The sequence below is a fragment of the Larimichthys crocea genome, chromosome XXII, assembly GCF_000972845.2.
Source record: "Larimichthys crocea isolate SSNF chromosome XXII, L_crocea_2.0, whole genome shotgun sequence".
In the NCBI taxonomy this organism is placed as follows: Eukaryota; Metazoa; Chordata; class Actinopteri; family Sciaenidae; genus Larimichthys; species Larimichthys crocea.
This window is the reverse complement of record NC_040032.1, coordinates 4,240,729-4,301,379: the sequence shown is the minus strand read 5'-3', so window position 1 is coordinate 4,301,379 and position 60,651 is coordinate 4,240,729. Positions and strand designations below refer to the sequence as shown.

At 38.7% G+C, this 60,651-nt stretch overlaps 2 protein-coding genes across 5 annotated transcripts; both read left to right on the top strand.

The window, feature by feature from the left end:
• The first annotated feature begins 10,235 nt into the window (after window positions 1-10,235).
• On the top strand, window positions 10,236-33,364 carry LOC104917796 (prolyl 4-hydroxylase subunit alpha-2). 4 transcript variants are annotated; one of them, XM_010729347.3, is made up of 16 exons: window positions 10,236-10,391; window positions 17,785-17,887; window positions 19,487-19,583; window positions 20,398-20,549; window positions 22,339-22,476; window positions 23,572-23,811; window positions 26,037-26,233; window positions 26,428-26,604; window positions 27,189-27,259; window positions 27,721-27,820; window positions 28,061-28,114; window positions 29,603-29,662; window positions 29,734-29,799; window positions 31,285-31,353; window positions 31,827-31,923; window positions 32,425-33,364. In XM_010729347.3, the coding sequence occupies exons 2-16, from the start codon at window positions 17,803-17,805 to the stop codon at window positions 32,493-32,495; spliced, it is 1,674 nt and encodes a 557-aa protein (XP_010727649.2). In that variant the 5' UTR covers window positions 10,236-10,391; window positions 17,785-17,802; the 3' UTR covers window positions 32,496-33,364. The 4 variants fall into 4 exon arrangements, with proteins under 4 accessions (XP_010727649.2, XP_010727650.1, XP_010727651.2 ...); XM_019264583.2 differs by lacking the exon at window positions 10,236-10,391 and adding an exon at window positions 10,472-10,599; XM_010729348.3 differs by lacking the exon at window positions 29,603-29,662.
• A 6,265-nt stretch (window positions 33,365-39,629) lies between these two features.
• Window positions 39,630-60,427, top strand: jakmip2 (janus kinase and microtubule interacting protein 2). The gene is made up of 24 exons (XM_010729346.3): window positions 39,630-39,827; window positions 48,354-48,602; window positions 48,915-49,169; window positions 49,485-49,727; window positions 50,009-50,218; window positions 51,327-51,425; window positions 51,579-51,725; window positions 51,829-51,969; window positions 52,240-52,296; window positions 52,555-52,677; window positions 52,846-52,974; window positions 54,699-54,782; window positions 54,970-55,032; window positions 55,354-55,452; window positions 56,211-56,312; window positions 56,498-56,551; window positions 56,640-56,705; window positions 56,822-56,890; window positions 57,245-57,322; window positions 57,549-57,599; window positions 58,183-58,335; window positions 58,505-58,570; window positions 58,911-58,987; window positions 60,350-60,427. The coding sequence occupies exons 2-23, from the start codon at window positions 48,474-48,476 to the stop codon at window positions 58,959-58,961; spliced, it is 2,469 nt and encodes an 822-aa protein (XP_010727648.1). The 5' UTR covers window positions 39,630-39,827; window positions 48,354-48,473; the 3' UTR covers window positions 58,962-58,987; window positions 60,350-60,427.
• The last annotated feature ends 224 nt before the right edge of the window (window positions 60,428-60,651 follow it).

The window sequence follows — 60,651 nt, the reverse complement described above, 5'->3', positions numbered from 1 at the left end:
TGCATGTCACATCACTGATGATCACATCACAGAAATTTTAGGCTTTACTTTGTGTGTGTGTGTGTGTGTGTGTGTGTGTGTGTGTGTGTGTTTGCGTGTGTGTGTCTTGTTTGGATGAGGGGAGCAGAACAATTCTGAGACATCCCTGAAGAATGCTCTTAGAATCTGTTTACAGCCTCCTGGGGGATTCTGGGACTTCAGTGGCTTTAGGGGGACTAAAAGAGAGAGTTTTAACCATCTTTGCATGATGACTTCCAGACTATCGTGTGTTGCTCCTCTTTCATGCTGCATGCCCCTGTCAGGGTCCATCATTGAGATTATCCTTCTGTGAAACAAAGTTTTTATGGCATGGATTTAGGGTTTGATTGATTTATACTTTAGGCAAAACTACTGGGCCAAACTGAGACATCCAAACAACTTTCATTGGTGATTTTTGCTTCCAAAAGATGTCAATGAAAAGTTCAGAGTTACTGAAGCAAGAAAAGGACGTAAGGATTTGAATCTTGAATAGGAATTAAGTTGTTCAGATGTTGTCAAATGTTACACAACATCATTACTAAGGCCACTTTCACTTTCCAAAAATCAAGTCTGAACAAATTTGAAGTGACACACAATTTTGTTTGAATGTACAAGTTGCTGATGGGCTGCATATCCAGATATACGTGCAAATAAATATTGCGGTCTATGCTGTGATGGTATTTTTATGAGCTTCTTGGCAAGGGACCTGCTGAAGCTGAGTGTGCCAAATGCAGTCAGGTGAGGTTGTACACTACTAGGGTGCCTCTGCTGCTTCACTTGGGTAGCAAGCATCTCAAGATTTGTTGTCATTGTAGAGTAAGACAACTGCTTTCTACAAAGTCGACAAAGCATTTTCCTTGTTAGTTACTTTCCCATCTACTGTAGAACCCAAAATACTTGACCACCGACTGCAACTTAGAGCTTTGGCGTTGTATTTGTGCACTCACTACTCAAAGCGGTCTGTTGTACTTATAGACTGTAAAATTTGAACAGCTCATTGCAGTTTAAATATTGACCACATTTGGCCGAATGTTTGAATTTCTGATAAAAATATGACAAGACTAATCACTACTGAAAACTACATTTTGAAAAACAATACTTAAAAATATAAAAGGTCCTATTTGGGGCCAGTGTTCAGTTTTTTCCTATTCTGGGTTACTATAGAAACATGGTACTGGACCTTTAAATTTAAAATTCAAATTGTCACGGTCTTTTTTTTTTGCTTCCATAAAGAGTGTGCAGTGTTTGGTTCCTTTCATTTGAATAGGTCAGCGTTTTCTAAGTTGTGGTCAGGAGCTAAAATGGGTCAGCTGAGTTTGGGTTTTGTGGTGGATACCCACCTGCCAAGAGCAACAACATGTTTTCATTACACCAACTCCCAGTAGAGACAAAACTTCTCAAATTTAGGTTAACTCAAGTTAAATCAATTTTGTTTTCCAAAAGACTGTACAAAGTAGGTTCATCTCAACAGTGCGTCAACAAGACAGAAATAGAAGTAAAAAACAAAAGGCCCACACAGACTGAACATATTTAGGAAACCTCTCAGTAGCTGAGCTTCAACAATCGGGCCACTGTGGGCCCATTACAGTCACTAAGCAGGCTTCTGCTGAGATGTAATCATGTAATTGAATCTCTGCTCCATCTACCTTGAAGACCTCATTCGATTACAGGTGCACTAATGTTTGCCATTTCAGGGGTTATTTTTTAAGCTACTTCAGATTTAGTTTCTGTTGATGTCAGTGACATCATGTCTGCTGGTCTGGATGTGTTTTAAAGCTTTGTCTGGAAAAAATAAATACTACCACGACCACATACTATCGACATGATATTATCAGTTTCGCTTTGAAAAGGTCTGCATTGAAAGTACCCAGAATACAACAAACTGAATCTTCCCCATCATATCTGATTGGCACAGTTTCATGCTTTTTCTTCTTCTCTTTCTCTTTTTGTTTCTGTGTCCATGTCGGCCTCACTTCCTTTAACAGACTGTGGTTTTGAGATGCATGCGGTTTTTGGCCTGAAAGTGATCAAGTGTGATTCAGTATGAAATGGGAAGAAGACTTAGGGTCCTGAACTCTCTCTCTCTCTCTCTCTCTCTCTCTCTCTCTCTCTCTCTCTCTCTGCCTAAGCTCCTCTCTGAAAAGTTGCCATTCTTCCTCAGTTCCTTGATTACTTCAGCACATGTCTGAGGGAGTGTATTTTTCTATGCTTCCCCATGCTGTTACCAGTCAACCACCCTTTCCAAATGAGAACAAAGTGCTCTGGATGTCAGTGTAATTTGACAGCCAGCAGCAGTACTACAAACCCAAGGTCACGCAAAAGTATGTTTTTGTGAATTTGGTGGGGTCATGATTTATATAGCGAAGATGATTTGACCTTCCTGATTTGGAACCTTTTGCCTGCCAAGCTGTGACTCCGTTTGTAGCCTGAAATCACAGAGATGTCTCATAGGACTTCAGAATTCTCACATTATGAATGTGAACAGGAATTTGATGTTGAAAATAAAACAAAAAAAGCAAACCAAGTAAACTGAATAAACACTGCAACAATGCATGATTTAAACAACCAACAATGCTGTGGGGACTACTGAAACAGTAGGCAGGAGGGAGGTTTCCAGTCCTTACGCAGAATGAAGTCCCACAGCCAACCATCACGGCCCTCTGTGGACCAAGAGCATCTCTCTCTGGAGATCCAGCCTCCAGGGTCATGTTTGTTCTTGTACAGTATATCTTGCTTGGCCTTCCCCTGAGTGTTGACTGTTTTGTTTGTGTTATAAACCATCTTGGGACCAGTTTTTGGTTGAGTGGCTGTTTTTTATCAGTGTCTTCAGATCATAATAGATGATGTATAGGTGGAGGTGACCTTGTCAGTGATCCTGTAAAGAAAACTCTGACTGGAGAACGTCAGGTGAAAATAAACTCTGAAAGCTGAAGTTGCAGATGTCATTTATTTTACCTACTTCTATTTGATATATTATAACTAGTTGAGACAGCAACAAACACATTTTTCATTATTCATTCATTTAATGTTTAAGTGATTAATTATTATATGTGAGAAAATAGCTGTGTCAGCTAACAGTCCAACAGCAAATCTGGTAATTCATTTATTTTAATTAATCATTAATCATTTCAGCTGCCAGGAATTGTTTAACATCGCTCTAGAAACACTTAGTTCTATTTTTGGGTGTAAGTAAGGTTACAGTATGTGCAAAACCTTTGTACAGAATCACATGCATCTTCAAGACAGGATATGCGCCGAAGTCCTGACTTTTTTTAAGACAAATGACTAACTTATGCCTGGCAGGTCAGGGCTAAGCCTCAACTGCACGTTCTTCCTTCTGTATTTCACAACCATAATAGGCTATGACCTGCTTGTGCATTTGCTCTAGCTGCCTTTTCTTTCACTGGAAAGAGTTGTGTCAATATTGGTGAAGCCATAACTCACTGATAAGGTCAATGGTTAGATAATGCTTCAGCGACAGGAGCCTTTGGTCAAATGAGGTGTGTGCAAACAGATACACTTCCTCACAATCACCCGCAAAAACACACACACAACATGAACTTACATGCTTGTACACAATAGAAGAAGGGGAAAGGCAGGAAAAGAAAGAAAGAAAGAAAGAAAGAAAGAAAGAAAGAAAGAAAGAATATACAGATACAAATTATTATTTGAGTATTAAACTACTGTAGTAACCACAGAATATGTAGATATATAAATGATAATACTAAAAATGTCAGTAACTAAAAGAGGATACAGAATAAGCTGTTTCATGACCGTGTGATCTATGACCTCCATTTATTTCATTTTAATATTTTTTATTTGTTATTTCTGAATTTGCAAGATTATTCTAGAGTTGTACCTGAGCTTTTAGTCCTTGTTGACCTTATCACAGCGGTTCCTTGTACTGCACTTGTACCTGTTCAAAGTTAATTTATGATTATGAGGTTATTCATGATTTATCATTATCTGCCAGTTTTAATTTACTAATTCTGTGATTTTCCATGTTTTATCAAACCTTTAAGTGTTACTCTATATTTTTGATCAAGTGAAAGTCATTAGCAAAGAATTGAAACACGCAAACAATCCATCTGAGCTCCACCTTCCTCTGTGGAGCTTAGACGAATTAGTGACACAATAGCTGTATAGCTTGTGCATGCTAATGGCTGTCTGTCTTTGTGTGTCTGTGATAGACTGTCTAGGGTGCAACTCTCACTCAGATGAGTCTCTTGTGACCCTGAACATGACAAGTGGTTGTTTAGAAAATGAATAGATTCAAAGTTGTCAATAACACACCAATCAAGCTAACTCCACAATGCATTCCTGTGATTTCTAAGAGGTATCCGATGTCGAACACCACCCATTGAGAAGTTCAACCTCCCTGAAACAAATGTGAGGGATTACTTCGAAATTGTATTTGACATCCGTGTGGTGTGAACAACACGGTGTCTCTTCTGTCCCGAGGGAGCTCATTTTGTCTGTGCTGACAAACAGCTCATGTAACCCAATCCTCAGGTACTGCAGCCGGCCCCTTACACACACACCCAGACCACAAGGAAACATGCCATGTGTGGTTCAGAAAAAATGTTAATGCATGATTTGAATCCACTAACGGTTTAAAGACATCTTAGGTTGGAACAAAACGCTTCGTCTTTACCTGATAGAAGAGAAACACACACTGCTGGGAATACTTCCTCTCACACATCAGACTGCATAATCCCTCTTTTGTGCTTTTAAAATCTTTTTTCTGCCTCATTACCTGGCTGGAGACACTGGACTAGACACACACACTGAATTGTTTTCTCTATGTCTTACTGTGTTGTTTAAACTCCCACCAGGGTGGAATAAATGGCACACAGGCTGGAGTCACTGTCGAGCCCTGTGAGCTCGGCTGATGAGGTTTAATTAAAGTGTCGGAAACCCCAAACCTTCTCCCTGTGTGTTCACTTTCAATCACTCGGGCTTGCCCACAAGCAAGAGGTCAAATAGTACACCAGAGGGAAGATACATGTGTACAACATTGTCTCTCATGTGTGTCCTATTTAAATCATCTCCGCAAAACAAGGGAGCATCTTTGACCTTGTGACCTTTCCGATTCCACGACTTACCAGCCTGAGCCAAGCACAGGATGAGGCCTAAACGCAAGGAAGCGCTTGAAACATCTGGAAAAGCTTAACCTCCACTAAATGATTGGGTGGAAGTAGATGCTTGGTTTTCTCTAGTCATTTTGTCATCATGCGACACTCAAAACATGATGCCGCTGATTCCACATTGAGCCAGAAGACATATTTTGTGCACTGATGTCACATTCACTAAACAATGTCTCTGACACTACACATCAAAGATGGATGACACATTCCTCAACCTTGTTTTACTATTTGCTTTCTACTTTCCGATTGGTTTCGTTGCGTCAGCGTGTATGACATGCCTGACATTCAGTTCCCTATATGTAATTACTAAATTACAGTGTTGCAGCATAAACCTTCTACTCAGGTGTGAAAATTACCTGATGGTTGGCATGTTATTGCTTAACCTTGACAGCATGGCAAGCAAAATACCTTTGTGTTTAGCTAAGAACAGAGCCGAACCCTGTTGTGTCAACAAGACCAGATTTATGATATGATTAATTATTTCGCATTATTGTGGCATTTGTGGGAACGGTGGCTTGCTACAACTTGCTACAAACAAACAGATGTTTCATCTGTCTTGTAAGATGGAAATGGAATGGAAAATGTAACAAATATTGTGACACAGTGATGATTAATAATATGTTGCATGTTATTACTGTATGAAATCTGCAAGAGGCAAAGAGTGACACCTGTTGACCAAAGCATAAACAGCATAAAAACTAGTTGTGGGTCATTCTCTTATATCTTGTAACCCAGAGTTTCCCCAAACTTTTTGTTTTTGTTTAATTATTTCTAGATGCCCAAAAAGCAAATGATCCAAAAATTTACAAGAATTTTTTTTTTTTTTCTGCTTGAAAGAAAAAAAAAACAAGAAGTGGTAATTAGTAAGAGCAGAGTAGAGGTAGCTTGTCAGATTCATAAAGAATCCAAGTACAAACTGTGTCAACAATTAATCAAGAAAGGATTCCGTGGGGTCACTGAGCATCCTGGCACAAATGATCTCTATAATTGCAAACAGAATGTCCAGTGAGGGTGCAAGAGAATTTGAAAGTCTTTATCTGTTGAATACTGCTGACACTTAGTGGACATTCGTGAGCAGTGCAGGTATATTATTACTAATCAGCAGTTTAAAATCAAAGGGTAAAAAATAATTTTGTAAAAGGAAGTATTTCTTTAATTCACAATTTTGAACGCCACTTTTGTTCCAGTGTCAGATGTTTGTTGTCATTAGGTTAGAATTCCGGGTATAAGGAGCAATTATTATCATATAAACTTTGTCTGTATCATCTATCTGACATGACAACAACATCAACACCACAAAATAGTTAATTTCATGTTAGTTAGTTAGTTATTGTGTCATGCACATACAAGTGCCAAGCATTCATAGACTTATAAGGTACCAAATATACTGTCACAACTCGTCATATATTAACAACTTATTACTTTACATGACAAGCAAACACAAGCAAAACTTCTTTACATATTTATTCTTTATACTTTATTTACTTTTAAAAATGAAGTTGCATTATACACAAATAGCACTTTACAATCCATGGTGAGGGCAGAAGTAACCTGTTTGAAACATGGTGTGAAGCTGATGGTCTGATTGTTTAACCCTTGTGTTTTCTTATGTTAGCTTTATTTGCTGATTGTTTCAGGTTCAGCAGACTTCAAAAGTAAATTCAAAATCCACTAAGTTTTCCTTCAAATGTTTCTTTTTGGCTTTGGGACTTCATTAAATCCCAATATGTAGGTATAAGTAGTTATCATAGATGTAAGTTTTAAAGTGTTAAAGCTTCTCTTTCCATTCCCATTGCATTGATTGTTTGCAAAAGTCCTTGAAAGATATATAATGTACTGTACTGTATTTTGGATTTTTAGTGGCAGTACTGCTTAAAAAATACTGTTTAATACTGTTATGAAATTTTCTATCCTTAGGCTACACAAGGTCACGTGTGGGCCTTGAGGTCCTCAGCAGTATTAATTGTTTGGCTTTGGTTGAGAATAGTAGGTGCCAGCCTATCTCAACACTGTGGTGGCCAGGGTCGAAGCGACCTATTGCTGCCTTCTTAGACATAATAGATAGCTTGCTGTTGATGTTCCAATCTGTGTAAACATACATCTGTGTCTCCAGACTAGAATATGCTGCCAATAACTGCATGAATAAAAGCAGTCTCTTCTGTTCTGGGCGTATAGTATTTGTGGTGTTATTTTGGGGTTTAAAGTTTATCCACTAGGATCAGTTCGGCAGAATGTGAGACCGACTCAGGCACTTCTGATGTACTTTGAGAGTGTCTCTAATTCTCCTTGACCAAGTGTCAATAAATATTACAGCATAGGACATCAGAGGCTCCTGAACACTTTCTTCCTTCCTGACCTCACCATTGTTCTTTGATTTCAGCAATTTCTCCACAACAAATACAAATTTTAGGTATGAACCATGTGAAACATCTTTTGCGTAATCCTTATGCGTTTAACCACTGGGGTAAAAGTCATAAGCAGTTGTCAAACAATAGGGTGATGAAACAATATTAAATATGTCTGATGTGTGCTGCAAGATTTATTTACAACCATGTGGTTAAATAAAGCCCTCAACATTTGTAGGCCTACATGTACATCCAACATATTACCAGCAGCAGTGTCTGCTCTTACAAGTACAATCTGCCTCTCCTCCTGATGAGTAATGATGAGTCATTTTGTGGACAAGACAGAGCAAGAACATTTAAGCGCTTACAAAAAATAAGGCATCAATTGTAAGAAAGGCATTAGATTTTGGAACAGTCAGTTTAAGTGCACACATACTGGATAAAGATTGGACGTCACAGAGAGATGGAGTAAGTGCAAGCATAGATTAATATGGTTGTACATTTTATTCACATAATAGGGGTAATAGCTTATGATGTTTAATTTATCTGTGATAATAATCATTAGTATGTAATGTCTGTGCTGGTTGAATTGCTTTTTTTTTTTTTTGAAAATATTTTTTTTACTTTTTACATAAACACAAGCCAACATAGACAGTCACAAAAACAGACAAACAGTGCTGTCTTACACAAAAACAACCACAACAACAAGAACAACAGGGGATGGGGCCACACCATTCACAAACAAGAGAATCACACATGTTACACAAGAATGAGAGTGGGGGAAATCCCCCCCCAAGGACAGCATCCAGTCCCCACAATCCACCACAGCAACATCATTAACATCAGGTGCACAGTAGCTCAGGAAGCCCACCATGTGTTGAGCCAAACTGTGATTTTCTCACTTATGGTCCACCAGGCCTTTCAACACGATGGCAGCCAGTCTTGTACCAATATAAGTCAGGAATGGGGACCAGATTCCATAGAAAACCTCAGTCATATATCTGGACCTGTATGTTAAGTACTCCATGGGCAACATATCAAAAATAGCCTTATGCCACCCAGCTATTGTGGGGGGTTTACAGTCTATCCACTTCAGCATTATATTCTTCCTTGCACAAAAAGTGAGAATAGAAAAGAGTCTTTTGGAATGCGCACTTTTCAGTTGTGTGTCTGCCAGTCCAAACAGTAGACACACCCGGTCTTTTTTAGGTTTAATGTCAAAAATTAAATGTAGTCGATGTTCTACATCTTGCCAGTATTTGTCAATATATCTACATGTCCAGATACAATGAATGAAACTCCCAACCTGGACATTACACTTAGTGCACAATTCTGATTTACTGTTGTTGAATTGCTATTTATCAGTTGTCAATGAAGCTTCTTTTGTTAATCCACAGTGACACCTGCTGGTCAAACTACATTACAAGCTTTATCATGCTCAAGATTTATAGTAATACACATTCTCTGCAAATGCGCAAAGGCGCGCGTAGACCGAGACAGGAGAGACACCGCACACGTTGCCACAACGATTGACAGCACGCAGCATCTGACCAATCAGCGGCCAGATGCGCCGTGGCAGTAGGATGCAGGTGGAAAAATCATCTCCAAACACCGATATGAATCAGGAGCAAGCAAAAGAAAAAAAAAGTTAAAACAAGAGGAGGCTCGTGCTTCACTTGAAGGTGCGTATGTTGTGGAAATAAAAACAACCCCCCCATCAGCAGCTAAAATATAATGCCAGTATGTTATTCACTGCGGAGACTATGCAAGTATATGCTGCTGCAATCACAAGGAATGTTTCATCAGATTATGTTCTATTGTCACACCCCCCGCCATATGTGTCCAGTGCATCCAGAAAACAAGAAATCCAGATCCAAACAAGAACGTGACGGATCGCATGGATCACATTGCCATAAATATTCTAAAAGATAGAACCGTAGACGTAAACAAGCTTTTGAATGTCCTCCACCCAGATCGGCTAGTACTGATAATATTCAGAGATTGTGAATAAAACGCAAGTTTACAGTCAAGTCCTTTCTATCTGTCTACTATCAAATTGAGCCTTCACGATTTTTTAGGATTCTTGTGCTTTATTTTAGTGTTGCCAATTGAACACCTTCAGTCTACTTTTTTTTTTCTTTTAGTCCTTGAATCTTTTCAGTGTTTCAGACGTGAAAAATGTGTCTATTCTCAGCTCTTAGTGTGAATGAGTTGATACTGCAATATCCCAGATTACTACATGACTAATGACATGCAAGGTGATAGAAGTTTGAGGTTTTACTTTACTTTATTTCATGCCACCTTATAAACCTGCCCCTGCTTCACTGCAGAGAATTATTTTACTTTCTTACTCCACTATTTACCGCTTAGCGGTTAAAGAGGCTAATTTAAGCATCTAAATGTTTCTTATTCTTCAAATGCATCGATTATAATCTAATTATACAGGTCTATTTATAGTACTTTATGTATTATATGAAAGCGTCAGTTCTGTGCTCATGCAGCTGATATTTTTCTACACTGTGGTATTTCTAAAGGATTACATAACATATACATAACACTTCTTTGACATATGCTTTTGTTTAAGTACAAATGCGTCTAAAAAAAACAACATCTTTTTTTCTTTTTCTTAGTACGAGTAGTCCATTATCCACCCTAAACCTCAGAATTCAGAGCTTACGAGGTGTACGTGAGAGAAACGCTGTCTAACCAAGAATGTCCCTGCGCATGTACTCTAAGTATTAAGACCAGCCCTCCGGGCGGCTCTGTACGTGGCAGCGGCTGAAACCCCTCTCTGTCCTACTCATAACCCCAGGGGTGCGCAGCGAAACAGCGTCCACACACCGAAGCGTGACGGTACTCTTCAAAAGTCAACAGAGTAAAGGTAAGCCAACATAAATGATGCCCTTTATTACCACGCAAAGCTCTTCTTTGCATCTCTGACAGGGGGGCTGAGTCGTTGAGCTCGCGTGCCTATACCGAACATGCTGGATGTCAATAACTGGATCCAACAGGTTTTTTTTTTTTTTTTTTAATTTGGAGAGGAAGCTGTTGTACCAAACACTCAGTCGAGACCTTGTGGCACCAAGAAGGTAAAAGTACTAACGACTCGTCCTTTCGTGAGCTGTGTGTGTTTATTTCCGACATACTGGCGGCATTGTATTCGAGGCAAGTCGGTTGTTTTTACAGCTAAAGGGTAGAAAGTTTGAAAAACTTTGTGGCAAAGCATCTCAGACTTTGTTTATTACTCACGTTCCCCAAAGAGGACAGTGACTTGTTTTTTTTATTTTATTTAGTATTTTGGCGCTGTTTGTAACCTGCTGTACAGACTGCAGGAGAGTGTTGGGAATTTCTTTCTAGAAACAACTGAGCTGACGTCACCGGGACGGCTACTGTCCAGCTGGAGATGATGAGCAGACTCAGGATCAGCGAGTTTCAAGTAGTCCTCCTCCGAACTTTTTGGTGCTCATACCCAGATGTAGTTCGCAAAAAACAAAAACTATTGTGTCATTTTTCTTAACGAGTCTGTTCACACATGATTTCATGAAGAAAATCTAACTTTTCACCTAAGTAGTCCCAATAGAAAGTAGTGTGAGGTCTGTGGATGTAATGGGGTAATGGGGACACTATCTTTGTAAAAGTATCACTGCTGTGAGCTCCATGAACGAAATGTGAAATCTCAGAGAAACCTGTGCAAAATAATTTAAAAAAAAAAGGCTATGTATACGACGATGTGAAATGAGAATTACTGTTTTTACTTATGTATCAGAAAGAACTATGGCTGCGACCGATGATTAGTTCCATTTCCAATAACCTGATAATTATTTTCTTGATTGATTGATTTGTTTCAGATGCAGTGAGAGTTTGAAAATACATCTACACCCATGTTACAGCTTAAAAATAGGCTATGGAGAACCCTTTCTAAATGTTCTCCCCTTCCTATGACGTGACTAATCGCCCCGACGTGGCAGCTAGACTGCGGTAACACCAGTTGTCTATTGCCAGATTGCTGTTTTGCAAACCGATTCATCTGGTTAGAAGAGCTCATTCATCCCACAGCGACACCCTTTACAGAGTGGGACTTTCACACAGTTATCAAAGTGGAGAAAGATGAATGTATCTGTTGATCACTTGTCCGCTTGAGAACTGACCACTTAATTTGAGTGAATTCAATGCACAGATCAGAAAGGCTATGTCCATCCCTTGGCAAATACTACCAAATGTCACTGTACAAACAATCCTAGTATAAAAGCTTGTAGATGAGTGATGCCCTGCAGGGATTTATATGTAGCGTGATGGCAATAAATGGAAGGCAACAAATGGAGAGATGTCATAGATCTGTCAGCAGTGATTGTGCTGTGAGGCAGGTGACATGCACACTCGAGCTGATGATGTCTTCATAGGGCTGAAACACAGAACAGCTTTATTCAGTTATGTGAGGCGGCTCTGTCTGACGAGCTAACCTTTTCTATTTATCTCGTTGCAAGTTGCAAGTTGCAGGCTGGTTATGCCTTTTTTAGATATGCTATATATGTAAACTCCTGGGTGATGTGTGATATCTTCTTACAACATTTGTGTCTTTTTTTTTTTTTTAAATTAAACATATTTGTACAAGACTTCGACTCTTTACATACCGGACAAGATTTTTGGACGTGGACGGTGTTCTTTTGCACATAAACTGTGAGTGTGCTTGCTTATGTAAACCAATGCATGCTCAAAGATGCATGCCTGTATGTCTCTTTTATGTTAATGCATGGTTTAAAATCTGCCCCGCTCTGTAAACTGTAACCCTGCAGTATGAATGAGCTCGTCTGTCAGGCAGAGATGAACCCGTTTGCAGTTTAGTAATAGTTTATGGGGGGCTACCTTACTCTTCTTTAGTCACGTACAGGGGCTGGGAGAACATTTCTAAATGGTTTTCCCTCAAGGTAAAACAAAGCTAGCCTATTTTTAGTTGAAATATACGGCTGCAGATGTTTTTCAGCTCTCTTTGCATCTGAAACACATTTGCCGTAATGTCGTCCACATATGGTCAGCAGAAAACGTTTTAACCCTTTGCCGCCCTTCTCCCTGATATTGTCTACATTACATTAACTTAAGCAAAGGCAAATTACACTAAGTGCATTCAGACTAAACAAGAGCTAGATGTTGTCTAGTTTCCAAGGTCAGCTAAACGATATCGGAAATGCTCATTTCTGCCATGTCAGAACAGGAAGAGACTAAAAATGCCAGAGTAAGTAGTATCTCTGTTGGTAGGCTGGCTGTGTGAAGTTGCAAAAGTAGAAGGACTAGAAAGCTCCTTGTGGGTTGTGATCTTTAGTGGAAGTGAAAGTCAAAGCAAATGACTCAACATTGTCTGGAGACAGTGTGGTGGCGGTCACTGCTGATACTATGCAACCATTCAGAACATATCAAATAAGAAATTCTGTTCTGTTTATAATGAAATGCGCAGAGAAGCTGCAATGACACGTTTCAGGTCTGAATCTGACATTGTTTGTAGTAGAGAGATTTCAGTCACCCCATGTTTGACAGGCAGAGATTGTCTGAGCATGTTCACAGCCTCCGTGTGCACATGCATTTACCATATGTGACGTATTATGTAACACGCTTGTATCACTCTGCACGCATGTGTGTTAGCATGATATGAGTGTCCGTGTTTCGTCTATGCCTGCCTTTGTCTTTATGTGTGTGTGTGTGTGTGTGTGTGTGTGTGTGTGTGTGCTCACTGATTAACATCATTCAAAATATCTGTTCAGCATCAACCGTGTGTAATCTCAGTACAATGCTTACAGACTTTACAGTGTATAAAAAGTTGGCAAGCATCTTGTATGTCTTAGGAAAATGTTTTTATTTTTATTTTTTATTTTAATCAATATAGGGTGCTGTTTTATTTCTCCCAACCTCTTTTATCAAAATACTGGAATTTGGTCCTTGTTGCCAAAATGTATTTTAAAAAAAATGTAAACTGCAGCGATGCCTCTGCAGGCAAGAAAAGCCAGAAAGCGCTTGAGTTTTACAGCTTTGTAACAAGTTTTGCAGAGAGGCATAGGGGTCAGTTGGAAATTCTGGCTTTGCTCTGTGAGTTAAATAGTTCCATATTTCACTCTGGGAACCATTTTATTTTTGTCAGCATGTGCATTCTGTTGAATTTAGCAAAAAACAGACTGAAGGTCAATCTCATCTCATGCTTTCCCTCAATCACATGCCTCCGCCTCTTTTTTTGTCCTCGTCTTCTTCGTCTAAATCATCTCTGACACCTTAAACATAACCTGTAGATATGATTCTGAAAGTCATGTTTAGTTTATAGAAAACATTTCCTACACTTATTGAAAGCTTAAAAAAAGAGTTTGGAATAGGTCTTTTGCAACAATATTGAACTATTGTCCCAGTTGTCATGACAACGCTCTCCTACTCCCATCAGCTCCAGTGCTTTTTGGCGTTACTTTTATTTGGATTTCTGATTAAAATAGATATTTCAAACTGACAGGAGAAAAGCTTAAGAGGGATCATTTTTATTGTTAATCAGACAATCTGAAATAGACGTCCCTGTCCTGGCATAATGTTTTAATCTGTTTTACTCAACTGAAAAAAGATATATTTTACTAACTTCTTAATAACTGGCACTTGTGTGACCAAAGACAGCTGTTGCTCGGCCCTGCCAGGTTTTTCTCCTTTGGATTTGTTCTCAAGTAAGGTCCAGAAGAGAAAATGAACAAGATGTTGAGTACATCACTGTCTGAGTAAATGTTTCCTCAGAAACCCCTGCCCCATTACAGACCTTAGATCCTGAATGTGTTGCCAGAGAATGTAATGCATCGGTTTCTTATCTTTCTCATGAAGTCACTCCTCCTTGTAAGACAGCAAACGTTGAAGCAACACATGGCTACAGTTGAGTTCCTGTGGTGTGGTGTCATCATTAAATCCAGGCAAATCTTTGCTACAGCAGAACACAGCTCTGGTGCTCGCTTGTAAACCAATGAAGGAACAACAAAACTTGTTCCAGTCACCTAAAAATGTCCCTCAAGGTACAAACAAGAGGTCTTGCAAACCAGTACCAGAATAATTTTTCTGCATACTGGATCTCAAACCCACAGAGCTGTGTGTCAAATGAATTTGAAATACTGTGCTGCACAGTGATGTGCAGTAAATAGTCCCTCTGTTTAGCTGCCCTGATTCGGCTTATAGCTGCCAGGCTCAAAAAAAGCCTTATTGGCCAATATCTCATAACAAGACCTTAGCTTGTGAGGTTTTGGTTTTCCCATGTGATGCTGGCAAACAAGAAATGACACACATGGAGTGATTGAGAAGACAACTTTGCCGCAGATAAATACCTGCTGGCTGATATGCTTTCCATTAACTTTATCACTATGGAATGAATTAATTAATCAAGGTCATATAATTTAGTGCAAAAACCAAGTGTTGCTTCTTTTCAGACATAAAACACAGGTTTGTAGCACAGGAAGATCTGTTAAACCATATGGGTCTATGTTCAAAATACAGCTGTCCTCTCGTGACCTTGTCATATCATATTCTGCCCTGTCCTCGGTGCTATTCCCTACATTTGCCAGAACTGCCAGGCAAGGGTCAGGGCTCGGGAACGTGGGGTAGTAAATGTAACAGGCCTATTTCCAGGAATGTGACATGGGTGTTACAGCTTGCAACAACAGGCAAGACTGTTTGTGCGTTTGGGCTGGGTAATCACACAGGCTGTAAATTACAAGGGAAAAGATTTGGCCCTTTCATTTGTAGTTAATAGTTATCTGGGCTGGCATTCGTTGGATAAACAACCCGGGGGTGTTTGGTAAAGGCTGGAATGTAAATACTAGTAAGACTACTTTCCCCTTAGATTTGAGAGTTCTTTATGAGCATCTTTCAACAAGATGTGGCCATTGTAATTTAACATTTAAATAAAATAAAATCTGTGGTGTGTATTTGTGTTCTGGTGTTCAGTCAAAAGTGACAATGAAGATCATTCAGGTAATGCTTTGGTACAGACATTGCTTTCATGCTCCAGGACCGTCCATGTGCACCCAAGCCAACTAACCACAAGGGTCATGCATGCATAACAAATATGTGCTTAGTCCTTGCAATAGTCGTGTTAGATGGTGGGAAACTATTCAGTGTCCATGGCATAGGAGCTTCTGCCATTTTGTAGTTAAATTCAGTGTCATTTGCACAGGCATGCACATTTTGTATATGAAATTAGTCTCCCAGACACAGTCGGTCAAAAGAAGCTCAGAAAAAGCTTGATTTTATTTTAAAAGTAGCGTTCTGTATTTACACATCGGCGGAGTATGTAGGCGTGTTTGGAAACAAGTTAGGACAGCTCTGCAGTTCTTCTCTGTGCAGTATGACCTTTCTATGCTGACTAAAACTGATAAAACGCTTTTACTCCCAAGCCAAAAAGTAACACCAAATATGTGTTGCTCTGTAAATTTTTCCTGTTTTAAGATTTATTACTAAAAACAAGATACAAGGCTTAGAGTTCACAGTGACTTGCTGTTTGTTTTTTAAAGCCATTTCACAGCCTTTCACTAATAACCCCTGCTGTTGGGTAACACCATATGGCATGGTTGTCTTGATGTTTGCCTCATTAAAGGATCTATTTGTCAGAAATAAGCCCAGTTCTACCTTTCATCATGTTTGTTGTAACAAATGACTTCTCAAAGGACCCACTGAACCCTGATATATTATCCTGGATATAGGTTATTAGTGTTGATGGCTTACTTCCTCTTGGACATGATGTTGGTATCTTAGCGTCTCTTTGGCTTAAGGCGCATTGTTGCAATAGAAAGTCAACTAGTATTTTGTCAGCAGGTGTCATGTATGTGAAATGAAGTTATTACAAAGCTAACAATTAAGGTGGCCCTTCTCTACTTCAGAATGCATGTTTCTGTAAGAGTTTAATTAGATGGTAGTGCAGAGAAAAGTATATGTGTGTGCTTACATTTGAAAGTATGGATATGTATGTGCATGCTTTACACAGGGAACACTAAACAGTCATCACCGAGAAGCCATGCAGTAATGTAGAATTAGATGAAATCCAAGAGGAGAAAGTGGAGCAGTGTCACTTTTCACTTAAACAAACCTAACAAAGCTGGTCTCAGTGCTAAACTGGGTTGCTGCAGGTTGATACATCATTGTTTTGTCCAACTTTTTCAACTTGAGCTCTATAGTTGGTTCTTTAGTAGCTGAAAGTCCACAGAGCTCTTGTTGCTTTGCCCTAGATAACACTACTGTTTACTGGAAAGGACAAATATTAGTGACAGGAGTGTGGCAACGCCTGACAAGAAAATCATAATAAACTTAGACATAATAGGCTTTACACAGCTGTTTGCACTGAAACTATGCTTAATACCAACAGTCTAACTTAATGTTTTGTGTATATATCATCCTTATCATGCCAGTTTACATCATGGAATAAACTGTTGATTATTTCCTCAATTGTTTAGTCTTAATTTTGAAAATACTTAATTCCAAATCTGCAACTTTACAGTTTTGGTTTACTCTCACCACTCTCATGGTCTCTCTTTCAGCCACAGATAGCATCCGTTCAGCATGTGAAAGATATAGCCTGGTTTGCTTTTTACAAGTGAGTCACTTGTGAGTTTTTGCAGTGCAGTTTTTAATTCTCTTCCAAAGGACACCGTCTAAGCTTTGTTTAGTCATTTTTCGTTACGCATCTGGTGGCCATGTTAAACTCCAGAGTAGAAGAAGGGAAATGAAAAAATGAAAATGAATTTACTGACCCTACACTCACGAGATGTTTGGACACTGTACTTTGCAGTGTCTGCCACGTGAAAATTACAGATATAGCCTTCATATTTTGTAGATACACTTTTGTTTTTCCACTTTGTCCATCCTTTTTTTTTTTCTTCTTAATAAGAACTGGGCATCGAGGCATTATGACTGCAGGCCTCCCAGCGGGGATTAGTGACTCATTTGCAGGAAACACAGTGGAAACTTTGAACATTGTTCGACCAACATGTAATTCAGTGCGGAAACATAGCATCATTGCATAAACTGTTGACTCGGGGTAATGCAAACTGCAAGTTTATTTTTATGTGTGGTTTAAGAATAAGAAGGACAATTTATCACTGAAATATTGTTTGTCAGTTTTTAGTTCAATTATGGAGGACGCAGTATTGAATAGAGGAACTTTTGAATGTTATGAAGAACAGACTGTTTTGTGACACAGGAAAAAATTTGGTACATGAAAAGTCTCTTTAATTGTGTAAAAGTATTGTGACATGATCTGATTATGTCTTTCCCTGCAGGTTATTGAAAGAGGCAGAATGAGATTACTTTCCTACATCCTCTGGGCTCTGCTCTGGTGCTGCTGCTGTTGGCCAACGCAGGCAGAGGTCTTCACTTCTATAGGTGGGTTCCCTGCTTGTTATTTTTGTGACAATGCGTCTGTTTTTACAGCTTTCATTTGATCCATTGTGAGTGTTTTTGGACTCCACCAAATCCCCTTTGGTACATTCTTGCTTCACACATCAAAGTTACATTGAGGCCAGTATTTTGTAGTACTTCAAGTTGCCCTGAGGAGGTTTCTTAAAAACAAACAAAAAGTTATGTGTAGCTTTTATTGTTACCAATATTCATTGTATCCTTGAGCTCCAATCCTTGAACATTTGTAAAGCTCATCATTTTAAGGTATTGTAAATCCAGTATTGTTTACAGCTATGACTACTGCACTTTCTTCTTTTTTCTTTCCTCTTCCTCCTTGCCTTTGTTGGCGTGCATTGCTTGGTGCATTATCACCACCTCTAGGTCAGTGGAAAAGTGTGAAAGCACTGGCAGGACAGTATCAGGTCACACATGTGCACATCCATCCTGGAGACCCACTCTTTTGAAAAAGGAGCTCCATAGTGTTACTAGATCAAAACATCCATATGGTGCGTTTAACTAGGCATTTTATTACTTGTTATTAGGAAACTGGAGCTTGTTTTGGTTTTGTTGTTTCACTGTGTGAAAATTGCCTGGGATAGGAGCATCAGAGTGCCACATGTAGGAAAGAAGAGAGTTTTGAGCTTTGTTTGCCATTAAAGATGTTTTAAATGGAGGAAGTTGCTTGGAGACCATAAAGTCTGAGTTTATTTTGAAGAACCCTGAATAACTTTTAAGAGAAATTATTGTGGCTCAATGATTCCTAAAATCAAACCTGTAAAAGTTTAGGGCCCATTGCTCAAACACAGCCTGACTTTTACAAGTAAACTTAAGTCTGCTTGACTCCAAATCAAAAGAAACAAAAAATGTACGCAGCAAAGAAAAACCTGGCAAAGTACATCTGTTTCTGAGCAATTAATGTCCTCCATCTAACCTGTGAGGAAAGGATATCACATGCAGAAAAACTTCTTTTGATATTGCATGTAGTTCAGCAGGCTGAATCTGATAAACAGTCACTTAAATCAAATTGATTTACTACAAGTGGTGGGTTCAGCTATGCTGGTTGCACACGAAAACAATGAAAGCGTTTCATTATTCCTCTTCCCTGGCAACCCCTTTGAATTAATCATGGCTCACTGTTGCCATGGAATTGTTTACAATGCATGGTGCACCCAATTCGTCCCCTCAGAGGATTATGGATGTACACCCCTCTGTAGTTTGCTGAGTAATTCTCTACAATCAAAGCTTCACAGTCTGTGGTTGATGATTTATTTCTACCTCAGTGTAAGTGTGTGGCAAACAGTGTTACCAGAAATACATTTTATAGACCTTTTTTAAAGCAAAGCACAACAGTGTTAACAGCTGTCAGTACCAGCAACTGTTTTAGTTTTAAATTAGAAATAGGTACATTTGTCAAGAAAATGCTGAAGATGAACATAACCTGAATTTGTTAGCAGGTATGCTAACAAATTCTTGATCTTTTTGACACTTCTTTGAGGAAATTAAAAGGTGACATTTTTGTAGAGAGAACGGTGCTGCTGATTTCATCTCCAGTGACACCTCTCACTCATCTGTCTCTCTCTGCAGGACAAATGACAGACCTGATCTACACAGAAAAAGAGTTGGTCCAGTCTCTGAGGGACTACATACAAGCAGAGGAGTCCAAGCTTGCTTCTGTAAAAAGGTATATTCACAAACTGTGACAGTGGACTGTGTAATCTACTTCAGTATTTCCATTTTAGTATACTTTCTTCTTCCAAAAAAGCTGTGTCTACTTGGGACTCGTCACATTTAAAATGTCTGGGTTGTTAGCAGTTCCACCGAAGAGATACTGATCCTCTAAGCATCTCAAATAGTTTCATTTAAAAATACAGAATAAGAAAAAAGTCAGAATTTACGTACTTTTACTTGTGTAGGATCCAGATACAGGGTTTGTATTTGTTATAGTAGAGTATACATGTTTTTACTTTTACTTAAGAACAGGAACAGTTGTTGGTATTTCACTTAATCCTTACCGCTGTCCATATTATGCTTCATTTGTGTTTTGTAGTAAAAGATACTATTGCAGTAGTCTTTAAAATAATCCCTGCTTGTGGATTAAAGTGTCAAAATCATCTCAGTAGCACAGACTCATATTGTAAATATTAATAGTTTCATCAACAGTCAGCAATAGCACTAACAAATTGAAGAAAACATTTACATTTGTTGCATTAACAATCACCAAAGAGTTTTGTTCATATTAACAGTTCTTTAACCATTTAGTGGTTAGAACTGTGTATTTCTACCATGTATAGAGCTCTAACATTTTAACTTAATTTTATTTTTTGTCAACACTTTTCCACCAGATCTTTCCAAGTGACTGAAAAAGAGCAGAACATCTACTTTAATGTCAATGTAAAGTCATATGTAGAATGAGTACAGCATCTTCAAAACGTCTATGTATCTGTCTAATGGGAGCTTTTACTGTTGTAACAATATTTTGTCCATCTATCTCTTAGCTGGGCCAGCAAACTAGATGCTCTGACCAGAGTGTCCACCTCTGATCCAGAGGGCTACCTGGCACACCCAGTAAACGCTTACAAACTGATGAAGAGACTCAACACAGAGTGGACTGAACTGGAGAGCCTGGTGCTTCAGAACCCCTCTGCAGGTAAGGAAAGGAAGGACGGAAGGAGCGTGTTATATTAGTTGTAATCTCTATGCTTTATTTGTGTAAAGTTGACTCCTGCACGGTCATTGAGGACGGTCAGGCCTGTTGCCTGACTGAGAGTATACAGACATTTGCTGCGACAAACAAGCTCAGACTGTACGTTTGAACTGTGCCTACTTGTATGCAACACCTCATACCATGAGGTGTAAATGTACCAATAAACGTATTTTCATCCAGACTGGTTCCCTTTTCTTCAAATCTGCACCTGTTAGCCTTCTTTCTTGCCTTTCCGTTGACATTGTATGTATTCATACGTCCAACTCTAAATCTGAATTCACTTTTCCAATGGGACTTCCCTGAACATGAGCACAGAGCAAGTGAAGAGCAGCAAATATTAAATCCAGAGCGGATGTGAGATGAGTAATCCAAGCTTTAAAAAAATTAAATGGAAATTTCTCCTCAAATAGTCCCCATATAAACAGAGAGAGAGAACAGAGGCTGTCATGTTTCAGCTGCAGCTGTTCCTCATCTCTGCATATTTTGGCCATGTTCTTTATTTCTGTGTGTGTGTGTTTGGACATGAAAGTCTAAACGTTTATACATGAGTTCATAATGTGTCTGTGTGGCAGATAGAACGAGTTGAGTCACACAAATGGATCTGTATACGTGGCTATGAGAGAGTGAGCGAAATTAGATGTAACCCTTATAAACACAAGAAGATAGAAGACTTGCAGTATTTAGATAATGTATAACCTTTTATTTACATTAGCAGATAGAGCGCATGCTTTAGCTACAGATTTATTCACGTCATGTTAGAAAAGTTGAAAGAAAAATTGACATTTGCCAGGCATACATCATATACAGTGCAGGCTCATTTATTGATTTTGTTATATGATTTGTTTGTACAGAGCACGTACAAATCAATCAAAATATGAAATGAGAATGTCACATCCGCCCTCGGGAGTTTCTTTTATATTTTCTCAGATGTGATACATGATATGAATGGATGAAAGAATATGTAGACAAACACATGACAATACTTCTCCAGTACATAGTACTTTTTGTAGTAATCATCATTAACCACACACTAACTAACCAAGACTCCGATATATGATTATCACGCAGCCTGAGAAGGATAATATTGGTTACTCAGAAAGAATGTTTTATTTATTTATTTACAGAAAGTCTGGAACTCCTGTGGCAAGAAAGTTTGTACTGGCTTATTAGGTTATACGCCTGAATGCGTCCAAGATATTGGCTTGTTAGCTTTGTTTTCAATAAGAATTTGTGCGGCAAACACATTGAGACAGGATCAGAGGCAGAGAGGAGAAAAGAAGAGGACTCTGTGGTGATTTACAGTTTTATTGTTTTAAAATGTATTTAAAGCTTCTTCTTTTTTTTTTTGGCCTTTTCAAGCTTTTATTTCTGATAGAGACAGCTGAAAAGTGACAGGAATGTGGGGAAAGAGAGATGGGGAATGACATTTGGGAAAGAGCCACAGGTCGGATTGAACCCTGGGCTTCCGCAGCAAGGACTGAGCCTTTGCACATGGGGCGGCTGCTCTACCAACTGAGCTAAACACTGCCCCAAATGTATTTAATATTTAATAAATCATAATCAGTACCACGTATCTTTCACTTTACTGTAGCCTTGACTTTACATAAAGTTAGGACATAAATAAATGAGTTTATTGCTGGTGTGCATGTGTTCCTATCATGTTTTATGAAGTTTTTCATTGTCAAAAACATCCTGACATTCCTGACCATGTTTTCTTACTTTTCCTCTCCAGGGTTCATTTCCAACATGTCCGTACATAGACAGTACTTTCCAGATGAAGAAGATGAGACGGGTGCAGCCAAGGCACTGATGCGTCTTCAGGACACATACCAACTGGATTCTGAGGCTTTCTCCAAAGGAAAGCTACCAGGTAACCAACAGTGTGCATTGAGAGAACATGAATATTTATAGAGTTTATATGAAAAAAAGAGAGGAAGGCAAACTGAACCCACCCATAATGGGTGGTTACTGTGTGTATACTATTTCTCTTTGTGCTTTGCAATTTGAGTTTCAGACCCTCCCGACAGAGTAAATTCTTTGTAAAATTAAGTCTTGTTGACCATTGGGGTTTGGGTTTAAAGTTAGAATGCTGTTAGTTTAAGATGAGGTTGGAGATATTACTTTGGTTGTGGGCCATGATTGGATTTAGGATAAACGTGTATGGGGTCAGAGTTAGAGTAACCATGGCCTAGTTTTATACTACTAGGAGTTACCAAAGTCAGACATCCTCATATTGGATGATTTCAGTGGCACTCACACACAATTTGGATAGAGCACAGGTATGAGGTGTGTATACAGGCATGTGTGTTCAAGCCTGTGTTTGTATGCGTGAATCCGTGCCAGTTGATGCTGCGCTGGAATCCAGTAAGTCAGTAAAAATGGCTGGCAAACTAAAATAAATTGAAAAAGTTGAAAATATTCTGCCAATAGTATCTTATCACATATATATATATATTGACTTTGGCATATGCTGTATGTTAAGTAACAAGAAAATACAGATGAATAACTAAATTAAAGAGGCAGCGGGATTAGAAAAGTCAGTAACTGTGTTTAGAGTTTTAAAGGTCCTGTCTGTAAGATTTAGGGGATTCTATTTACAGAAAATGGCAGCGATAGAATGCGGAACTATATTTTTATTATGTTTTTGTGGCGTTAGAATGAGCTTTTTATATCTACAGACACAGTGGGTTCTCTTTTCACAGTGTCCACCATGTTTCTACAGTAGCCCAGAACAAACAAACTAAACACTGACTTTAGATAGGGTGTGGCCACTGCAGTGTCTCCTTCACACTTGGAATTTGGATTTACCGTGAGCCATTGAGCTGACACACTGACTTGTGGCTATTGGTAAGGCCCAGCATATATAAGTGTACAGACAAAAGCAAAAAAAGCTCATGTGCGAGTGGAGGGGGTAGAAATCCAATCCAATATCTGCAGGATTAAAGATAATGAATCCTGCCCCCAGGTGTTCACTCCAATGCCTTACTGACGGTGGACGACTGCTTCGACATGGGAAAGACCGCGTACAATGAGGCAGACTATTACCATGCTGTTCTGTGGATGCAGCAGTCCTTGAAGCAGTTGGACGCCGGCGAGGAAGCTGTGGTTTCCAAGGCGGAGATCTTGGACTACCTCAGCTATTCTGTTTACCAAATGGGAGACTTACCGCGAGCCATTGAGCTGACACGCCGACTTGTGGCTATTGGTAAGGTCCAGCATATATAAGTGTACAGACAAAAGAAAAAGAAGCTCATGTGCACATACACATTACACTTGCTCTCTCATTCATTCATCTCAACATGAGTCAGGCTCATTATTTGTATTTTTGGCAACCATAAATGATGGGTGAATGGGTTCAGGGTCTCAATTTTTAGAAATTTAAAATAGCTTTTGACATGCATTTAAGGAGCTAGTTTTGCAGTTGCCTCCCAGAACACATACAGAGATCAGTAGGCTGACCAATGCAGCCACAGCACTCTGCTGTGGGGTAATTGATGGGTTGTCTTCTTGCTGTTTCACTAATCACGGCAGTACGCCCTCCTCTATCACTGCAGTGGTGTGCTCGGCTTGCCAGAGCAGCCGGGTGTAGTCCATTTGAAGTAAGAGCCCATGGTTTGTAACTGTTATTTTAGTCTCTGCATCAAGTGGTGTGTTGACAGCTGCAGGCCATCATTTTAGACCTGTGGTATGCCTGTTTACATGTCAAGTGAAATGGCTTGAGGTAGAGCGGATGTAGCAGACACAGTGAAAATTCACATAACAATTCATATTCAGGTAGGGAAAAGCAAGAAGCAAGGTTTAGTTCAGATTAAGAAAATATATTGTGGAGGAATGCAGTAAAAAAAGGGAAAGAGCAAGGTGAGCAATCACTTTTTATTGTTTGAAAGTGTTGAAAGTCACCAAAAAATACCAAAAAATGCATTAGTTTACAAGAGCAATGAAACATTCACACTCATATAATAGGCTGACATAAGCAAACATTAATGGAGTGCCGCAAATAGCGAGGCTAGACAATACATGTACATCATGTGTTAACGGAAAATAGATTTTGTCACTGTCTCGTCTCCCACATAAATATTCTTATATTAAGTGCCAATTAAATCAGTCCTTCTGGTTTTCTTTAGCAGATCTCCATTAGTAGGAAGTGGTTGCCATACTGGTCTCCGCCAGGACTGAATTTGTGTAACCAAATTAGGTTAAAGCAGCACTGTGGGGAACGAGCAAGCATACTCATTTGTAGGTCACTGGGTCCCCGTCTGAGTGGTCTGCCCCCTCCAGCAAACTGCACATTTTCTTTTTGCAAGAACCTTAATCAAGTCAATATTTATGATGCACTTTGTTTACTGTTGGTGTTTCTGTAATTTTGGTACACAGGGCAACTTTGTTCCAACATAAAAATGTTCAGGAGGAACAGTATGTTCCTGTATTCCTCTGCTCACTGAGTATTCAGTGTATTTCCTCAAAACTCCACAAGGGGGTGTGCTCTCTCTACTAGCCACTATGTAACTGCTTCAGTGCCTCAGACACTAACCAAGAACATGAGGGAAGACACTCAGGGATTGCTGTGCTGGAAGAAGAATTTTAATCTCAGTAAGATAGCAAAACCACACCATAAAACACTCCAGGACAAGCCAAAATCCTGCATAAAAATGTCACTCAAAATTATTGTACTGATTTAGAAGAAAAATATACTTAAAGTCACCTTTCGTGCAGAATGGTCTCATGTCGTTATTATAATATTGGACCATTATTATTGATGCATTACAACATAATGTTATAGTTGGTCTATGCACTGCTAATTTGAACAGTTTCATATACTGTAGGGTAGCAAATCTCCCCCCTAGATTGTTGTGGAGTGGAAGTATTAAGTAGAAATAATAAAAATGGAATGGAAAAAGGACAAGAACCCCTAAATTGTACTTGACCGCAGTACTCAAATATATAGTATATACTTGTCCACATTAGTCCACATTGACTGTAAATGGAAACTGCCATTGAGTAAATATTTTTTATATTTAAAATCAAAAATTGGTTTCAGATCACATGGAATAACATCATCATATAGAATAGTCTTAATCAGTGTGATGATTCAGAGATTTTGGTGGAAAATTCCCAGAGTCAAATACTAATATTGCCTTAGGACAGACCTTTTCTATGTATATTAGGCTTTCTTGGCTCAAATAACATTATAATAATTACATAGGCATTCAGGAATTGAGCCAAACTAAGTAAGTAAACACACAAGTGACAAGGCTCCGTCTGGGGGAAGGCCCACAGAGATGAAAGAGACACTAAGATTGACAGTGCAGTTCTTTTTCTATCTTTTTAAAAATTAATTTGGGTAGACTATGAATAATATTATTCCTCCTATCCTAAGCACTATAAGTTATCCTGTTTTCAATCACAGTTCAACTTTTCTTGTACTGACAGACTCCAGCCACCAGAGGGCAGGTGGAAACCTGCGGTATTTTGAGCGCTTACTGTTTAAGCAACGCAATGAGATGAACAAAGACTATGAGGCTGCTTCTGAGGAGCCCATCCAGCTGGGAACCTACAGCAGACCCAAAGACCATCTCCCAGAGAGAGAGGCCTATGAAGCCCTCTGCAGAGGAGAGGGCCTCCAAATGGTGAGTGATGAAGAGAAAGATAAAAGCCTGTTGACGGTAAGGCAGGCTGTAATCTGAAGACCTGTGTTTATTTTCAGACTGACTTTGGGTCTAAATTAAAAGCTCTGCAGATCCACAGAATTTATTCTTGAAGGAGCATTTGTATAATGAGACAAAGGTTCATTATGTTCTGTTCATCCTCTATATTTTACTAGAACGACGCAAGGCGCAGCCGTCTGTTCTGTCGCTACCATAATGGTAACAAGAACCCTCTTCTCCTGCTGAAGCCCATGAAAGAGGAGGATGAGTGGGACAGCCCCCACATCGTACGCTACCTGGAAATGCTGTCACATGAGGAGATTGAGAAGATTAAGGAGCTGGCTAAACCCAGGGTGAGACAAGATGCAATGAATAAATAAGAATAAATATACAAAATCTTCACTTAAAACAAGACATAAAATTAGATATATTAGTACTGATAAAGTTCATCAACATACTAATTCTGGTTAGAACTTATCAGCTATTAATTGGGATATAGTAAATGCAGTGCAAGAAGCTGTTTCATGACTTTATCCAGGGTTAGGTGGTGTAGTTTAACGTAAGCACTGATGGAATCACAGCTAAACAGCACACCACACCGAGAAGAAAATCTTTTTCCTGTTATCGTATCAGACACATTCAAAATTAGGTGTGCCAAAGACCAATCATTCACTCTGAATGTACTGAAGTTGTTCTCATCTCAGATCAGAATGGTGCCTGCTAAACACAAACATACAGCTGCTCTGTATTTTAAGGAGAAAAGTCAGTGTTCCAATAAAAATCATTTATTTAGCACTTTAGACACATGCTTAACCCTATGTGATAAAAAATCATTTGTGACACAACAGAGATATATGTACATGTTAAACAATGGGCTTCCTTGTTTATGATGACAAACACTTGTTCATATATGTGTGTTACTTTTGTTTTTTGTAAGCTTGCCAGAGCTACTGTCCGTGACCCCAAAACAGGCGTCCTGACCACAGCCAACTACAGAGTGTCAAAAAGGTAACTTATTTAGAAGAAAGTTTCCTTGAGTACCCTTTTGTGGATTTTAGTTATTCATACATGATTAGACCTCTTTATTATTTGACTATTATTATATTATTTTATATATATCTTATAGAGCTTTGTTTGTTTTTTTTACCAAGAAACACTGTAAACTGCAGTGAAATATGTGTTCTTTGGGCCGAAAATGAAAAATTGCACATAAACAAAAAGCATAAAAATCCATTCAAATAGTGGATGAAAAACACACATGCACACACTGCATTTTCTTTTGTAAATTTTCTGAAAATTCAGTTAAAATGTGTGCTGCATTTAGAAGGAAACCTGTCTAGGGACAATTTTAGGGAAAGTCAAATAAAAAAATGTAAATCTATCTATCCATTGCCACATGTGTTTGTGTCTACTTTGTATACAGTAAACTATGTGACTGTTTTTTCTCCTTTCTTTTGTTTTGTTTTCAGTGCGTGGTTGGAAGAAGAGGATGACCCCGTCATAGAAAGAGTCAATCAGAGAATAGAAGCCATCACAGGGCTAACAGTAGACACCGCAGAGTTGCTACAGGTAATGTACTGTAATACACCCTACAGAATTATATGAATTACGATATCGTCATATCACACAAACATTTGACATCTTATATTTCAGAATGATGACGATACACATCGTAGACATAAAATACATAGAAAGAATAATGTAGCTTTAGCCATCATGCTACATGTACATGCATTGTAGATGAACAAATTTGAATTTTGATGATTTTAGTTTTTTTAATACATATGACCGTTGTCATTGGCTGACCAGGTTGCTAACTATGGAGTTGGAGGACAGTACGAGCCACACTATGACTTCTCAAGGGTGAGTTGAATGTATGTGACAATTTAACACATGAATTGAGAAGTCAGCCTGGAAAGAGCAGCCATAACAACCAAGTTTTAAGTTCAGATTTGAACAGGTTTGACAGAGTCAGATTGTCTAATGTCAACAGGAAGGTTATTTAGAGGAAGGGGACAAAATAGGAAAAGATGCTGCAGCCAGAGGACTGCTTTTTAAGCCAGGGGAGACACAGGACCACTGTATTTTCAGAGCAGAGAGCTTGGCATGGAATGTTAATAGTTAAGCCACTTAAAAAAAACACATAAGCTGAGGGTGGCCTTAAATTCTCATCCAAGGGCAGCATACAATCACTGTAAGTGTTTTCATAGGATGTTGTAAGTGAAAACCCTTTGATCTCCAAGTTTTAGCCTTAGTACTTAAGTATGTATGCCATTATGTATGAATCTTTGATTAATGTAATATTGTATTGGTTGTATTGCTGGTACTTATGTGATGTTTGAAATATTTCTACTTCTGTTGCTTTTTATGTAACTGTCCATGTCCATGTTTTAATGTGTCTTGTGTTGGATGATTGTGTTTATGACCTTGTGAATTAACAAATTAACCAAGTAATTAAGTGAAAGCTGTGTCCTTGTTTTTTTTTCTAGCAGCATTGGTCCCATTTAACGTGTAATGCTAATGCTGAAATTGTTCTAAAAACACTGAAGATAACCTCAAAGCCTGATGGTGAATGTGTTCTAACTTTTTGAGAGATGTGTTTACTGCAGATCCAATCGTGACACACCCATAATCATACTGATCTAAATAATCTGACATAAATGGTCCTCAATGGAATCATTTATGCGCCCAGTTTCAAACCAGACGTCTCAAAACGTTTACTGGTTTCCATACTTCTATGTCCACCATGGTGCAATTGTTTGTATGCCTACCTCTTTTCCTTGGAATTGTCTTTCAGCACTCAAGATGCCTCGCAAACAGAATCATTTAACTCTTCTACATTACCTCACACCACCTCATTAACATCACTCATTTCCTCACATTTCTCCCTGTTGAAAAACCATCTGTCTAATCCTCCTGAATCATCAGTATAGGACAGCGATCATTTGCTGTCATTTCTTTACCAATTCTCTAAAACTACAACATTTTAAATCTCCATCAACTCATCCATTTTTATCTTCATTCAAATCTCCACAGAAAGAAACTTTCCTACTGTTTTCAACAAGTTCACCCAATCTTTATTGCTGTATAGCTGTATGCACTGTGCAATGCACACGCAGCTGTCTGAAGCTTTTCTGCACATTGATGTTATCTGTATATTAGTATGTGTTTGAAGTACTTAATTTAAAACTATTAATTTCAACTAATGTAGTTAAATTATGTTTCAGTTAAGTTTATGACAGATAATAGAGTAGATTTTATTTGATATGAGTACAGTTAGTGCCCTTTGTGGCGGGCTCCTAGTGTGGGTCTTTTTGGTGATGGGTTAAACGTTCTAAACATCTGTTGCAGCGCCCTTTTGACAGCAACCTCAGGGTCGATGGAAATAGACTTGCTACATTCCTAAACTACGTAAGTACACGCGCGTGTGAGCGAGCAGCGTATTCATGGTGTATTTTCACTTTTGAATTTTATCTTTGTAGAAAGATGAACCTGATGCTTTCAAAAGATTAGGCACTGGAAATCGCGTGGCAACTTTTTTAAACTACGTAAGTACGTCACCGTTGGTTGAAGGCCGGCCGTGTTAGTCACCTGAAATCTACATCCTCCTTTTGTTGTAGTTTCATGAGCATATGCATAAGCTCTGTTTCAAACTTGTACTTGGATTGATTGACTTTTTCATAGAAGTCCACAGTCATATAGTTCAAATTTTAAAATTAGAGATTATACCCCAAAATAGATGCTGGATAAACATCCCCTCACCTGGATTATAAACATCTAAGAATAGTTTTCTGTCAATCAGTTCCAGTACATATTGTGGAGAGTTGTGTTGGCTATCCTCCATTAACATGCTGACGTAGTAGCCACTCTGAATTCTACCCTTGCTAACACTGGGTTGTACAAAATAAAATAAGAAAAAAAGGAACTTTTTTGAATGAGGTTTGTACTTAATTTTTGACTGCATATAACCAGTGATGGATTTAAGTTCATTGTTCACTTTGATACATGATGCTTCAAAACATTATGTAAGGGATGATGTACAGTGAGCTGGTCATTGTTGTAAAATAAACCCTGACAGGGCGATGCATCACAGATCTTGAATCACCCTAAAGGGTTTATTTTCACAACAGTGACCTGCTTGCTATACAGCATCCCACTTATTACATGGCTACCTATTAGACAAATCAATATTTTGTGTCAAAAAATGATTTTGTTGATTTTAAAAATGATTATTGGGTTCTCCAGAGTCTATGATCAGAACTGCGTCCATAGCAATGGTCGGCTATACAGAAATTAATGTCTGCAGGATGCTGTAATTGACCAATCAGAATCAAGTATTTAATAAGGCCGTGTAATAATGATCATGAATGTAGCTTCTCTGAACAAATAACTTGGATAAACTGGATAAAACAGTATAACAGGACTTCTGCATGGCCAGGCATCAGCAGGTACTACAGAAATGAAATAAAGCAATTGACACTTAAACATATGGTATAAGGGAAATACAATTCCCATTTTACACAACTACTTTCCTTTTTCCTTAGTCTTTCTTGTCTTCTCTCTTTGTAGTAAACATAGCAATTCTTCAATGTTGGGTAAAGATGTGTGACTTGTTATTATGTGCATTATTTCTTTCATAGCTCGTTTTTTATATACCGCTCAGGAAGCAATAGTTTGTAATTTTTTCTTCTTTTTTATTTTTTTATATATTTTCTAATGGAATGACATAACATAAAAAAACTTATGACATTTGATCTGTCAGTTAATTAGCATCCCCTGGTGTTTATGGATGTATAAACATATTCACAAAATGATATTTCCACGGTCATAACATTTGTATTCCTTTAAATTACAGTATGGCATACAACATATGCTTTGAGTGTTGAAATGTAATATGTTGCTTTGAAAGCCCAAAACACTTTTTTTTTTTTTTTTTGGGAAAGAGAGAGTGTTCACAAAAGTAAGGAAGAAGTCTCCAACCAAATAAAGAAATAGACCAAAAAAAATGTAACAAATTTGTTGTCCTTTCTCAGATGAGTGACGTCGAGGCAGGAGGTGCCACGGTCTTCCCTGACTTTGGGGCAGCAATCCGGCCGAGAAAGGTGAGAGAAGTAGAAGAGTGTGTTTGAATGTGAAGAAATACTATGACAAGAGCCATGTCAGCGTGTTTACTTCATATGACTAGTGTCCCCTGTGGAACTCAGATCTGAGTCAGTATTGGTATAAGTGAGGTTCTCTGTGCATTATTCTGTGTTGCAGGACAATTTGTAGGAAGTAGATCCTTGATTCCTCCTGCATGCTTGACTTTAAAGATCTTCACATTTAACCTTCCTTCTGACTCTGGCTCTGCTTTTGCTGCAAAGCAATCTCCTTATGTTTTTTTTTGTTTGTTTTTTTTGCAAATGTGGCAAGCAGCAACATTTTATAGTTTTTATATAACTACAATATGTATACATGTACATGAGGAACAGTGAGTGAGTATATAAAGTGCTCTCTTGGGTCTACTTCTGTTCCAGGTATTCTTTATTCATGTGTCTCCACTTTCCTTCTCTAATTGGATGTCATTTCTCCACAGGGGACAGCAGTCTTCTGGTACAATTTGTTCAAAAGCGGCGAGGGAGACTATAGGACCAGGCATGCAGCCTGTCCTGTCTTAGTAGGAAGTAAATGGGGTGAGTCAAAATTCATATGAATCACAATTAAGTATGAATATGTTGAATACAATTAGAAAACAACTACATTGGAGTTAATAAAAGCTGCTATTTGTTTAGAAGATAGACCTACATGTAACAAATTAGAGCTGTCTAATAGGCAACTGGTAAGAGAAGCTCCAGTGTAATAAGTGGGTGAGCGGTCCTCGTATCTACAGTCTTCTGTCCGTTGTTGACAGATTAAGTTGCTGGACTCAGTGATTACAGATAAACAAGTGCAGCTAGAAACAGATAAAGTCAAGGCCAATTTAAGACTGACTGGAGGACGTGAACACTTGAACAAGGAAATCTGCCAAAGCTTTGACATTTTGTGCAGGATGTGTAACAAAAGCAAGCATTTGGTGAAAGAAACCTGTACCACACTCTTTATACCATACTGAGCAAATCCTTTTACCACCTGCTGACAAAAACCTTGTTTTGCAATTTTTGATCGTCACATATTTTTCTCTTTTGTTTTGTCAGTGTCAAACAAGTGGATCCATGAGCGTGGTCAAGAGTTCAGGAGACCCTGTGGTCTGACAGAAGTCGATTGAAGTTTGACCCACACCTAAAGAACCTGTACACACACAGACACACACAAACATGCATACACACCCTCAGTAGTGCCTTAATTTTGGCAGTGATGCAACTCACACATTATTCAACACTTACACAAGTGTTCTCTCCCCTAACTTGTTGACATGATCAAGAAATATTTTCTGAGGAAATTGGCACTGGTGTGTGGGATCTTTGTCCACATACTGCTCCGTTTAAACGTCTTTACTCAGAAGTAACTGCTTTTCCAAGTAAAAGCATTAAAATTAGGTATGATACAGAAAAACCTTTACTAATGTCTGGTGTTAAAATATTAAAACACACAGTGGCAAAAAACCTTAGCAGCAGCAACCTTAGCAAATGGTGTCACAGAATGTTTGATTTCTTTACATCTCCACACATATTTCTGAATCAGAACAGCAACTAAGTGAAAACAATTGTAGACTGTATCACACTGAGATATTATAAATTACAAATGAAATGCTTCAATTTACATTTTAAATTTGTCTTGTTCAATACTGAATACATGTTCCTAAATATTTGGTCAGAAATGTCAGTTTACAAAAGCACATTGGATGCAGAGTAAAGTCATGGTATTGGATTTATATAGAGAGATTTTTAGATTGGGATAGACACAAATTGGCTTTACTGTATCTTCACAATGGGTTACACTCCCGTCACGCTGTGCTTTATCATTTGCACCCAAAGTGTTTTAATCTCCTTCAAACCTAACAGAAGAATAAATTTCCTCCAAATCATGTTCATCTGATTTTTATTTATAGTGTTTAAATTATTACACTGTTACATTTGTGCTCTTTCTACAAGACGACAAAACAAGCAAGTCAATAAACAGTGTCTTTTATTAAAATGGTTTGTGTCTTTATTCACAATTAGAACTATACCAGTGACAGTTACATGTTTATGTACACATAACAGTGATGGTCAAATTTTGCCCCTGATAAGAGGGTACATCTACAAATTCACAATAAAAATGAATTGATTCCATGCGGAACTTTATTTGTTAAAGCTCTTGCACGCCTTGCATACTTTTATTTTTGCAGCTAAGGCATGAGAATCAGTGTGATGTTATCAGTTGTTTGTCTTCTCCTAAACACACACACACACACACACACACACACACACACACACACACACAGTCCAGTACCTAATGGTTCACTTTCCCAGGCAGTATTGATGGGCTAAAGACAGGTTGTTGTGTTAACAGGGGAAAATGGCATAACAATAACAATTGTGTGATTTGTTTAAGTTTTCTTCTCATTCAGTGATCCTCCTTGACAGGAAAATAATTGTATTATTATTATTGCATCTTAAAATTATAGAAAGAGATTATAGAAGTAATTTGAATGCTTGTGGTTCTCACACACACCCCTTTTCCCTTTTCCACGTGATGTTGTTTCACATCCTTTGTCCCCTGGAGCAACCCTCCAAACCTCTGTGAACTGGCGCAGCATTCACATCAATTCTGAAACGCAGAAGTGATGGCAATGATCTGTGCGATTTATGAGAAACTGGGGAATTTAATTAAATGCTCAACACTTCAACAACTAGCAGGGGGGATTCATGTAAACCTCATTATATCCGTAACAGTCACATTTTTCCCTCTTTCTCCCTCCAATGTAATTACATGAGAGAAAGTCTTCCTTTAGATAAAAGGAGATGCCAATCCTAATAAGTGTTCATTTTTCCAGACATGGAACTGCAGGTGGAAGCTGCTTTCTTTTTTCTAAATGACGCCCATTCTCTTATTTGTCATGTCACATACACAGAGTTAATATCTCATCTCAGACCAACACATTACTTTTGCCTACTTATACTCATTATACTCATTTAACACATTAAATGTTTGTCTGCTGTGTTTTGATTGCTGTCGATTCTCCCGTGATTCTGATCCCTTGTAACAAATGGCATGACTTCTATGTCTGAGAATTAATGTCAATGCTGTTCCAGTTCACATGTATGAGAGTTAATTAACAAATCGCACACGCCACTAATAATCGAATGAGCACACACGATAGAGAAGGACAAACCATTCAATATCAAATCTCTTACTTCCTTTGAGGGTCTACAAATAACTTCAAACACTAACATTATGTGAAAAGTAAATGAAGGAGAAAAACATAAAAACATTTTATTTGGCTTTAGATTAATCATGTACAATTATGTTAAAACACAAGATTTCAGCATTGTGGATCAATCCGACTACATTCATGATCTTATTGAGATTACAAAATTTCAAGATGCTCCTGTAACCATAGTAACTCACGGTGACAGAGGCGAGGGAGAGACGTCGTGCTGCTGCCAGAGCAGCCGCTGAATGAAGGCTTTTTGTCAGACGTGTTTTCACATGTTTACAAAACTTATAAAACACAGGTCTATGATATCCTCTACCATCTACCAGTTCCTACCAGAGCAGGGGTGTCTCTCTCTACCTTTAAAAAACTCCTGAAGACCCAGCTCTTTAGAGAGGACCTCCTCTCCTAGCACTATACAACAATTCTACACCTCAAATTATCATCACTAGCACTTAGTGCTACACAGCTACAAGGCTTGTGATCGCACTATACCTTGATTGTTCCCTTTTATGTAAGGCGCTTTGGATAAAAGCGTCTGCTAAATGACTTAATGTAAATGTAATGTAAATGATGTAATGTGACGTGACAGTAAAATGTATCATTTAAATATGCCGGGTAACATTGTAGCTACAGGACACATTTTTATACAGATTAAACAAATGACATAATTTGCTCACTTTGAAGGTGCTTGTAGGTGAATTTTCTGAGATAGACCAAGTGTGTGCACATCCAGAGAAAAATATATTTAGGTGCAAGACAAAAAAACATTTCTGCAGTGCACAAAACAGACTACAACAAAGTAGTTTAATCATTTTTATTAGTTTTATCTTTTTAAGGCAGCATTTTGATCTACAAGACCGTCCTCGGGTCTGAGGAAGAGGAAAAGTATAAAACTTCTTGGAATTTGGTACCCACAGATAAAGCTAGGCTGGTTGTTTAAGTGTAATGTTAATTGACCGATTTTATCCCTAGTTTTTAGTTGACTTTAGTCCCTATGCTCTGTCTGCTTCTTATAATATTTTACCGACAGGAACTGTACAAACCTCAGCGACCAGAGAGAATCCCAGCAAACAGCAGGTACTGCAGATAGCAAGCAGAACCAGCTCACGTTTACAGCCTTTGGCAGGTAAGTCGGGAACAGATCGACAAGTGACGTCATGAGACACTCCAGGCCGACAAACTGGAAGGAAGCATTGGGAGGAAAAAGGGTAAGGTTTTCATCCATTCATTCAAACGTTCATTCATTCAGACAGGTTAGTCTGGTACCTGACTGTCCAATCCAAGCAGAATGATCATGACTACGAAACACACCGACCACACCTGAGGAAAGGGCATCATGGCATTCTAGATTCATTATTATTATTAAACTCATTTACAGGCCAGTAATGGTATCTGCAGCAGCTAAACTGAACAGCAAAATATCCAACCATGTCTGCAAAAAAAAAAAGAAAAAATTGGCTCAGGCTCGCATTGGCTAGCTGCATTACTGCACTAAAATGCTGTAATGCTATGCCAGACATAATGTTTATAAGGTAATAAAACAGTCTATCAGTCAGATTGTCAAGTTGGATCTAACTGACTCAGTACTTGCCTAATTCAGCTACTTCAGAAATATCCACTCCTCGTTCATAGGTCATGTAACCCAAAACAGAGAAAATGGCAAAGCCTGCCACAATACTGCACTGTTTAGTAAACACAAGTAGAAACAGTCCCTGAAAGAAAAATGAAGAGTGGATAGCCTGGTTAATAGTTTTGGAGAAATGGATTCTCATTTAATTGGCTTGTTTTAATCACAGGACTATAAACTAATTAAACTTAAATGAAGAAATACTTAGCTTTGCAGCATAAAAATCCTATAAAGAGGCCACACAAAAGAGCAAAGAAATGCGTCTGCAGGGACAGTTGTAACTCCCAAGAGAGGTTAGGAACCCAAAGCCGATCACATAAGAGAAAAAGATCTGAGTGCCAGCATCCATCCACACCTGAAAAGGTCAAACAAAATCCATTTTTGTATGTGCACGTCTTGTGTAGAGGAAACAATATAGAAGTTCTGCTCAGATTGTATACCTGTGGATCTGAAAGGCGAGAGATATCAGGGTAGAGGTAGTAAATGATTCCATCCATTGCCCCTGGCAGAGTAAGACCACGTATGAGCAAAACCAACAGCATAATGAAAGGGAAAGTGGCTGTGAAGTATGCGCCTGAAAGGAAACACAGAAAGTAAGAGCTCAGACTCAAACAAGTTCAGTTTACAGTAATATAAAATAGAGAAAAGCAGCAAATCGTCACATTTGAGCAACTGGAAACAATGAATATTAGATATTTTCAATAATCAAGGACTGATGATGATTAATATATCATAAATATACATACACACAAATCCACTTTTGAAAGTCATGTATATTTGATCTAGCTGACTTTCTTTTGAACCAGCAGTTTGGAGAGTTTTTACAAATATGTGTGAAAAATGTCTGAATGTTCATCAGTGTTTAAGCAGCTAACCTTTCCTGTTGACTTGATGCTGTTCCAAACACAAAAATGGCAGATGACCCAGGACAGGACGAGACACAAGACCAGTTCCCACCTCAAGCTGCCCACCTCCTCGATGCCGCCAGAGATTTTTAAAACCCGGCGCCTGGACAGAGGAGGAATCGATGGTGATGGGTGGAAGGGTGAGAGCAGGAGAACAGAATTATAGGGAGAAAAGAAAACTGAGGAAGACATGGAGGGTGATTGAGAGGAGGCAGAGAGGAAAAGCAAAGGTGGGCTGTGTAGAGGGGAGGAAGAGGTGCTCTCGAATGATAGGGAGGACTGAGAAAAGAAGGAAAAGAGAGAAAGAAAGGGGGGGAAATGGATTGGAATAGAAATTACACAGAACTCCACAACAGGAAGAGTGGTGTTCGGTCTGGATGTTATGCTGAAGCTCAGATTTGGATAGTTGAGGTCCAAGCATAAGTCTAAGTATAAGAAAATATAACAGTGGGAATGAACATTTCAAATTAAAAGATGAACTTAAAACATGCCCTGATGCACCCCTCAGAGATAATAACATGCAAAGTATTTGTATATTCTATCTTTGTGGCATCACAGTAACACTTTAAATACACTTTACAGTTTTTCTTGTTGTCGCTGTTTTATATTTGTTCTAATGTAGTTTGTGTGATTTGTCCCTGTGTTTACCTCCTGTATATGGTGTGCCACATATTGCTTACCTGTGGACAAGGAAGTTTTCCACTAACTACACTAAACAAGATATGAGGTAAGAGAATAAATAGGTAACAATATGGTAACTTAAAGAGGTACACCTTTGCATATTCACACTACAATTTGCAGTCAAACCCATCCAAAAATTGCAGGACAGCTTACCTGTGTTCCAGTAGTGTCCACACGTGGCCCAGAGCAAATCCGCACTGAAGGATGCGAACAGGTAAAAGAAATGTCGGGGATGAAGAAAACACCTGCAAAAATAAATACATTTAAAAAAATAAATAAAGACTTCTTGATCAGTTCGGAGAAAAAACAATAAACTAGGGGAGAGGGGGGCCTTCAACTCTTCAGGTGTCTGTGGTGTTAATCCATTTGGCACAGAAGTTGCGCAGGAATCATTCTTTCCATTCATGACCATCTTTGCCCTTTGTAGATCACTTAACAGTTATTTCCATAAACATTCAGTGAGGCCAACGCATTCCGTACTTGTATAAGTTTTTGTCCAGAATATAAAGAACTGTACGGCACAGAGTGCGCACGAATGTGAAGTTGAAATGCTTGGGTTTGTTAGCAGAGTGAAGATGTCACTGCAGCTCTGATAGTCTAGAATGATGATGAGTGAGACAGTAGTTCAGGTGCAGATAGTAGATGTGCGTTAAATCTAACAGAATTTCATGACGTCTGCACCAGTAAATTTATATCATCTGAATATTCAATCGACTTTTGAGAGATCTGAGTTCAGCTCCTCACAATTCTGCGACCTGCCTTTAGATGGCGCTACCTCTCACTCAATTATTACTGCAAAACCCATAGAGCTAACTCTAACACGTGTTGTACAGGTTATGGAACATATATTAAAGATTACAAACCTTTACAGATTCATTTTTCAAACCAGCGAAATGTGTTCTGTTTTTTTTACCGGTGTTTGTGACTGCCTCTGAAAGTCATTAATGTATAACCTGCGGGCTGTAAAAACTGTCCTTAATAGTACAGCCTCGCTTGAAGTTTTTAAAGTTCTGATCATGCATACTACACGGGAAGCACAAAATTGGGTAAAACATATATTTGTTAATCACCACTTCAGTTCTTCAAGGAACATTTCCACAATTAAAGAATAGACGACTGGTGTTAACACATATAGTTATTTGCATTTCCATTAGGCAAGGCATATTATGTAAGTTTGTATAATAATAAGTATATATATATATATATATATATATATAAGTATATATATAGAATAAATATATATATATATTATAAATATATAAGTATATATAATATATATATAAGTATATATATATTAAGATATAGAATTGCTTAATATTTAGGTATATAATAGTGTATAATATGTATATATACTATATATCATATACAGTAATTCAAAAGCAAACTAATACTCCCCTCACAACATATACTAAACTATATTATACAACTATAGGTGGGAGATCTTGGGCCTCTTGTTGGATTATATTGACCCATGGTGTAAAACAGTGTTGATTGTGGATGACTGGATTACTCATTTGGACAATGAGTAGCATTTGAAAAACTGTCCCATTAAGTTTCTCACAATTATTTCTTTTAATGGGCCCCATCAGTGGGAACCAACAGGATTCACATTGCAGATGAATATACTATTATAATGAATGAACACAAACAAGTCATTAGTTGCAATGAAAACGTTTTGCTCTTTTTTTAACGTTTAAGAAACGTTTGCTTACTGTTACAGAAACGTTACGGACAGTTGTATGGCTCTGTGTGCTGGTGGACTGCGGCGGCGGCGCTGGAGCCGGCTGAGCTGGAAACCAGTGAGCTCATTCTGGCTGCATGGAGAGGAGGGCGGGGCTCCCAGCATCATCACCACCGGCCATCACTGCTTCATTGTACGGAGCTGCTGCTGATGCTGAGACCATAGCGGAGGAGAGCGAATCTGTCTTTTTTCTTCTTCTTCCTACCTCCAAAAGAAAAGCAGCATGTCATGGACACGGTTTCACACAGATTAGGACTGCACACACGATGAGATCCGATGACGAGGTAAGGGAAGGTTTGTAAATCCCGCTGCTGCTGGGTTATACATCGTCTGATCTGGGAGTTACTGGTACTAGCGGGCCTGCTGGGGTTGAGTCAGGTTGATCATCTCTGTGAGATTACTCGCTTTTATTTCACTAACGCTTTAAACCGTAGAGGTAACATTGCAGTAACACATGCCATCATCGTGTGCGATATTATAATAACTGGATCATCGTCTTGTGTTTGAGCGTGTGGTTGTGATCTAAGCCTGCACGTCGGAAGTGGCAGAGCTCGGCCTACAAACAAGCAAGCCCTTCAGAGATGACGAGGATGGAGCTGGTGCCACACAGGGCCATCTTATAGCACACACGACGGATGCTCACGCTGCACCGAGCATCATCTCTGTGTGATTATCTCAGCTTTTTTTTTTTCTTTTTTCTTTTTGGTGGCCGGACTTGTTGTGCAGTGAAGCTTCCAGCTGTTGATGCCTTTGGTAAAGCCAGATGCGCTTTTTTGCTCGTACGTAATTACGCGTGTGCGCTTTGCAGGATGTGCATTTTTCTGCCTGACAGGTCATCACACATTACTGGCCATGTTTTGGAAAGGATGCTGCAGTGATGTTGTAAGAGGATCTTATAGTCTACACTTACGGTGAGGCTGACAGGGGCCTCCACACAGACTGAGCCACACGGTCTGTGAGCCTGCAACTGCCTCAGGGTGTCACACTGGCCTGATTTAACACACAACACCCTGCTGGGAAGGTATTTATCAGGGTCAGCACAGATGTAGGTTAGTGAATGCCCACAAGTTAATAGGTTATGGATTGGATTTCAAATGTAGGGTTGTTCGATAGCGCCCATTGATGGAGCAAAATCAAGCAAGGGGATCAAAATGGGCAGAATAAAGTTCAATAAGTCACTTTAAAAGGGATCAGAATGACAGCTCAGTTGTCACATTAATAATCTGAATAAACACAAACAGCCTCAAACGGACCATCCAAGTAGGTCTGTTAACTACCAACACAGGGATTTCTCATCAATTTATTATTTGAGAACTAAAAAAAAAATCTTTATAAAGGATCACCTATAATCGCCTTTATAAAGGACTATGTGAATTGATCATTCAAGCCACAAGCAGCTCATGGAGTAGGAATCATTAGTGGAGCTCTGCTCATACACTGGGTTGGTATTTTGTCCTGAGGCTGATGGATTAGGAGTCTCTTTTGGCCTGAACTAAGAGGCACACAAAACATAATCCACAAGAGCTCTGCTTGACTTCAGATGATGTGATGGCACTTTGAACCAACTTACGTCACAAGCAGATCTCAGAGTGATTAATCTGAAGTTGCTCATGGACACTGGGGCAGTGCTGGAATCAGACTGACTTGTGCTGATTCGATTACGTAAACACAAACAGAACATCCCAGTAGGCCTGTTGGCTCATACTGATAAAGTGTTTGGTAACTAATACAGTGAACTTTATTATATTTATCGTTTGAATCCCATTAATAAAGTCACATGCAAACCATGGAGAAATGTGTGCCTAGAGCATTTTGATGCATCATGTCCAGCAATAATAGAGCTGGTATTTTGACTTGAGGCAAATGTATTGAAGGAGTTTTTTGGTCTAAACTAAGAAGCAGAAAAAACATAATCCACAAATAAGCAGGAGACGGCAGCTTGACTCCAAGCAATGTGATGGCACTCTGAACCAAGTTACGTCATCACCATACCACAGACTGATTAAACTTGTTTTGCTTATTGACACCGGGGCAGCGCTGGCATCAGTCTGACTAACTTTTGCCGACTCAGTTGCGTAACCTGGATTAGTAAAAACTTTAAAAGAAATAAGATTTTGTTGGTGGAAAAGGATTAAACCAAAAGAAACTAAAGGTTGCTGTAGATTATTTTTGATCGTGCCACTAATGACTCATGGTGATTAATCCTGATAATGTGACAGTAATTAAAGAGAAGCATCCATATTTGTTTATATCATTCATGTAAATTGATACAAGTCAATTTAACTTCTATATATACATCTTAAACTGTTATATATATATAAATAAAATCTATCAATCAACCAGATTATATATATTAAGAGACCTTTTGCCTTGAGACATTTGACCAGGTAGAATCCAACCCCCACTTTTCTAAATATGTTGCAGCCAGAAGGTTGTATTGCTTGGCTGGTTTCTCAACACAGTTCTAGGGGGTTTATGGAAACTCCAAATGGGATCCTTAAAAGCAACCTAAGCATATCTTATTCTTCAATCCTAACCCTAACCCAAAGCAAAATATGATTTGTATAGTAGTTTGACTGGGTAAAGGATGACAGATGGTGGGTCCCAATATAGAAAATGTTGGCTCTTCGTTGAGTGATTTAATTTGGACTTAAAAACCCTTGTGAGCAGGGAAGATGGCCACTTATGTCCAACCCCAGCTTGTATGTTACTAAATGAATATGAATTGGCCATTTCTTAGTTTTAATAGCCCAATATTGATGCAAATTGCAGTTTTGCAAAACACAGTAGATGTCTCTTCCATTTCTCTTTATTACATATAAATTGTAGTGGTAGTGAATGAGCCAGATTTGGCAAATGCACCATTGGCATGCAGTTCAAATGATGACGCTAAAAGAAAAGACTGGAAGTCTCTAAAAAGAGCAAAAGTTGGTCTATTAACCATCTAACTATATATGTACGAGCATCCATCAAACTAAAGCAAAGTTTTTCTGTTAGTATCCTGGTTCAGTCTGTCCAAAGAAATCCAGCACTAACATCCAAAATTGATGCCTGAGGAATCAAAAGTGGGTCATGGTGCCAGTGTGCTTTATCTTTAAAGGTATTGCTGTTGTCAATATCATCCCCCTACAGCTCCATTGTGCTATTGAGCAATATAATATGTTTTTACATTCATGCAGTGTGTAGTTCAGTCTCATTGTTTATCAACCAATTTTTCTGGAAAAATATGTGATAAACCCACTTTACTGCTCAATACCAAATGGGAAATAGACAGAGTTAGTGAACATAGTGAAGCATTTAGCCAATAAAGAGTCAGATATTTTCCCTGGGAGCTGAGATCAAAACTGACCTAAAAGGCAAGGAAATAACAGACGTATTATTTTATATTACCGTAATTTCTTTTATGTTTTCTTTTTTGATGTAATTTGACCCAGTGTTGTGCTCAACTTAGTGGTGCTTGTTGAGCAGCATCCTTTGGGCCAATACATCCTTGTTGTTGGACTGTGTTGTGGAGAAATTGCTGAAGACAAAGGTCAATGGTGAGGGTAGGAAGGAAGAAAGTGTTCAGGAGCCTCTGATGTCTTATGCTGTATTATTTTAATGACACTTGGCCAAGGAGAATTAGAGACACTCTCATCAGTGCCTGAGTCTGTCTCACATTCTGCCCAACTCGTGCTGGTGGATCGACTTTAAACCCCAAGATAACACCACAAATACTACACGCCCAGAATTAGCCAAAGAGAATGCATTTACTCATGGAGGTGTTATTGTCAGCATATTCTAGTCTGGAGACACAGATGTCTGTCAACAGCAAGCTAACTATTATGTCTAAGAAGGCAGCAATAGGTCCCTTCAACCCTGGCCACCACAGTGTTGAGATAGACTGGCACCCACTGTTCATAAAATGAATAGAATATTATAATTATATATATATATATATATATATATATATATATATATATATATATTGTTTGCCTATCGGCATCCTGCTTTGCTTACTCTGTGTACACATTGTAAGCATGATAACAGTTCAAATCCAGTATTTAAATCTTAATACTTCTGAAAATCATTTTGGTAATGAATGCATTATTTGCCACAACTTTCCATTTGAAAGTAATTAATATTATACTTTGAGTGATGAGCGTGACAGATGCGTTATCTGCTCGACTTTTTTGGTAGTTCTTGGAAGAATAAACAGCTTTTGCAAGATCCAGTTAAACCCATTCTGGCATTACAGTAGCAGTTGTGTCACTCCATATAAATTGGTCCTCAGTTTTGTCAGACGGTTGGTCGGAGGAGCTGGTACTGCGCTCTGTAGCTGCTGGGTGCCCACGTCTGATTTGACAGGAGTTAGTGAGGTACTGCTAATCTAAAATGTTTCTTCTTTTTGATATAATTTCATATTGCTTAAGTCCTGTATTGTTGTTGGCTGTGATTGTTTACTGGTCCAGAGTTTGTTGGTATGTTTGTTGTAAAGGGATTGACATCAGTCTGCAGGTTGACTCGTGTAAACATTGAATTCTTCATTGAATATTTCATTGTTCTGATTTCCTCACTTTTATCAATATCAGTACAATTTCTGCTGCAATATGCGTTTAGATTTAATTTTAGAGGAAGGTCTATTAAAATACTGTATATTCCTGTTCGTTTGTATGTATGAGAACCATGGTGTCTGTGAGAAGCCTGTTAAATAGTGCATTGCCCACTGCTTCTGGATATTCCCAGGAGCAATGGAAATCATGAAACTCAACACAGACAATGCAGTGAACTTTTCTCTTAACCCTAAAGTCTGTCCACAGAGTATTCACAGAGCTGAGTGATAAACAGTGAGAATAATACAGATAGAAATAGAAGTGGGAGTCAAAATAGGTTAGTCAGTTGAGGTAACATCCGGCGCATGGCCCAGTATTATCCATGGTGCCTGTCTGTGTGTGTTATTTTCATTTGACTAGCCAGCGGATTATTTTCCAGTGCAGTCTGAAAATGGAATATGACCGGTAATCAGATTGACTCACAAGCAAACTCATAGCTAGTCTAACCCTCCAGAACAGCATCTGGCTGCTGTGAATGTTTTGTAGGTTAATACAGTATTAGTAGTCATGGTGAATTGTGGTTGGCTTTGTATGATGGTGTATTCAGCTGGTCCATGATGAATATAGATGAGTCATCAGTGAATCGTGATCAGCAGCAATGTGTAGTTTTTATTCCCTGATGAGTTTTTGTACATACCATGACTTAGTTTGACCAGGGAAAGAAAGAAAATAAAAACATAGTAATAACAATGAAGTTGTAATTATGGCTGCAACTAATGTACAAGTTAGTGTACAGTACTTACAAAACAGAGAAAATAAAACAGTGTAAATCCTCATGACTCTTTTACCCTTTAAAATATTTGTATAAGTTGTTAATAAGAATTTTTTTTTGGTTATCAGGTGCCTTCGACTGATGGTAGCAACCCTCCCAAAAAGGGCAGCAGAGAATTTGGTCCAAAAAACATTTATCAAAAACCTATTACCCGGTTATTAATATATTTAGAATATTATAACAACATTATTACTAAAGAGAAAGGATAAACACCAGACAAAGGTGACAACCTAGCAAGCATGTATTATTTTACGTAATTGTATATGTATATTTTATGTATAAAGAATAGACAAAATTGGAAGATCTAGATAGAAACTGTACATCTAAAATCTATGGGGTAGGTTTAAAAACTGTCGATCATCTGCCAAGAATATCTTACTGGACTAACAGAGGCAATTATTAAAGGTAAAGCTCCCCTTACTGCTGTAACAGTGTGAGTTAAATTATTAAACCGACTGGTGGAGAAGGGAGTGCTGAGTAAGTATAACACGTAAGCAAAGCAAAGGAAAGAACAGGCTCTATTCATAATATAACAGACTGTCTGGGATGAAATTTCTGTGTCTGGTGCCACCATAAAGATTTCTGTACATTATGTACGTACACTGCACTGTAATGAAAAATCCATATCAACTCTGCAACTAATGATTACTATATTTTCATTCTCAATTGTTTTGTTTTTTTGCCAATTAATCTTGAAGTGTATGAAAATGCTTGTTACAATCTCCCACAGCTCAAGGTGACATCTTTAATAAGCGTGTTTTGTTTGACATTCAAAAACAGTCCAAAGATATTTAATTTCCTGCAGCACTGAGAGAAAAATGAGGCCTACAGTGTGAGAGTCAGGTGGTGTAAGGGTGTAAGGCAGACAAACTGTATCAAGGGTCACTTTGAGGTTCAGAGGAAAGACTGCCTTAAGGTGGTATGGTACTGTTAACAGCACACCAAGATGATACCTCCTATATCAGAGTCAGGATATGTTTACACTTTATAAACTTGTATAAGTTGTGTTAATATGCAGAAACCTTCCCCTTCTGTCTGCTCTTCATTCAAAGCATATGTTCTAAACATACATTAGAACAGACAGACCTGCCTAGGTGTAGACAGGACCTATAGACACCCACGTAAGTTAAGGATGACTTTATATTTATAGCTATACTCTGTTACACTTAAATTTAAGAAATATTCAAGGTTTATCATTCCCCTTTAATTTTTTTTGTGAAATTATAGAATGACACTATGCACCCAACATACTAAGTCAAGTGAAGTGAAGTTCCTTTTGCAAAATTTTGCACATTCATCATATCATTATTGATTACAAGCATTAGTGCCTGTTGTAATCATTACCAAAGTGTCTGAAACTCTACTGTACATGTAAATCATGTTTTACCCACATGATATGCTGACATATACAGTACAGTGTGTACAGTACAGTAGTTACTGATCCAGTGGCTTTCATCAATGTTTCTTTGGACAGCCTCCATAAGTGATGCCTAAAAAGAGCAGCAGCACTTTCAAAAGGCTCCATAATACTGCAGAGTCATGAGCCCGACTGGACTGGACGTGGCGGTGATGACTGCTTCATCTCTTAATCTGCATCTCAAAATCTTTTAAGCAATGTTATGTCATCTCTCTTTAGATTATGTCGGACACCAATGACACCAGCACTCCCTGAGTCATCATGGCTGTCCACGATAGTGTGCACATATACACCAATCTACATTATTCAGTATATATTAGACACTGAAGGAACCAACCTTCAAGATTGTATATACTGTAATAGGAGATTAGAATGCAGAATAGAAGAATAGTTTCTGTTTCATTTAATAACATGAATAATAACGTGAATTCTAAACTGATTTTAGATCACGGCTGGTGTCCTTTGGCATAACAAGCCAGTACTAGTGCAGATCAGGTATTCACATCTGGTCCAGCTGCAGAACAGGCGAGGATTATTTTAGAGTCATTTGGCCAAAATATGGACCATGGATGAGTTCAGTACTGGATCTGGCCCAGAGCCAACCCAGCCAGGTGTCCTTTGGTACAGCGAGTCACTACCAATTTAGTTTTGTTCAACTATTCAGGCTCTTCAGTTAAAATAATAATATGTTCTTCTGTTATTATTCGCCATATCAAATATCAAATCAGTGTGACAAGGCTTGGGGAATGTTTGAATGCAATGATGGCACATGATGACAATGTTGTCAAAGGTTGTAACAAAAAAGGAATCATCAATTGTGTTTAACCATGTACTGTATGTTAAGTATGTACGTTCTGCACACGTTACTAGGAAGAGTTATGTAAAACGGTAACATTTCATTCACTTCTGTGATTACATTTTCATTGAATCTGTTTCTGTGGCTCTTTTCCTGTCTGTATTGCACAGTTTAGACTCACCATTGGAGTTTATGAAGGACACTGCGCCGGTGGGTCATGTCGTAAATACTGCCGAAAGATGCAAACTTCATGTCAGGATACTGTGTGTCTCCCCTAAATGAAAAGAAACACAGATACAGACTTCATTTGAAAGAATGACGCTAATGACGAATCGATACTCTACTGTGAACTGAGCTTTCCCTCAAATAAGTCAAGTCTGCTTCATTGAAAATTCCCAGAAGAGAAATGTTCTTTCCCAATAGCAACTAAAATGTCCATTGGACAAAGTGACTTTGTCTGGTTCACTGATCACTACCATCCGTTAAAAGCGTGTATATCAAAAGCCCTTCTGCTTATATAAGCATGCATCCTAAGCATGTCCGTCTGCAGTACTCAGCAGGTCATTGGCTTACAGCTGACCTCAAGCTGTGCATGAAGTAAAGGGAAATAGTAGGACGGGAAGGATTGCCACAGACAACCATTTGTTCCAAACAATATTCCTTGGCTATGTCATGCACACATTTATGTCTTCTCTTTAACTCTTGAGCTACTTCTGCTGCGTTGATACACTGATGTCACATGCAGACTGAATCGAACCACCAATCTATTGAGGAGTGGATGACCCTCTTTACTTCATGAGCCACAGTTGCTAATCGTGTATAGTGGTTTTCAGTCCCAGCTAGAGTGGACCAGTAATACTCAATCTTACCACTAGGTGTTGTATGTGACTTGGCTGCTAACTGTTTGGAATTAATGGCAGCTGCTTGTATTCTGTTTTTAATGGCTAGTAACAACCTCTGCTCCTTTGGTTCAGTCGGTTTTCATAAAATCAAAGCAGTTGATTTTACACTGGACCGGACAAGCAAGACCAGCAATCGGCACAACCTTATCCCCCCAGATTTCATTAAACTCTTTTCATATCAAACCATTTCATCTGGGACCATCATCGGGTCAAAACATTTCCATTTTGAACTCACACTCACCACATGTTTTGCTAAATATCAGTATCTGCAGTCTTTACTATGTCTCAGTCTGTCTTTCTTTGTCTCTCCTCCAACCTCCCCCTTCCCAAGCCCTTTTATCTGATAGGAGAATGAGGAAGAGGAGGAACTGGAAAATCTTGGGAGCGCCTTGGAAAGTTTCTGTGAAGTCTCAATGAATGCATTAGAAGAGCCTCTCTAGGATTTGACTCAATGGCCAAAAAAGGGCGTACGAAGGGCGAGAAGCCCGAAGCGCTTATCTCCGCCCTACAGGCAGCAAATGAAGATCTCAGGTCCAAGCTGACTGACATTCAGATAGAGCTACACCAAGAAAAATGCAAGGTACAGTGCAACATCAAAATACATAAATTTGCCCTAAATATTTCAAATATTACACTGCGTACAGTAGAAAGATACATGTTGAGGTAGAGAGCTTTGATTTTGCACATACAGGATTTGCATTGACTGAATGTGAAATGTGTGGTTTTTAAATGTTATTATGGAAAGAATGATAATCAAATTGATTATACTGGTGGTTAAACATTTGCTAAATTCATTAACAATGACTGAAGCTTACTTGGGGTCCAGTAGTAGGTACTCCAGTGTAAAATGACCTAATTTATCTTTCCTCCTCCCCTGTTGCTCATCTCAAAGGTAAGCAAACTAGAACGCGACAAGGTGCAGGAGGTAAAGCGGGTGCGAGAGCAGGAGCAGCACCGTCACACTGCCATGTTAACGGAGCAGCGGGCCAAGTGGCACGAGGAAAAGCAAAAGGAGCTCCAGGCTCTCAGGGAAAACCTGACACGGCAGCATGAGCAGGAGCTGGCCCGCCATGCCAAAATCAAAGACCAGGAGAACCAGAGGCTTAAAGCTGCCCTGAGCGCCATGCGGGATGGCAGCGGAGAGAAGGTGAGGTTAAGATGGGGGAGTGAAGCCGTAGTAGTGTTTGATTTTGAAGTTGTGATCTAGATATACAGAAATAAACACATGCAATTCACCCAAAATCCCAAAGCAGCAGCTGTGGAACTGAACCAGGCCAGAGCTGCTTGGCAGTCACCTTCAATTCTGAGAAAAGGCTCCTGATGGGGGGAGCTCTAGAAATAAACACTTATTACTCACCTTACCGTTCCCCTGATAATCTAAAAACAAAACATGATGAGTATTCTGTAGAAATCCTGCCAAACCACAACAACACCCTTCCTCTTTCTCCCTCCACTGCAACAGGTGCGCACTGCACTGACCCTGGAAGCCAAGGAGGACGCACGTCGCTTCTTTGACCAGGAGAGAGTGAAGCTCCTGCAGGAGATAGCCGAGCTGAAGTCTTCTAAGAAGCAGACCGACGAGGCTCTCAGCAACATGATCCAGGCTGACAAGATGAAGGCTGGTGACCTGCGGGTGGAGCACCAGCAACACCAGGAGCAGATCTCTAAAATTAAGTGGGACAGTGAGAGGGACATCCGTAGACTGGTACGCACACCGCTATATAATATTAATCAGGCTCACTACTCATGTCACATTGGATGTCCATACAGCGTGGTCTTTTTTCCTGTTACATCAGCTGTATTTCTTTTGCAAGTGAACTGTGTGAAAGAGCTTGTTTTATTCTTATATATTATATATATATATTTTATATAATTTTATATAATTTAAAAATGCAGTTTAATAGGATGCTGTAAGTTGCAATATATTTTATTAACTGTAGGTGTTGTTTGCAAAATAACTATTGTTTTATATATCCTTCATTATAGGTGGATGAAATCAAATCTAAAGACCGTGCCATCTTTTCTCTGGAGAAGGAACTGGAGTCAACGACGGGTTTCTTACAGAAGCTGCAGCTTCAGAAGGACGCCCTGGATGAACAACTGTTCCTTGTCAAGGAGGCCGAGTGTGGCCTAGGAAGCCCGAAAAGAGAGATTCCAGGCAGAGCTGGAGATGGAGCAGAGCACTGTGGGAGCCCAGTAAGTAGGGAGGAATAGCAAGGAGACATTTCATGCTCTGCTTATTCATATCAAACCTTAACATCAAACTATTCATTTGAAAGAAACTATGAGCCATCCTGACTCTTGTACCCTATTGATTCCTCCTTGCTTTAGCACTTGAATGCCACTTGTAGCTAAAGTACCAATTTACCAGGACTGGTTTTTACAGACAAGGATTCCACAACACTTTTCTCAGCTCCAAACCTGCGAAAAAATATTGCAAACAAAAGATCTGGCACATCCTTTAAGAGTACACAGGAACAGATTTGTGAGAGCAGAATTAGATTTGTGCACGAGGGAGGACACAATGTCACAGACAAGCGCTTAAGAGAAATCGTGTAACTACATTTAAACCAGAAAAAGGGAGTCTTGCGCTTGTAATGATCAAAGCTGCTCACTCACTTTTGGCACTCTGAATCTCCTGAAGACAAACTCAAACATGGGACAGTCAACAGATTTAATTTGTTGGCAAACGATCTAGTTACTAAGTCATTTTCAGCATAAAATGTTTCTCCTGGTTCCATATCATATCATATATTATAGTGGGCGTGTTATCGTCATGTTAATTCACATATATTTTATCTTTATATTTCTCAAACAGATGTGGTTTTCTTAATTTTTTTTTTCCTTTTTTATAAATAGGCAGAGGAAATATTTAGAATAAATTTTCAAAAAATACTTATGAATGAGCCTCATTGTCAGTTATGAGCAAAAAGCTCAAATCTTTTGTCCTCAATATAAACTCAACAGGAGCATGTGAGAGGTGAGGCAGAGTTTAATCATGATTTATTACAGTCCCATGGTCAGCTCAAAGGAACCAATAAATTGCAATTGTCACAGTTAATGTGTGTCAACTCGTGAGATTTAGATTTAATATCCGTGAGATTGAAGACACATTAACACAAACACATTCAGTTTAAATGTGTCATGACTCTTATATAGTCATTCTGTTGCCTTCTTATTGAATGTATTCTTATTGCTGAGGTCAGCCTCCTGCAACATGCCACTAATACTGATCCCATAACTTGATGTGTAGTGAATGAATGAGTGAAATTATTCATTTTTGTTTGTTGTTCGTTTGTTTCAGGACCTGAGGAGAAACCAGAGGCGCATGTCTGAACTGAACTCAACTATACGCAAACTAGAAGACCGCAACTCACTGCTGGTTGATGAGAGGAATGAACTGGTATGACCAAATGATGTCAAAATGTATTATCATAATTATCTTCCTTCTGTCAATCTTCATCTTTGTGCCTTTCCTTCAGATCTCGCAGCTTCTAGCTCCTTCCTCATGTCAGTGGCAGTTTAATATATTCTTGTGTCCCCTTCTGCCCACCAGCTGAAGCGAGTTCGAGAGTCGGAGAAGCAGTGCAAGCCCCTGCTCGACAAGAACAAGCTTCTGAGCAAGAGGAACGATGATTTGACTCAGACCATCCAAAAACTGGAGGAGAAACTAAAGAGCCTGGTCAAGGAGAACCATGAGATGGTCAGCACAAAGTCATATTTCAGCATCATATATGTGTTTTGTACTTTGTACAGGTGGATGATCATGAGAGGACTTTTCTCTCCCTGTAATGCGTTTTGTGCAGAAGGAGAAGATCAGCTCCCATCCTCCACTAAAGAAGCTGAAGTCTCTGAATGACCTAGACCAAGCCCATGATGACCAGGAAATAGCCTTTCTCAAGCTTCAAGTCCTGGAGCAACAAAGCATGATTGATGAACTCACAAGAGTGAGTGTGTTTATTTCTGTATACTGAGTGTGAAATTTTACATTCCTTCCTTTTAATTCTTTTCAGTATTATGTTAATAATGCAGAATCATATGATCTGTTCAAGTTGCTATCCCATGCTTGACCTCATCAGCTTGAGTACTGTTGGAAAAACATGACTTAACTCCATCCACATCTAATGATTCCTAACATCCTCAGTATACTGTGTCGGTGTAAGAGTCTGTTGTGTTTTCATAGATTGCTTTTAATTTAATTTTATTTCCATTTTCAGGATCGAGAAAAACTACTAAGGAAGAAAAGGCATAAAAGAAGTTCAAGGCCAATAAAGGTAGAACTATTTTCAATATTTTTTACCTAGTTTGGTTACTATTTTGTGACAATGTATCTTAAGTCTTTCATCACTTTTGAAATATTTTCATTCTTAATTATTATTAAGTATTCTCAATTTGAAGGTCTGTGGAAGCAAAACCTTTAGAAACTTGTGTAATACAGACAAGAAAGCTCAGAAAAAGTTTAGCACATTGCTCAGGACATTTATCATCAGAGACTTCGAGGTTTGTAAATCCTTCGACTTTCCTCTCTGCAGCGGCACATCGTAGTAGACACTTTCTTTGGGTATGATGAAGAGTCTATGGACTCAGAGACATCCTCGGTGGCTTCATTCCGGATGGACAGAACTCCTGCTACTCCTGATGAAGACCTGGAAGAGGTGAGAAGTCGCCTCGTACAGTATTTGCAAAGTCGGCAAGAAAATTTAGTTTGGACGTCCAGCATCTCTATCAAATGCATTCAGTACGCATCTGATTAAATATATACTCTAAACCCAATTCAGCCATAGGCTTTGACCTCTAACCTGTGTATGTTTCTGCCAAACAAGGGTCTATCCACTGAGGAGTCGGAGCTCCGCTTCCGACAGTTGACCAGGGAGTATCAGGCCTTACAGCGAGCCTATGCCCTGCTGCAGGAACAGAAAGGAGGCATTCTGGACGCTGAGATGGAGGCAAAGGTAGATGCACCGTTTTTTAATTAAATCTATTTGTGCCCATATATTCTTACCTCGTGTTTTGTATTAAAGCTAAAGCAGTTCCTTTATTACCACCATATTTAGCACTACTTTTACTTAATGGAGTTGCTAAAGCATTTTAAACTGTACAGTTACCATCACAAAGGCATTTAAAATAGCCTTGAGGTAATCTGATCATCGTCACTCAGTTTAGCAATCCAGTGAAAGAAAATGTATAAAAAGTCTTTTCAACAATCATTTATTGTGTTGGAGGTATGTTGAAGCAGGGTCATGGATGCATCATAAGGCTTCCCTAAGGCTGTAGGAAATGTGTTACACAGAATCTGATTATTTCTTGACTGAAACATTTATCCTAATACATGATTTCGAAAGCAGCTTTCTGTTATAGTGCCGTTCCTTTCAGAACCGTGCTGGTTCTTATCATTTTTACGGAGTGATATTTCACCTTTACTGCTCAGTATAACACAGAGGACATCAGAGTTGATTTATATATAAAAAACCTTACGAGGCGTCAGTACAGTAGGCTGTTTTGAAGTGCATATTGTTCTGCGCTGGTAACAGCTGTGGCTGGGAGCATTATGTTCCAGGGCTGTCCGTTGGTCTGTTTGTCCCATTCTTGTGAATCCAGTATGTCAGGAACACCTGGAATTTCTTCAGATTTGGTCCACTATGACTGAATGATGAACTGAACAGGTCACTGTGACCTCACAAAGCACTTCAACATCACAATGTTTTACAGAAACATTTTTTTTTTCTTGACGTTATTCGACCTCCTAACTCAGGAACAAAAGCAGAGATTGTGACCATATTTCACATTTGGTCTGATACTGAATCGGTGACACTAATCTTTTGGAATGTGTAGCTTCTTTTCTACAACATCCATCCTTGAAACATCGTAGTTCACCACATACTCATCATCTGTTTGCTGATATGGAGCTTCAAGTTCTGAGTCTCTCTAGTCCTCCATACATTAAAGGAGTCTGGACAGACAATATTTGAATACTGAACCCCCCCACGCACATAAACAAAGTTACATTCAAGTCAAGCCAATTGTGGTTCCTCAGTTTTCCTGAATAGAGGTGCTCAGGTGCAAACACAATCTTTGACAAGCTACGTGTGAAGCATGTGAAGAAGAGATGTGCAGTCCAGTAATAGAGATGTTTGCAGCCTAAACAAAACTTAGCAAAACACCATGAGAGACATCACAGAAAGCATTTCAACGTGCCTCAGATGTGCTTGAACTTTAATCAATACATCCGTCTACAATGGTCAGATAATGGCAGGTGCTTTGCAAATCATCCTTTTAGGCTTCAAGTGTTTTTTCTTACCACCTCTGTGCATAATAGCATTGCGTATTGAGCTGTGAGTGCTGTCAAAACTAGAGTGATCTGAACAGACAACAGAAGGAATGAAGCTGATACTACTTTAACAACATCACCAGTGTACAAGGTGAAGGCTCAGTGGCAGCAGCTTGTCTTAACTGTTGTCAGCCTAAAAATTTAAAAGACGCACATTCAGCATGTTTTTTATTTAATAATGACACATTTTCTAAATTGTATCCGTATATGTTTGGTTTTAATGATTTCAAATAAATAAGTAAAAAAAATCCTCTACCCCCTGCAATACCAGCGCATACCTCCAGGGCTGTAGTCCTTAAGAAATCGTGCTCTGGTGGCCAATGAATGTTTTTTTTGTTCATGTTTCAGGCTCAAGAGCAGCTCCAAGGAGACGTTCTCAGGTATAAAGCCAAAATAGAGGACTTGGAAAAAGAACTGACCTTGAAGGGACAGGTAGGACACACAAGAACACATGAAAGAATATAGGCATAGGATGGTAGACAAAACAATAAGAACACATGGCAATATGCAATGTGTTCATCATAGTATAAAGATAAGCAGCACATCCTCAAAAATGACAGTTGCGTTATAGAGTGCTCTCACCAACCTAATAAGTTGTTTGAAATGTCTCTGTCCTCAGGACTCCAAGTGGGTGGAGGAGAAGCAGCTCTTCTTACGAAGGAATCAGGAGCTATTAGAGAAGGTTGAGCTCAACTTTTTGTGTGTTTTTCCGATAATCATACAGCTGCAGTAAGCATCATCATGTCAAAAGTGTATTTAGGTTGTGTAAATAGTCTGTTTGTGTTGGTAATATTTAAATAATCTTTAAAATTGCCTTAAAAACTACGTTTTTTTTATCAGCTTTATGGTCATTTGCATTATTTAAAGCTCTACAACCTTGAGGCAGTTATGATTTACACTTATCTACATTATATAGAACACATGACATGTTGTAGCTACAATCTAAATGTGTAGGCATCTGCCTTTTCTTGTCTCCACATTATTGCTTGTCTGTGGTGTCCAGGTGGAAAAGTTGGACTCTGAGTGCAGTCGGCTGCAGCATGAACTACAAGACTCCAAAGACCAGAATGAACTGTTAGAGTTTAGGGTATTTGAGCTAGAGGTGAGTGACAGGATTCTGTTTTAAAGAGAGAGAAATCTCATATTAGTTTATTGGTATATAAAGTACATTGAGGTCTAAAAAGCTATAAGCTACAGCACTTTTTAAAATTTTACAATTCAACTCCTATTTCAGATAAAGGACAGAAGAATTATATTTTGAAGAGCTGAAAAGCTGTGGCTGACCCCTGCATAACCCTCTGTAAACTAACAAACAGAGGTCTTTGTGTTCTGGCCGTGCTGCAGTGCAGGTACTGACAGCTTGTGAGGGCCACCTAGTGAACAGAAAGGGGAACAGATCACTCGGGTGTAGATGGAGTCCAGTAAATATGGCTAGTAAGCATTTTTATGGCTGGACAAAACAAAGGGCACCATCTACTGCAACTTAAACATCAGCACTGAAAAAATAAAAAAGTCTGTTGTTTGATGGAAATAAGGATTGATAAGGACGTGTTCTGGCGAACAAAGCATGCACGGCAGAGAGTTGATGCAAAGTAATCCTCAAGATTCCCTACCACTTCAATGAAATTTGGTGGCCTCTAGTTCAGTGGCAGTAAGATTATTGGAAGCACAAATGGCTGATGACACAGAACAGAAGTTATTTTTGTAACCTATAAGAATTGTCTCGCAACCTTATTTGGCTCTGAATGTCATCATTGATTTTAAGCCTGTCTGAAGAGAGGCAGTCTGAAACGAGCCAATAAGGTCTGATAAAGGGTCAGCAGTGCATTCCTTGTATGATTAAATGTGTACTCTTCATAGGAGCGTGAGAGGAGGTCCCCTCCATTCAACCACCTGAGAATGCATCCCTTCTCTGAGGGAGTCAGTGCACTGCAGATCTACTGTATGAAGGAGGGTGTGAAGGTATGTGGGAGGAGAACTGTTCTGCTTTATCATAGTAATTAACATAATGTAAGAGGCTGCTGTGTCTTTTGTTTAATATGAATATACTGTGAACATTTTATGGTGGAATTACAGTAAAAAAAAAAATTAAAGGTAAATGACACTTTATTTGTATATGTGTTTCCTGATATGTTTATTCTTTACAGGATGTGTGCATTCCAGATCTCATCAAACTTCTAGACATCCTGGGAGACAACGGGGTAATCCATTTTTTCATTTAACATCAAAATCATGATGATCAAAACATACACAATATTAATTCAAGCATTTTTTTTCCCTTCTGTATAGAACTTAAGAAATGAGGAGCAAGTGGCCATCATTCAGGCTAGCACTGTTTTGTCATTAGCGGAAAAGGTAGGTTTGGAAACTATATCATGGTTTCAAACATGATAACCATCCAACAGTAGTTGGATATATATCCAGTAGTCTGTGCTGTGCTGACTCATCTTTTGCTGTTTGTTGCCCTCTAGTGGATTCAACAAATTGAGGGGACGGAGGCAGCGCTGCACCAGAAAATGATGGACCTGGAGATAGAGATGGTGAGTCACAATACAATCCTGTATGGGAAAATACTTAATAATAATAATGTTTGTGTTTACCTCGGTCACCTCCTGCTTGAATTTGCATGTTCTCTTATTTTTAATGGTTCACAACAGGTCTAGTTCAGTGTAATATGCTGGAAGCTGCTCTTAGTTATGTTTTTATTAAGTAGGTCTGTCATGTTTCTTTTATCTGTTTACAGCAATAATCTAGTCAAAGGACATCAAAGTTTTTTTTTAGTAATTTAAGGCAGTTTGCATTTTTATATAAAGCTGCATAGAAAAAAATAAACAAATAAGATTTTTGTTTTATTTTCCTCTAACCACTATATCTGACCTGCTTATTTTGTACAGGAGATGTTCTGTAAACAGAAAGGATATCTAGAAGAGGAGCTGGACTACAGGAAACAGGCCCTGGACCAGGCCTACATGGTAAGTGTAGTGTAAAAGCAGACTGTTGGGACTCTCATCTGAGGACAAATATTCCGGTCCCCATAAGTTTATTTATTTTTTCAGGTTAAGACTTGGTTTTAAGGTTGTGGTTAGAATGATGACAAGGTTACATTAAGGGTTGGGGTTATGCATGTAGCAGTTGTGGTTAAGCTTGCAGGGACATGGCATCAACAGTAATAACAGCCCTTTTTTCTCCTCCCAACAGCAAATTCAGGAGTTGGAAGCAACATTATACAACGCCCTGCAGCAGGACAAGGTGCTTCATATCACGATATATTACAGCCTTATTTTTATGAAGACTATTGAACATTTCAAAACAAAATACCTTGTCATGTGTCAAATTTTTGTGAAACATCAGTACCTTTATGTACTAGAGGAGTGAGGTTTATCAAATTAAGACATCAATTTACAAAATGAAACAAATTCCAGAGGGAACATATGTGTTATCTACACAAGGTCTACATGACCGATTTACACAGTTTATTGCAAAGGAAAGTTGGAAATTTTGCAATTATGAACAGATTAAGAATGTAGAGGCTTCATGGAAACTTGCTTCTGAAGAAGTGTTCATGTACACAGAAATCTATTGGTGCCACGCCAGACAATTTTTTCACGTTATAACGCTTCCATACATGTAAGAACAGTAAGGCAGTGAAAAGTTTCTTTAAAATCCATCATGCTAAGTAAACTTTATTTATAAAGCAAGCTTTACAGAAATAACAGCATGAATAAATACGTTAAAACTGGAACTAAATAAATAAAACATAAAAAAATATTACTGGACAAAGGGTTTAAGAAACAGGTATCCACTGTGTCTGATGCCTGTCTTCTTCCTTCAGGTGATAAAGTATGGCGAACCTCTGGATGAGCTTCAGAAGGACGAGCTGCGGACAGCAGTGGAGAAGCTGAGGAGGCAGATGCTGAGGAAGAGTCGAGAGTACGACTGCCAGATCCTCCAGGAGAGGATGGAACTGCTGCACCAGGCGCACCAGGTCGGTCTATGTCTGTACCGGTGATAGATATTTGAATGTGTGCGATACAATATTTGTATGAGTGAACCGACCCCTCATTTTCAAAGGTGCTGTGAAGAGCATTTGTCTCAATCTGCATCTCTGAGAAAAAAAAAACATTCCTGACTGCTTTGTCTTTCAATATTTGCAGAGAATTCGTGACCTTGAAGACAAGACAGAAATCCAGAGGAGGCAGATTAAAGACCTGGAGGAAAAGGTAGGCCATGTTCGATGTTGCATTGTATTTTAACATTGGCATTAGCTGCCCAGTTTGTTAGTTTAATCTTTGCCTAGTGGCAGTTTCAGCCTGAACTTGGGTGCATAGAAAAATGGTTGATACTCTTTTTTGTTGCATTACGTATAGGAAGCCACTCTTATAAAAATGCCACATTCAACACTCACATAGGTTCTATTCAGAAGTATCTTTTCATAGATACTGTTCTAGTTTACCTATACAGTGAACCTCTGTTTCTGTCTCTGCTGTTACTAACATATCTCGAATGTTTTCCATTTCTCTCACTTTCTTTGTCCCTTCCTCGTCTCTTTCTTTTTTCCAGTTTTTGTTTCTGTTCTTGTTCTTTTCTCTTGCCTTCATCCTTTGGCCTTGAAGTCTTTGGCGTGTCCTGTAGCAGAGGTGAGTCCTCAGGGCTTTGAATAGAAAGTTCAAATCACTGCCATCACTCTCTCTTCTAGACCTCAGTCAAATAGTTTTCTATTAATGCCAAACCAGCACAGCAAGTGTTTTGGTTTTGTCAAAACCGGTAACAGTCCGGCTACAGGGCCTAAATTGGCCTTGACAAGCTTTCAGTCAAAATGGATTTGTGTAACATTATAAAGACTTCCTGCTATGAGCGTATGACCTTCAGAATAAAAGCAGGGGTGGTTATAATTATTTTGAAAAATTGTTTGTAATTAATCTAATTTGGTATTGATTCATCATACCCATTAATGAAAGCAAAGTTACATAGAAATAGTGTTTTAACTGACCCAATTGAGCTTCTTTTGGCCTATAGTTAATCCTGACTATCAATTTAAAACAGGAACTACAAACTATACAAGAGTGACATTTCGAGACAATATGTTCTTTTCCTTCCCACAGTGTGACCACAGGGTGGCTAAATGCTTCCCAGAAGCAAAACCTATTTGACCATGGTCTGCTCACTCTTCCTCCTACACATTCACTTCCTTCGCCTTGCCTCCACTTCACAGAATTGAAGCTGTCATTCTGTCTTTGCATCTTTCCACATGCATTTCTGTTAACACTCATGTGTTTTTTCATATTACACCAGCATGTCATGGTTAGTCATCTCAGGTTGCAGACATCTCAAAAGCAAACAGTTCCGTCAACATCACCGTCTTTCTCTCACTTGTGTATTCATATGTTGTCGCCTCTGTTTCTACATGTGTTTTAAAAAATGATGCCACCTGTCTCCAGGGTCTGTTTCAGTCTGTGTTTTTGTTTTTTTACAACCTGGATAATATAGCAACAATTACTTTTAAAAACTGCATTTATAATTTTTTCCCTAAGAGGCAGCACAACAATCTGCAAAAACAACAACTTACATATTCAAGTTGTTACTGCTAACGTTGCAAACAGTTGCATATATACAGTTCCAGCAGCTATGGGGCAACATTAGCATTCATTTGGAATCATGTTTCTGGTGACCTAAGAAATGCAAATCCAATCCAAATATATTTTTCTTTAGCTGCTAAATGCTACATTACGTTCACCAGGTAGCCAACTTGCAGTGCATGCTGTGCAGTGGCTAGATAGCACACAGTTAGCTTTTTGAGAGATTTTATATGCGAAACAATGCTTATATTAGCACTGACATTGAATCAAAGCAGTGAAGTTGCAGGCTGAAACAATGAGCTGAAAGACGCTAAAACGCTAAACATTAAAACAAATACTGAGTAGCATGGTAATAGTATGTTAAATTTACTATGACACAGTATTTACTCTTCTAATTCTTTGTGACTTCTCTCCGTCTCTCAGGTGGTGTGTCAGCTTGGAGATCTTGTTTGTGACCGCAGTGTTATTTATTTTCTGGACAAGTGTGGAACAATGTTCGTAGCAGTGGCTGCTGTCAGTATACATGGATGTGTCGTGTGTTGGCCATGGACGTTCACACTTCAGATTTTATTCTTTGGGTTTTTTTTTTAAAAACCGGGTGGGGTGGGTATTCAGGATGCTGCCCAGGATAATATTTTTTCAGTGTGTTGGACATTCCTCTAAACAGCTGGGAGGGCTGTGACAAGAATGACACAGATTTGAGAGACACTTAAAAGTAGATGCAG

Coding starts and splice junctions, on each gene's coding strand:
- LOC104917796 (XM_010729347.3), top strand. CDS start 17,803: ATGAGATTACTTTCCTACATCCTCTGGGCTCTGCTCTGGTGCTGCTGC. Junction 17,888..19,486: donor AGAGGTCTTCACTTCTATAG/GTGGGTTCCCTG, acceptor CTCTCTCTGCAG/GACAAATGACAGACCTGATC. Junction 28,115..29,602: donor CACACTATGACTTCTCAAGG/GTGAGTTGAATG, acceptor CATCTGTTGCAG/CGCCCTTTTGACAGCAACCT.
- jakmip2 (XM_010729346.3), top strand. CDS start 48,474: ATGGCCAAAAAAGGGCGTACGAAGGGCGAGAAGCCCGAAGCGCTTATC. Junction 56,891..57,244: donor TGGACCTGGAGATAGAGATG/GTGAGTCACAAT, acceptor TATTTTGTACAG/GAGATGTTCTGTAAACAGAA. Junction 57,323..57,548: donor CCCTGGACCAGGCCTACATG/GTAAGTGTAGTG, acceptor TCCTCCCAACAG/CAAATTCAGGAGTTGGAAGC.